The sequence below is a fragment of the Lissotriton vulgaris genome, chromosome 2_1, assembly GCF_964263255.1.
Source record: "Lissotriton vulgaris chromosome 2_1, aLisVul1.2, whole genome shotgun sequence".
Lineage (NCBI taxonomy): Eukaryota > Metazoa > Chordata > Amphibia > Caudata > Salamandridae > Lissotriton > Lissotriton vulgaris.
Window position 1 is genome coordinate 412,983,478 of NC_141687.1, and position 72,089 is coordinate 413,055,566.

The following is a 72,089-nucleotide window of genomic DNA, read 5'->3' on the forward strand; positions in this document are numbered from 1 at the left end:
CCACGAGGTGTCTGCTTTAAGATCCTTGGTGACTCTTTCACAGGAGAAGCGGCCACGGCCGCGAGTGCTTCGCGCTAAGGTACGCCACTAATAATAAAAGTAGCATTTAAAGCCTAGCTATGACTCAAACGCTTAGTTAATTAAATCTGTCTTCTTTAGCATGAATGAATTAAATAAACACAGCGACATAAAGAGCAGCAGCTTACAGAAATATCCAGTATCCAGGTACGCTCAAGTTTATATTAATGAGGTGAAGCAATATTGGGCTATGCATACCTCTATCTGACATGTGTGATTAACCCCTCCCCTGCTGATGACGGAACCGCTCCGTCATCAGCTGCGGTGGCGCTGTGCTGATGACAGAGCGGTTCCGTCATGGCCCTGCCGCAGTGCCTGCGCGGCGCTGATTTCGCGTCTGCGCGGCGCGTTCTATTGAGCGGGCAGGGCCGTGACGGAACCGCTCCGTCATGAGCACAGCGCAACCGACGCTGGTGACGGAGCGGTTCTGTCACCAGCATGCGCCCGCCGCTCTGCCGCCCTCCCCCCTTAGCACTGCGGCGGAATAGCCACCGCAGTGAAGGGGGTTAATACCAGTATATTTCTCACAGAACCTCTCTATTTTGCCGCACAAACAGCAACGGACTACAACAGAATAGGCACTGTCTAAATAAAAGGCAGGAGACAATATAAACTACTGATAATCCCTCACTAAATCAGTCTAGGCCACGATTACTGACAGTTGTCTTTACCTCTAAACAGAAATCACACCAACTTGGTCCCTGTTTATCCTGTGGACACATAAAACTGATGAGGCGAACATAACCCTTCAGGTGTAACCGACTAACCAAACAAATACTGACATAAAATATAAATGTGAAATGCATGAGAGTAGTAGGGAGCCCCATAAATAACCCACAATTTGTTGGTTTGTACATCCATTGCAGAAAATACCATCACACTTAAATTGAAGAGCCTCGATGCTTGAACATATAAGCAAAGAATGCAATTTTTCTAAATGAAAAGGTATAAATAAAATACCGGATCAAACAAAAAGCAATGTATTTGGCCATGGCGTGAATTAAATAACGCTCACAAATAACGTAAGGTCCAGGCTTATCTCCCTTGTTTAATGCAGTTCTACGGCCCTGCCTGTTCCTTGTCCCCCGGGTCTAACTCCCCAGGTGTATACCATAACTACGGCACATCCATGGCATTTGGAACTGTCGTACGTAGAACAGCTTTTTCTGACACATCGCTGATGAGTCAGTGATCATAAATGAAGGTCCTGGTTTCTACATTTCACAGTAGTGTGGAAAAAGCAGAGGTGTTAATGGTTTCAAATCAATGCAATTATATGATGGCGCTGAAAGAAAAGTACATTCAATATAAGCAATTGATTAGAGTCCTTATTGGTGAGAAAAACATTTTAGACACTCCATCTACTCTCTCTCTCTATGTAATTACTACCAGTTATTTTGAACAGGGAAAGTCTATTTCGGAAAACAAGGAAGGACTGTTTTGTTCGGTATTGTGCTAAAATGTTCACTTTGCACTCAGTATTTTTGCTTTGAGTAAAGTCTCCCCGCAGGTTGGCTTTCCTAATAAAAATACAAACAGCAGTGCTTTAACCGGGGCCAACGCACCAGGAGTGAACAAATGGACTCTGTCTGTCCTACAACCACCTGCAAAAAAAGAAATAAGCAGGCACCTGCGATTCAGCAGTTCATTGAGTTTCCTGCAGCTACATCTTGGGTTTGATTGACACATGCCCACTCAAATCCAAAGGTATATTTAGACCTACTTCTTGGGTCGGCCCCAGTGTCATTTCCACCTTAATTCCAAGACACTGCATTACTCGCAGTGTTCCGCAAACTCACTCCCCACGTGAATGTTCCTTTCTGCAGAAATGTTTCTCTTTGGTCTGGGCTTCAGGGAAGATCCTTTGCTGCTTAAGGTAAATAGAGATGAGCTGTAATGCACCGCTTAATTTTACGTGTACCTTGTTAAATGTTTTACTGCTTATGATAAAAAATATATATTTGCTTGCTGATTTTGGTTATTTTTTGTCGAGTGAGATTGTTTATGAACTGGTCAAGCACAAGATCATAGTAGTGGTGCATGCTTTAGTTTCATAGGTCACCCCGCCTGTAAAGGGTAACTGGTTATGCTTCTTTGGTCAGGGTTCCCTTAGACAGCCCCACCGTTTTCATTCTGTTGAAGCACTAAGGTTTCCTTATTATTATGTGTATTTGTGAAACACAAGTATTAATGAGAAGATCTCTGTCAAGTGTATTTTTAATGGTTATTCGCATGGCATTTATGAGTGACTGAGGCTGATTGACTAGAGACATAGGAGTGAAGTAGCTTAACATTTGCATTATACGTTATTTACAATGTCCCAAATAACTAAACCATATCACAGCATACCATATCATATCTTCCCAGTATTGCCATGAAGTGCCTTTAGGAAACACTAGATAGAAAAGGGGAGGGGTTAATAAATGGATGGGGCAGACTAGCCATTAACCTATGAGTACAAATGAACGGCGGAAAGCCTGCTTCAGATCTTCCAGGACTAGTTCCACACTGGTTATCTGGATACTGTGGTTATCTTGAGTAGTCTAGGAGTGGGCTGCTGGGGAATTATTTAGGAGATATACCCACATTGTACCAAAAGGACATTTTACTGGTTATTACCCGTGTCTCGTTTCAACTCCTTTGGCACTACTACTATATGTTAAGCTACTCCTGGTGGTGACACCTTGTTGTTCAGTCTGACATATCCATATATAAAACCGTTTTAAAGGCATCTTTGCTTAGGATTAAAATCAATCCACAATATCCAAATAAATTACCCTCAAAAGCAATGTTTTTAGATGTGTTAATTTTCTGTTAGTAAGTTTAATATATGTGTCATAATCAAGATGCTTTCCATCACTATAACCTGTAAATTTGCCCCGTTCAATATCAGTATTGTTTGTTATGACAAAAGTATTCATAGACTTTACTCCCTTTTGTATTATCACAAACACAGTTGAATTCAAACCCCAATGAATACTTTGGCATCCTCATGTGTTTTAAGATTATGTATTGATATCACCTTTAAACTTCCCTTGGCAATTGCAATGCTTCCAACAGTTGTCTCACATGTTCCATATTTCTTAGAGGAGTACCAGATGACGTTAAGAACCCGCCCTGCGGTAAGCCCCGCATAACGTTCTCTAAACTTGCTCTCACCTGGTATGACAGGGGGATAGGACTGCCAGACATAAGAAAAGATTTCTGGACCTCCCAGCTGGCTGCGGTGAATCATGTTATATAAGGGCCCCTCCCCGGGACCCGGGATATGCTATGGACTGCTGGTAGGTACCGGGTGCCGACTTCACTAGAGCGCTTTATGCTAGACCTCGTCTGTTTCCTCTCGCTGGACCGACGGCACATGCCATTCAGGTGTTGCAAGCGGCGACTAGACACTTTAAGTGGGAGGGAAAGCTTACACTTGCCACCCCGTTATGGAGCTCGGAGAAGTTGGGGAGCCTATGGAAGTCTAAGGGGTTTGCCAAGTTGGACCTCATTGAGATCACACAGATCAAATATGTTTGGGGGGAAAGGCACAATTCACACATTCAGTTCACTTAAGCGGCAATACCACCTTCACGATCGTGAACACTACTGTTACCTCCAGATAGACATGCCCTGCTGGCAAACATCCCCAAGGGCACGTCAATTACCGACGCCTCCCCTCTCGAAGACCAAGTGTTGGACGGCCACCTCCCTGAGAAGACCATTTCATTAATATACAAGAAGCTTATTAACCTTACGGGGGACCCACTGGTACTTTTAAGAACGCACTGGAGTGAGGATGGGATGGAGTTGGATGATGAGGACTGGCAGGAGGCGGTCTCCTCTCCATGGGTGGTTGCGATACAGATGAGGCTTTCGTATGTTACGGGGCCCTGTTGGGTCCGTTTGGGTCGCTCGGAGGGTGGGGAGTGTAGGAGAGGGTGTGGGGAGCTCAGAACGTTTATGCATATATTGTGGCACTGTACTGGGGTGAACGCCTACTGGGAGAAGATCCATGACACGCTATGAGACGTCCTGGGGTAGAGATGAGGCCAGAGGCACGCAGGAATTCTCTTCCTCCTGAAATCCTGGGGCTACCGTGGATTGCGTTGTTTCGCAAAGCACTGAAAACGTGGCTTTTCTCTGAAGCGTACCTGTAGAGTACCTCATCGGCCACTACATATTTCTGGACCTGCTTAGGCGCCTTAATACCCTTGAGCTAAGCTACGCGTTACAAGACTCCCATCATTCATTAATTCAGGTGTATCTTGAACATCTGGGAACCCACAGATCTGGACGCCTATAGGAAGCAATGGGTGGCATTGGCCTGCATGATAGCCAAGCGTAATATCGCCCAGTTATGGGGAGCCAGCCATCCGCCTGAGTCGAGAAGTGGGAGGATAACCTGGATTGGTGCATGTTCAGGGAGAGGTCGGTGTACGTGGCTAGGGGGTGTCCTGGAAAATGGGGGAAGGTCTGGGAGGCTCGGAATCATTACTGTGGAGATGTTTGTGTGCCCCCGATGTGTCTGGAGGAAGTGGAGGTGCATGTATCCCCTTGATCCATTACCCACATTTTGTATCCATTATTTTGAATGTATGGAACTGTACTTAAGGAACTGTAAGAGCGGCTAAGGTCACCTGATGTTTTCTTTGTCGTTTTTTTTTAAAAGAACCCTCCCTGCTATCATAGCTGTCCAAAATCATGAACAACACTGAAACCATCTTCGCTATTGTAATAAATTGTGACTCAGATTTGTTCGGAAACTCCAAGTGCTTGTGGCAGGGCAACAATTTTGTCCACTTGTGCAGAATGTACTCCCGTTAACCAAGCCGCTTCCAGCACTCCAGAAATGGTACAGAAGGCAAATGCTGCTTTCAGATTTCATTCATTGTCTCTTAAGCATGAACCATCTACAAAAAGGACTTGATCAGGATCAGACAATGATTAATCAACAATGTCATTCCTGGTTTAAAACATAGTTCAGTGACATCAAGACATCCATGGGCTTCATATTCTTCACCATCAGCACTTGGAACAGGTAACAAGATAGCAGGATTTAACACAGAGCACCGCTTCAGGGTGACATATTCAGCGGCAAGAAGCTCATACTTTGTCAACCTATTATTTGTCAAGTGCTGTATCTTTGTTCTCATCATTAGAAGCTCAACTGAGTGTGGTACGTATACTGTAGAAGGGAGGCCCATCACAATGCTCTCCCATTGTTCAATACTGACACTTGTTGCAGCAATGGATTTGAGAGATCTGAAGCGACAGGATCTAAGGTTGCTCAGAATTAAGGCACAGGTCCATGGGCACCTCCATGTGTCCAAGTGAATACAAATAGAGCACAACCTTCCTTTTCAAGGAAGAACAATGAAAAAGCTTTGTTGTATTCAGGCATTCCTAGAGCCTGTGCTCCAGAAAGGCAGCTCCAGGAAAGCAGTCGTTATCCCACAGCACTGGATCACACACATCCTACTGAGTGAACCTCTGCAAGGGTTTTGCCATCAGGGAAAAGTCGGGAATCCACTGTCGACAGTAGCCAACCATTCCCAGAAACAGTCTGACCTCCTTCTGGGTGCTGGATGGGTTACATTTCAGAAGCACCTCCACTCTTTCTTAGTAACACCTTTCTCTTGCCTTTCTCAATTCGGTGGCCCAAGTACTGGACTCCAGTTAGATAGTACTGAAGTTGACTTGGAAACACCTTATACCCATTCTCAGGCAAATGAGTAAGTAAAGCGATGGTATCATCCCTGCAAGCATCATGCATTTTAGATGCAATGAGAAGGTCAACAATATATTGGCCCAATACTGAGCTTCGGGGCAGTGTCAGACTCTCAAGGTTGTATTTCAAAATCTGATTGGAAAAGGATGGACTTTCAGTATACCCTAGTATACCCTTTAGGGATACAAAACCATGTTAATACACTGTTTTCCAAATGGAAAGGAAATATAAATGTCTCTTCTCATGCAGTGGAATGGAGAAAAACGCTTGCCATATGTCAATCACCATAAACCATGCAGCAACGCAAGCAAGGAATTTGGAATACAATCACAGATGGATTCGGTACCACAGGAAAACATGGAATCACTATGTTATTAATTTTCCTGAGATACTGAACAATGCGATAGTTCCCACTAGATTTCTGTAAACCCATATTCAGAGAGTTACACAGACTTCCCATGATTTCCTTAAAGATGGCCTGCTCAATCATGAACTCAATTATAGGTGTAATTCCTGCTACTGTTTCTGGGGTCAGATTATATATACTAAGGTGTTCTTGGGAATTCTACATTTGGCTTGACCTGGATACAGACTGGCGTGACTCCTCAAATCAGTCAAATTTCTTCACCTGTGAAATCTGACACCTCTGTTGAGACCATGCCCCTGAAGTCAATTGGCATGTCTTCCACTGTCAGTAATGGAAATATTGCGGTACAAAGGTTCTGATTTACCAATGTAAAAGCAATGTCCTCGTTGTTGCTTTAGAATTTAATTCCCTTTGGAGTACAATAGATGGTACAATTCAGTTTGCAAAGCAAATCACGCCCTAACAGACAAACCAGGTTCGAATCACACACCACAAACTGATGGTGATCTTGGAATTTCCAATTTTCATCTGCACCTCTTCCATCAAAGGGTTTGTCATCCTCTTTGTAGTGGATCGATTATCCAGAGAGGGGCAGGTTTGGGACTACTTCAGATCTTACAGTAGAACGGGTAGCACCAGTGTCAATCAAGAATGTAATTGGATGAACATCCACATTGGCTTCTACGTAGGGTCCATTCTGGTCTGCCTCAAAGAATGTACCAAGTCATTCATTCCATTCCATTCATCAAGGGAATTGACTTGAGTCCTTTTTCAATAGTCTTGCAATAGTAAATCCATTTGCATTCCAAACGGTTCAAGGTAGTCTGTTGATTGCAACATATTAAATCAAGCAATAATTGCATTTCAATCCTTTCACACAAGAGTGCCTTCCTTCTGATAATTTCACAGGTTTCCGCTCATGCGCTACTCCGGACGCCTGCATGAACTACAACTGCCAGTTCAATACCATGCATGCGCGCATACAGGACGCTCAGCACCTGCGCGTACAACCCGGAGGTTTTAATACCGCATTATCACACGCACTCCATTGTGAGAGCAGCAAGCAGCAAGGCACTCGGACCCCCGGTCTCTATCGCCAGACTGCCGGGATTAAGTAAGTCTGCCGCCAGTCACGCCCTTCCGTTGTCCACATTATTGGCATCGATTAAATTATTGCAATCTTGCTCTCCCACCTCCAGGCGGTACGGTTTAAAAAGGACCAATTAACCCCTCCCACAGCGAGCAAGCCGGCACTCGGACCCCCACTTTCGGGCCACGTTTTAAACAAACCCCATAAGTCTCTCCGACCTTTACATTACTCCCCCCACTCAGTCCTTTAATGAATCTACCCTGATCTCATTTGCATGCTTGATCTTTATTATCACTACAAGTGGGTTTCTACCTGAAATGTTTCCCCCAACCTAGGCCCAGTTTATTTTATAACTTTTATCTCGACTCAGAATTGCCCTAATGAGTAACATATTGAGTATACTCGCTCCCGGCTGAGAATCTGACCTCGCTGAATGTGTGTCTTAACCTCCACTATAAATTGCTGTGTTAATTAATTAAATATTAATTGCATACCCCCTTCATTGGTTTGCAGCAGAATACTCTACCGCTACAGCAGGAATTTCACTACCATGACCATTGGACTTTCTTTGTAATTGTATACAAGTAAGTCCAATGCCCCGTAATATGACCATATACTCGGCACTCTTGGTATTATGATAAGGCAACCAAATCCCCTGTTCCTTTCAGAATCATAAACCTACACCGGCCATATTGTTACGATATCCCGGATATACCGATTCAAGCTCCCGAAAAACCTTGTGAAGATGGATTGTCCCGCTTGCATATCTCACTAGAGATTAAGTTATATCCAAATCGATATGTTCACGCATGTAATTGAATGCCCTTCACCTCCGTGAACAAGACCCAGCGCAGCACACACCCGGTTTGGATGCTAGCGCCTTCCTTTCTTTTTAAAGCTAAACGTGCATGAAAATGAGTCATGCCACTGGGAGCACAATAATCACTACGCTGAGAAAATGTTGTGTAGGTCTCCTTGCTAATCCTACTTACCTCCCTGCAGTTTCAGGAAGCTCACCAGTTCTGAAGATGATCTAAAATCAATATAGATCGAAACGTCGTCGACCCACCCAAGGAAATACCCCCACTCTACTGTATATATATTCTTGTGGTTTATACCTTGTTGTTGTGTGACATTCTGTTTCGTTTTCACTATGTTCACTTGTGTCACGTTATGCACTCTGTCACTCATAAGAGCACCTGAAACGCCGTGATATATGCTAAAAAATGAAAATAAATGAATGAATTTATGTTTACCTACACATTTAGCTCCCCAGTGTGAATTAATTATACGCTCCATTCTCTTAAGGACCTAATCAGGCCACCGCTGAACCATTGTTTCTCTAAAATACGTTTCCACCCCAGGTTCGCTTTATGGGGTACCCTTGTTTCCAAAATATAAAGTGCACTTTTGGCATGGAAAGTTGAATGTCATATGTAGGTTTGTGGTGCATAGTTATAATTCTCACATATATGTTAAAAATATTTGTCTGCCAGGAGATCCACTTTATTGTCTGGACTGCAATTTAATTGCAATGCAGTGATAAATGACAAGGAAAAATGCCTTTGCCTTGTAGGAAAATTCAACTTTAAATAATCATGTCTGCACATTGTGAGTTACTGCATTGGGGAGAGGACTCCACTTCCCAGGCTCCCCCGGTCCTGTGCCGAATCACCATTATGGCACCGCCATGCAAGAAGGCGCTTAAATGTGCCACGTGGGTTCCATGGCGCGAGAAGGCCACTCATTCTGAGTTACTGCATTGGGTAGAGGACTCCATGTTCCAGGATCCCCTGGTCTAGTGCCGCATCACTGCTGCATCACCGCTGCGCCTGGAGTTGCTTAAATTTTCCTTGCGGGTCCTGCGGCATGGGATGCGTGTGGTCCAAGGGCGGGTCTATCCTTGCCCATCATTGACAGGAAGAGGCAGGGCAGTGACATCCCCCTTGACTTTTGCTTACCGTCACTCTTTGGTTGCTTTCATGGCCATCACAAGGTACTGCGCCATTGCAACCTTTTATTTTCTAAGTGACTGGTTTATATTTTATTACACGTTTACCATCAATATTAAGTGTGAAATCTAAGGAGTCCAAGTGGCCCCTCAGCCAACCAACGACCCGACCTTCAGAAAGTCCAGCTCCAACTTAATATTACTAATTGACTGCAGTCAGTGGCAAGGAGTGTTTGTGTCTCTCTCTGAGGGTGGTGTCACTAGGGTGAGCCTTAACTGAAGCTAAGGTATTATGGGGCATATTACCAAGGAATAGCGATATTTATCGGAAAATGCGCTTAGCGCATATTTTTTTATCGCTGCCTATCGCTGGATATGTTAGCGGAGAAAACATGCTATTAGCAACGTTTTTCTCCATTGTGCTTAAATATCCAATGATAGTGGTGAAATGCGTGAATATCGCTGCGAATACAGCGATATTCACGCATTAGCGACGAAATGCTCTTAGCCATGTTATCCACCTCCCATTGGATAACATGGCTAAGAACTGGTCTGGGCAGGTGTTAGCATTTGGAGATATTCGCGCTTAGCGCGAATATTTCCATCACTACGCCTGCCTTGCTAATAGGCGATAGCGATGTTAGCGACTGCTTTCAGTCGCTAACTGGTTGGGGCCGCCCACTTTGCATGTCATTAGCGATAAACATCGCTGACATGCAAAGCGGGCCCCAAACCACTCGCTATCGCCTAAAAGCTGTCGCTAACTTCAGTTACCGACAGCTTGCTAATAGGGCAATAGAATTATCGCCACTTAACGGCCGAAAACAGCCGCTAAAGCGACGATAATTGCCTATTGCCCTGCTTGATAATATGCCCCTAAATGTTTTACCTGTGTGGTTGAATCTAAGATTTGCATGGTTTGTTCCCACTATACCTACAAAACCTAGGTTTAGGATTAGAAATGGGGAAGAGAAAATTGGTGGAGTGTGGGGAGGGGAGGCACAGGCGAAATCATTAAAGGTAAGCATGCCTGTAAGAATGCTGAGACCAATTGTGTTTTAGATCGCATTGACGACCTATTAGTTGAATGTGAGGACATTTTAGACCTCACTGTGCCAGCTTCAATCTGTAGCCCGAGTGAACTTTCATCTGGCTCAAATCTAAGGTTACCAAAAGGCATTCCTGTAATGTTTAGGAAACCTAACACGCACAGTAGCAAGTTGGTCCAATCTGTGACATCTGACGCTGATGTTGGCGATGAACCAGAGAGTTTAGCTTCACTTGTAATTCATGCAGCCCAAGGCCCATTTGACACTGATCTTACCCTTAGCAATAGGTTTGCACCCCTCCAAAAACTAATTTACAACCATGAGAGAAGGGAGGATACGGAGGGAGCTATGGGGAGGGGGGAAATGGCAGATGGGGCTGACGAAAGAGGTGAAGTTGGAGGCCATACACTAACTAAAAGGTTATTCTTGCCCGTTTCCAATGTTTCTAGGATTATAGACGATATGAGGGCTGAAATTAGGATGTTCAAATCAGCAATTAAACAATTTACAGGACAGGTTAAAATCTTATTAACTAGAGGGGTGAGTGACACTCAATCAACCATTCAGACCCCCCACCAACCATGCCAACTCAACCCACTTATCGCAGATTGTGCCCTAACAACCTTCTGCACGAACCATTACTGCAAACCTTGAGTGTAGTGTTCTCGAGGTGGACTCACATAGAGACCCATGGGGGGCAGCATAGCTCTGTCGCAAGCCACTAGAGGCCCAGTGGTTCAACTGAGCCTTCTTCCCATCTCTGATCCCCTACCGAGAACCATTCATGATTACAATCCACCTGTTAATCCTACAGGTTGGCAAGATAATTTTCCCTTGTCCCCCATGTGTATCTACATGATCAATGTGCCAAAAGCCCCCTCCTATTTAAGGTATTAAGCGGAAGACTTCCTCATAAATTAAACCATAAACTGGATCCACCATGTGAGGTGCTGCCACTCAGTTATAAGGGAGGACATCCTGCGAGACAGAAGGCTAACTTGCCCTAACAATTCCACTGACTGTTTTGAATTGTGTTTGGCGGATGGAAAGGTGGCCCATAATTTGATAGCCCTGGAAGTTGGATTCAATACTCCCACATCCACAAGCATTTATTTTAAGTATAGATTACTGCAACATCATTCACCATCTATTGCCCACCTCTCAGTCCCCCACCTTTGTTTAGATTCTAATCTGGCAGCCAATGATTGACTTCAGAACTTAGGCACATACTTACGTCCAAGGCCCCCACTGGCCACCTGGACCATCATTCTCAATACACAGACTACCTATACAATTAGAAGCAAACCTGTTAAAGACTACTCTATAATTCCCCTGCCCCGTGGCGGTTGGAACAAAAAAGAGCTATTTCCTAATAATAGAGAATATATGACTTTAACGCAAACAATTACAATGCATGCCTTTACAATGCGGTTTTTACATTGCAACTACCATTACAACGCCTGATTTTACAATGCATGCCATTACAATGCATTTTTGGAAACTATCATTACAATGCATACCATTACAATGCATAATACTTTGGGGGAAAAAGTGGGGTAAGTGTTGGATAGTGTAGGGGTAAAAATTACTATTCCCACTCCAGTGTCGCAACAGTAGGGTAAGTGTTGGATAGTGTAGGGGTAAAAATACTATCCCCATGTACCCCAAAACCCATACCCACCCTCGAGCAAAAAAATCCCCATTACTTACATTATAATGCGTTGTAATGGCATGCATTGTAATGGTATGTCTTGTAAGGGCATGTGTTGTAATGGTATGCGTTGTAAAGGCAGTTGCGTTGTAATAGCTGTGGTGTAAAGGTAGTTTGTTGTAATAACTGTGTTATAATGGTTGTTTCCCCTAGTAGAAGGCTGCCTAGAAGAGCACCACCCGCCAATCAAATAAAGCCTCCTGCACAGGCAGGAAATTCCCTAGATGAGCTACGAGTGAATCTTACAAAAAGCCAGGTAGAGCCAGAGCCCAGCATGCTCCAACCAGTGTTATGGGACATTTAAATAAATAAATAAATATATAAAATGTGGCTGGGGTGAGGTCGAAATTGCCCTTCAACGTTGGATTCAATACATTGAATCCTTTGATATATGTAAACTTCAGGAGAGCTGGAGCACGTCTCCTATTTACGTTCCAGGTTATGCAACATTTCATCGACCAGCTCGCTCTAGTAAGCCCAGCCACCCAGAGGGGGGATTCCTAATTTGGGTCAGAATTGCACGGGAGCTCAGTCACAATTCCTGTGCTCCCGTCTAGCAGACCAGAAATTCTGGCAATTCACCTCAAAGGCAAGAATGGTGTCTCGCTGGACATTTTTAATGTCTATGCTAGAGGAACTAGGACAGGAAGGAGGTCGGCTACGGTATATGAGCAAGAAGAGTTCTTGGGAAATAGGACCACACCTTCACCCTTGATTGTAGCTGGTGATTTTGACAATACTTTTGAACCACTGGAGAGGGAGGATTTTTGTGGAACAAGAGATGAGGATGAGCTGTGGCACCTTCCCCGCCTTGATCTAGCCCCATTAAAAAATGGTCCCAAGTTGCATTGCACCTTAATGCCCTTCCCCAGAATTTGGATTAAGGGCAGACATTGGCCACACTAGCTTGGTTAAAATGGGTGCAAATACTTTCAACAGGACTAACAACATAAACGTTATAGATTATTTTCTGTTGGATCTAAGGCTATGCCCAGATTGATATGGCTGTGGGTTCTACCACCGAGAGTGATCATAATCCCCTGCAACTCACTCTGTGGTCACCCTGGGGGCGGGGGGGGGGGTCCTTCCAGTTCTTAAAAAACAGTTCTATCATCAAGGGAGCTACTCCAACAAACGATAACGTAATCTTAAATGGCCCCAGGTAGCTTTGGATGAAGGCAAGCTTGAATCAATTAAGCAAAATCCATGGAGAAGTACAGCAGAGATACAAAGCCTAACTAACCATCGGGGAGGGCTGGAAGAAATCTCGGCCTGCCACTCTCGCCTATTTGATCAGATGGCTACATATTTTGTTGAACCTTTGCCCCCTCCTAATCCTGAACTTAAGCCATGATCTCTGTTTGCTTGGTTCAACCAGGAGTGTAGAGTCCTCAGATGACAACCATCTTAAGTAATTAGAAGGAAGAACCTGTGCATAGTGGGGGAACTGAGGAGGCCCTACAAATTAGCTCAGATGATAGCTAAATGGGAATGAAACAACAATAGATGGAGATTGATTGGGGAGACCTGCGCTAGGAAAAAATCACAAAAGTGTTGGCTCCTAGTAAGAAGGGGGGGACACCAATAGGCCACTACCTCCGACTAATAATATTTTATAACAGCATGGTATGACCACTTTGCTCTATTATACTCAGTGCCCTGTGTATCATCTTAACAAGATGCCCCCCTGATTTTGTCCATGCCCCAGCTAAGTATTTATTTTCTAACAATGACAATAAGTCCTGCATCAAATCAATTGAGAAGGCTAAAGCCCCTGAACCCAGAGGCATTCCAGGCGATGAATTTGTGCACGATAGTGAGAACAGGGCAAGCTACATTTTCGCCCTATCCAATGTGATAGTAGAGGAAGCCCAAATACCTAATTCATAGAAGGGAGCTGAGGTGATCTCTGTGTGCAAGAAAGGTGATAGATCTTCACCTTGTAACTATAGACCCATCAGACTTATAGATTATGTTTAAAAAGTGTTCGCTTGTGCACTCCTTGCAAAGATACAGGATTTGATTACCGAACACAATATTTTGACTCCCTTACAAGCTGGCTTCATACAAAAAATGAGCACCATTGATCAGGTTTTTTTTTTTCGTTTGACTTGGAAGACCGTGGTCATTGGTCGAGGAAGCCTTTACGTGGCCTTTATAGACCTGAAGACCACCTTCGATCTTGTCCAAAGAAAAAAGCTCTGGCAGATCTTAAAAGATATGGGTCTCCTTTTGTTGATTTTATCACTAATTATTCGCCTACATGAGGCTAACTTCGCTAGGGTTCAATGGGGTTTTCAAGGCCAGGTAACGGACCCAATTAAAGTTAATAGAGGAGGGTATGCCAGTGTTGTGTATTGGCACCTACACTCTTCTCCCTCTTTGTGGATGGCGTTGTCCAGTTTCTTTCTGATGTTCCAGCCAATGCCACTTTTCTGGAGGGGGGGGAGGATGGTAACATTGCTGTTTGCAGATGATACGCTGTTAGTATCCAAAACACCAGGGGTGCTTCAACTACTATTAGATCACTTTAAAGCTTCCTGCGATTCCAGAGGACTAGAAGTTAACATTGTAAAGATGAAGCCTATATTGCTTAACCCTCACAAATCCTCTAAAGGTAAACAACCCCTAGGAGGGGTTCATTTGGAAAGAGAGAGTACCTGTGAATATCTGGATATCACTCTTTCTGAAGATATGACTTGGAAGACTCATATAGCTTAGCTCAACCTAAAGTACAGACAAACAGCAGCTGCCTTGATAAAAGAACATGGCACTTCTTTCAGTAAATTGGTGGCAGCCCCCCTTCAGATCTATGATTACAAAGTAGCAGGTTCAGCTCTTTATGGAGCTGAACTCTGGAGCTTTTAAGGAATTCACGCCCTTTTGAATTCTGAAAATAAGTTTTTTAGGTCCCTTGCCTTGTTACACCAGAGTACACCACTCCATTCGCTAAGGCTGGTCTTGGGTAGGGTTCCTATTGTAGAGAAGGCCAAGCAACGCCCTTTATTAACTGGCTACGTATAAGGCCCACTTCCGTTTGCCACCACTCTCATGGAAGTTAGCGCACTTGATCATTTTAAGAAGATAGGCTGGATCCGTAATGTGAAATCCCTGTTAACCATAATAGGACTTGAGGACTATTGGAATGAAAAAGACCCAGCGATAATCTCCAATAAAGATTTAGTCAAGAAGTAGTACTGGGATTGGGTAACACAGGCCTCACTCACAAACTTAACAAGGGGACGATTAACTACAGAGTTCATTGATTTAAAATTAACCATCTCATATGAACAATATTTAGAAATTATCAAGATACCTCATGACAGGAAACTTTATATGCAGTCCTGGTTTGGCTCTCTTCCTTTGAACTCTTTTATATGTTCTTGGCAAAAGACTTCTACATCTTCCCCGTTTTGCCCCAACTGCATTTCTGTAACAGAGTCAACTTCCTGTGTACTCTTTGCTTGTGCAATGTACTCTCGTCCGAGAGCTCAATCGCATAATCCAGTTTGCAAGCAATTGGGTACACGCATTTGTGGCGAAGCTCTCTGCATCCTTAGATCGGATTCTAACCCGGCGATTGCTTGCTCAGTCACAATGTTTCTGGGCCACATGTGGTCAATTAGAAGTAATTTGCTTAAAGTGAGACTGTTGCTTGTTTTATTTTTTAAGCTCCTGAAATTCTTTTAACCAGGTTGTCTGGTCATAATCTAATGTTAATATCTAAACGGTAAAGAGTGTAGTGCATTTTCAGATCAAAGTCATCATAGCGGGCCATGTCATCCATATTGGAATAAGCGTAGGTTTTTATTGCTTTGGTCTTACACTGAGCACTAAAGGTTAAACTTTTTATCTAATACATTTTAGGCTATGGTTCAACTGATATTTTTTTTTATCTTGATATTAACATATATTGTTTGTCTTTTTATCATTTGTATGAACTGTTTTGCACCTGTACTTTAATGTTTTATGATGATGATGCAAAACATTATGTTACCACAAGAGTCTGTCTTGAGTGTCCACATGGTAGGTTGCCAATATATAAAAATAGAGCCTTCTACATATTGGTGTTAATGTGCCCTCACAGTGAGGAAACAAAAGCCAAAAGCTATTTCACTGTGTATCTCTTACTAGACTTTTGCTTAAGGAAGTATAGATGGTATTCAAATACTAATTCCCTATCTCCATTTAGGAATAGGTTGAAAAAGCTTCAAAGTTAGTTTCTGCTTGATTTTAAAATCTGATTTAGTTGTGAAATCAGATTTTTGATAAATTAAAATTAAGCAGAAACGTAGCGTTAAAAAAATGTACCTTGGGCTGTCTGATACAGAAGTGACCTAAAACAAGTTCTGCCACTCATCACACCTTCGGAGATGGAATACATATTCTTAATTGAGAGAGTTAACAATTCTGGCTAAGGTGACAGGGGCCTGTCTCTGAGGATAGAAAGTGCCATTCCAGCTTCTTTATTGAACAAGTAGGATGGGGGAAGGATGGGCAGGTGACCGAACCATTAAAGATAGATTGTGGGGTCAGGCAGTGATGAGTTCTCACCCCCACCTTGTCCTCCCTATATATCGTTGAGGTGATAGAGTATTTTTATAGAGACAGGTGCAATGCATCCAAACTTGGGGGGAGAAGGATCTCGGCACTCCTCCACTCAGATGATGCCCTGCTGATTTCTAAGTCATCACAGGGGCTCCGGATTTGCGAAACCTCTTTAATTATTTTTGTGATGACTGGGGCCTGGAGCTTATTAGCACTAAGTCTAAGTGTATGTTCTTTTTCAATTGCAAGATGAGTCACTGTAAAAGAACCATGTTAGTGGGTGACACCCCTATAGATATGGTGGCTGCTTTTGACTACTTAGGCATTAGACTTACACCTAACTCGAGTTGTGCTCCACAGTTGGAGAAGGTTCAAGTGTCCCTTAATTGACTGCAAGCATAGCCAAGATCCTCAGAAGGACCAAACTCAGAAGGGTTGTTCCAGCCCTTGAAATTCACAACGTAAAGGCAATTGGGTCCATTATGTATGCTACCAAACTTTGGGGCTGCACAAACACTCATAGTATAGACATGGCGGTGCATAGGTTTTTAAGATCTATACTAAATATCCCACTAAGTACTCTACTCACATCTGTTTACCTATATCTGGCACAGAAAATGATCTCCTATAGATTAGAATGCAGTCTCCTTAACTTTTGGCATCGGCTCAGGACACAGGCAAAATTGAGGGGCCCTCCCTGTACGGTACGAAGAGGGGCTCCTCCATGCTCAATCAGGAGCTCTCTGGGCAGAGGGCAGTGCCGAGGGGGCCCCCTGGAGCAAGGGGCCCCCCCGCACCGCGGGGGCTGTGGAGGCCAGTGTTAGGCCCCTGGCTCATGACCACCCTAGCACCTGAACATTATCAGGAGGGCCCCAGAGACCTTATGGCTACACAGTACATAGGGGAAATCCCATGGTTCTGAGACCTAAAGGCACTTTGTAGAAATCAAAGAGGTCTTGTAGACAGCTCTTGAAGTTAGTAGTCTATTTTCCAAGTTACATCTTAGTAAGTTGCAATATAACCCCCACCAGGAGCAGCCTCCTGGATGCTCAGCCCATCTACTCCAACTGCTATCTCATCAGTACAAACATTCCTCACATTCAAAATGACATCATATTGTTAGAGCATCAGGGAGAGAACAAGGGCAGGGAAGGTGCATTATTTAACAAGCAGATTACTACACACTTTTTCAGAAATTGGGGCTTGAAAACTAATGGTTCTCCGAAGAGTGAATGAGCTTGATCCTACGAGAAAGGATCAAATGATGCTACTGGGATCTTGCAGCCCTAGAAATTCTGACACAGATTAAAGGAATGCTATCATTAGCTTTCATAGACGTAAAACCTTGTGTGCAAAATGAGCCGTCTATTGATTAAATTGCTCCAGCCCTAGCACGCAAGCTGTATCTCCAATTTAGATACAGTACTTTACCAAATAAAGCGTTAGTTGTAAATGGCAAGAAAAGGGTGAGGTTTATGATCGGTGCCCATTATGCCACGGGGGCTCAGAATCATTGAAACATATATTATTTTTTCACCCCTGCTATCACAACCTTTGGGTTAAGTGGACTGCACCTCTCCGTAGGAATCTGGGTACTAGATGGTATCTAGAGGCTTTCAGAAGCCTGAGCACAGACACAGGCGGAGTAGTGGTCTTCAGTATAGCTAAATACCTTATGGCACAATGGTTAAGGCGCACCAAGAGGAGAGGGTAGTGTTTAAAGGTTGGTGGGATATTGTGTATCTGAACTGTATATATGTGTTCTAGTACAATGTTAAGTAAGAGTGACTAGAGGGTAGGGACGTTCTCATACAGCTGCAAATGCACTGGATATCCTAATTACAAATGTAGTTTATTATTATTGCAATGAGTATGTATGTGCTACTTCTGACCTAATTATTCTTTTATGCAGGAAATACTATAGAGCTATTATCTGAATTGTGCCTCCAGGGGTTGCCAGATGCTCTGTTACAGTGGGTTTTAATGCTAGAGATCTTTAGTTTGTACTGGAATATTTCATTTAAAAATTGCCATCTGTTGCTTATCCAAAATAGGTACCATGCTGGCAATTTTTATGGAGCTTTTATCTTGTTTATTTCTGCTGTATCAGATGGTCATTTTGTCATATTTTATTTTTATTTGTAATTATAGTAGGATTTTTCTAAATTTGAACTACTTATTTATGAAGAATGTTCTTTAAATATATTAGGGATCGAAAATAAAGTTTATAAATACAAAATGAAAAGGGGCCAAGGGGTGCTAACTACTGACTACTTAGCATCTATTAGCTGCCTATCAGTGGACACAAATAGTTGGCAGAACAAATGTGTTAGTGTTAGCTATTTCTTTTTTTACTTGGAGATTGGAAGAACAGCATCTAATATTCAGATCTAGGACCCTCTCAGAAAGCCTGACTGCCCTCAGCTAAGGCGGGAAAACACGTATTCACCCTGTCAGTGGCTGGAGAGCTCATGTGCATAAGGGAGTGGCTTAGGAGCTCAATATATGCCTGACTGACTGGTAGCAACTGTGTTTTGCCATCTTGAAACAGGGCTCCTGGGTAGGTTTACGTAAGGCAAAGAGAAAGTATTGTAAAAAGGAAATGGCTTCCACTTCAGTAAAATAGTTAGGAATGGGTGGTAGAAGTTCTATAATCACTAGCTAGTGCACAAGCTACATCTTGCACTTCCACTGCCACTCCTTAGAACAGCACAGCAGCACCCAGGCTTGGATACTGAGCTGCAACCACACAGTGGAAATACGGTGTTAAAATACCTTTCCTATGCCTAAGTGAGATTCTTGCAATGCCAATTATTACTTCTTTACGTAGTGTAACAGATTGGTATCCAGGTTGATGAGGTTACTTTCTTTGATGTCATCATGAAACAAATTCCATGCAATGCCACTGTCTGTGATGTTATCTGGGTACAAAAGATGTTGCCATCCTTATGAAATCCACAGGGAAGGAGGATCATCAAAGCATTGTATTAAGGACTTAGGGGCCAGATGTAGGTAAGTATATTTTACTGATTCATAAATACCGAATTTTACCGATTCGGTATTTATGAATCGGTAAAATAGAAGGGGGGAGATGTTGGGAAAATCGGTAATTGAATTACCGATTCTGTAAGAATCGGTATTTACCGAATCGGTAAATACCGATTCGGTAATGCCAATTGATTCCTATGGGCATTGAAGCCCATAGGAATCAATGGGCATTACCGAATCGGTATTTACCGATTCGGTAAATACCGAATGTTGCAAGGGTGCAGTGGGTGTCACTTTGACACCCTCTAGCACCCCGAATTCAGGCACGTGTGCCTTGTGGCACACAGACATGCCCTAAGGGCATGTCTGTCTGTCACATGGCATAGGTGTGCATGCACACATGTTCATGCACACCTGGATTCGGTATTTTACCACCCAATTGGATTGGGTGGTAAAATACTGATTCAGTAAGGCCTGTGGGACTCAGAAGAGTCCCACCTACATGTGCAAGTTACCGAATCGGTAAAAATACCGATTCGGTATTTTACCAATTCGTTAAATTTACCGATTCGGTAAAATGGGGCCCTTACATCACAAATGACCATTTACCGGTCGGTAAATGGCCACCTACATCTGGCCCTTAATTTGTAAAGCTAGGTGTAAACAATACAAGGACCACCCTGTCCGCCCACGAGAACTGGGGTAAATCTAATATAACCAAACAACTGACCTTTGGGACGCATTTGTCGATACATCATTTTGCTTCCGAGGCATGTGATCTAAATTAATTACATATGTAGTACTAAATACTGTGAACTAAGGTACATAATACTTTTTTTAATACAAAATTGTATTGTTTTATAGGAATAGAATGCAATCACAAAAATGGTGCAGAGGACTCAGTGCTCAGACTGTGAAAAGAAGTACATATAACAACATAACACAAGACACTCATGATGTCCCAGTGTTGAACAAACATTTTGAAGAATAGACATAGGCGGAGATGGTATATGCGTATATACCGCATCTCCTCCTGGCGAAATCTGAAGCACAAGAGCACTCTCTAGGGACGGGAAATCAACGTTTCTATCAGTGCCTATGTTTCATGTCTCATCAGGGCATGTATCATCTGACTAATGTTCCACATACAATGTGAGTATGAGGATACTCAACAAGTCATCCACCGGTTTTACTGCAAAAGATTCATTTTTGCAATAATGGCTGCAGTTCTGTGGAGTACTAGTGGCGATTCTATGAATTATTCTGTTGGAACAGCAGCCGAGACCGTAGATGTGGTATAGCGGCACGGAAGGCATTGTTTTTGAGACATATTTATGGCAAGACATTTGGGCCCAGATGTAGGTAAATCACATTTACCGATTTTGAAATACAGAATTTTACCGATTCTGTATTTCAAAATCGGTAAATGGGATGTAGGTACCAACATTTATTTATTTATTTATTTGCAAGCTTGTACCGCGCTAGGAATCGACTCCCTGAGGAGTATCTCCGCGCCTTTGGCAACATCTGAGAGCAAAAAAGAGGCCCAGTCATATATCCTAATTCCCTAGCCAGTTGGCTTAGTAATTGAAGAGGAAAGTTTTTAATTTTTTCTAAAATGGAAGATGTTCTTTGCATAATCTGATTCCAATTGGGAATTCATTCCATAGCTTTGGGCCGGCCACTGATAGAGCCCTTCCCCCTTGTCTTGTCTTCCTGAACCTGGGGACACATAACAGTTCTTGATCTCCTGATCTCAGAGATCTGGAGGGAACGTATGGATTGAATTTTTTGGTCACGTAATCTGGACCTTTACCAATAAGGCACTTGTGAATGATGCAGCAAGTTTTGAACATCACCCTCTGTTTCACTGAGAGCCAGTGAAGTTTGACTAATAAGGGTTTTGAAGGAGTACGAGCCGGGACATTGAGAACAAGGCATGCGGCAGTGTTTTGCACAACCTGTAGTCTTGTGGATTTGTTACCGATTCCTTAAAAATTCGGTATTTACCGATTCGGTAAATACCGAATCGGTATTTGCTATTGAATCCTATGGGCCTTGAAGCCCATAGGATTCAATTCAAATACCGATTCGGTATTTACCGAATCGGTAAATACTGAATTTGTCAAGGGTGCAGAGGGTGTCACTTTGACACCCTCTAGCACCCCCAAAATGGGCATGTGTGCAATGTGGCACACAGACATGCCCTAAGGGCACGTCTGTCCGTCACATGGCACATGTGTACATGCACAGATGTGCATGTAAACAGGAATCAGTATTTTACCATGGATTTGTATTCCATGGTAAAATACCGATACTGAAAGCCATGTGCCAATGGTAAATTGGCTACCCACATATCAATATAGCATTTTCGGTAATTTTACCGAATCTGTAAATATTACCGATTCGGTAAAATTACCGAATCGGTAATAATACCGAATCGGTAAAATTACCGAATATGTGCACCTACATCTCCATAGCCCTTTACCGATCGGAAACGGGCGAAAATCGGTATTTTTGGCCGATTCCGATCGGTAAAGGGCTACCTACATCTGGCCCCTGGTGTATGACTTGTTGAGGGTCCTAATTCTCACTTATTTTAATTGTGTACCTTTGCCGAATTGATGTTTTGAACAAGGCACCTGTCATGAGTTATGGCGTGTGTTTGATGAATTTGAGTCAGAATCATAACTCACTTTTAAGCTGCGGTTTATCAAGTGAATTTCATTGCTATTTTTTATGAATTGTTGTGGCCAAGCCCCGTGGCTAAGCATCCGTGTCTGCCCAAGCCACTCTGGACATGGTCTTTGCCCACAGGGATAAAGTTCATTTTCTTACGAGTCCTTAATGTTTCCTAATTTTATCAAAGTATCTAGGTGAGGCTCCCCTTTATCTTACCAAATGAGGGAGGAGAGAGACAAAATCATTTCATGCACACAGTTCCCTATGTGTGTCCATCTTAATGTGCTTAAACAGTGGCATTACAATTCAAAAGGTTTTTGTCCTATAAGCAGGCTAGAGATTTCCTATGGTTGTACCTTTTCTATCCGGCATGCAACACTAGGCTACCAGACTCAGTCCATCGACCGACATTGTGGGGCCATTTACCAATTGTGGAGGGAATACAGCCCTCCAGAGTACAGCTAAACAGCTTTTGTCCAAAACTAGTGCCAGTTCTAGTTTTTTCACTTTTTGCCTCAAATATAAGCCCAGAAGGCACGCCTCTAGTTAATCAATTACTCCTCTGCCAAAAACCTGACCCGTATGCCAGTCCAAAATCATGTGGTAAAAATCTGGATTACTGTGAGTACATCTACGATAGCACGTCTTCCATCCCCCGAATGAGACTAGGTTTCTTGGGCATTATATAAGTTATATGCAAGTAGTTGAATTGAATATAATTAAGCAAGAGAGAGAGAGTAGTGGTTCAGAAGAGAAAGGACTATCCACTGAGAATTGTCTCTTAGGTGATAAGTGAAAGTAGGAGTTGATAAGGTCACTGTGAGCTCTGTGCTGTAAATCTCTCACCTGCTTCTCCTTCTTACTTTAAAAAAATCTAAATGGTATTTTATGAATTATTTTGAAGCTTACTTCACTGGATAATGTCATCAGTGAAGTCATGTGCGATGGCATCAGTGATGTTATCTGTGATATCACTGACCATGGGCCGGATTTAGAACAGCCCATCCACCGAATTATAAATCCCATAGGTTATTTTTGAATTTATATTTTGGCGCACAGGATGTCCACCACCTTTGCAACAGAGTAATACGTCTGCCGAGATCGAAATCAGGCCCATGTCATGAGTGATGTAAAATGTTAGGTATATAAGCAGTGCATTGCGGGGGTGTAAGTTACAGTTAGCTCAGGTAACTATAACTGCTGAATTTCTATGGTTTTGTGTGTGTAGATTCTGGCCTTAATATACCAGCCCTTTAACCTTCGTTTTTCCTTTGAATTTCTATGGTTTTGTGTGTGTAGATTCTGGCCTTAATATACCAGCCCTTTAACCTTTGTTTTTATTAGTGAATTTCTAAGGTTTTTTATTGCTATTTCATAACAGTAACCTTTGAGAGTGGTTGTTTGAGTGGCTGTTTGGTCGGTGAGTGGGTGTGTGAGTACCTCGATGGGCCCATGAGTGGGTGTGTGAGTGGCTGTATGGGTATATGAGTGGGTGTGTGAGTAGTTTTGTGGTTTTGTGAGAGGGTGAATGGGTCACTGAGTGGGTGTCTAACTGAATTTATGGGTCTGTGAGTGGCTGCATGAAGATGTGAGTGCGTGTGTGAGTAGCTGTATGGGTCAGTGACTAGTTGTGTGAGTGGTTTTATGGGTCTGTGAGTGGGTGTGTGAGTAGTTTTGAGGGTGTGTGAGTGGATGTTTAATGGGTTTGTGGGTCATGAGTGGGTGTGTGAATGCCTGTATGAGCCTGTAAGTGGGTGTGTGAGTAGTTGTGTGGGTGTGTAAGTAGCTATGTGAGAGGCTGTATGGGTCTGTGAGTGGGTGTGTGAGTGGTTGTATGGGTCTGTGAGTGGGTGTGTGAGTGGCTGTATGAGTCTGTGAATTGTAGGCATGTGAGGGGCTGTATGGGTCTGTGACTGAGTGTGTTAGTGGTTTTAGGGGCACATTAGTGTGTGTGTGTGTGTGTGTGGCTGTAAAGGTAGGGTGGGTGTGTGAGTGGTTATGTGGGTGTGTGAGGGGCTGTATGGGTCTGTGAGTTTGTGTGTGAGTGACTGTATGGGCATGTGAGTGGCTGTGTGGGTCTGTGATTGGATGAGAGAGTTGCTGTATGGGTGTGTGAGTGGGTGTCTGAGTAGCTGTGTGGGTGTCAGTAGCAGTGTGAGTTATTGGACCACAATGGAACCTCATCTGCCCGTTTATCCAACAAGAGTCCATAGTTTTGCACAAAATGTCTGCCCACCTACAGTACTTTTTACTGGTTAATTAGTTAGTGGTATTTCGCTTCGGTTAAGGTCTCGTGCATTTTCTATGCTACAGCTGCGTGATGGACCACAAGGAAATGTCTCCAGTGACCTGGTGTATGCTTAATTTTTGCAATGTGATTTTTCATCAAGCGTTTAATAAGCAGTTTATAAGCCTCCGCAGACGGCGACCTGCAGGTCTGGAACTGTCGCACCACACAAGTGCTAAAAGAACCCATACTGGAAGCCCTATCCTCATCTCGCAAGGTGTACTCAGCGTCGCATTACCTGGACATTGAGAGGGGAAGCAAGGCCAAGCGCCACGGCACAGAAACGGACACCACTGCCTCCTGCGGCATCCTGAGTCAAACCGGCGCAGGGCCACATAATCCGAACACTTGGCCCCATCGTGCCATACAGAAGAGAGCCGTGACCGCCTGCGGAGGCAACTGAGGCACAGTCAAGCCACATAGTACTATTCACAAGGCCATAAGCCATACTTTAGCTACCCCGCATAACCCTGGGCAGATCTCTAGACTACCTAGCTGCTAACTGACAAAGCTACACGGACACGCAGCTGCAAAGGAGGACATGCAAATATGAGAAAGGCATACCCTTAACAGCAGCGATTGGTGTTCGATGCCAAAAGTGGTAGCCGAGCGCAACAGGCAGATAATGGTTTAATAGCTGAATCGCCAACCCCAGACCCCACCAACGCTTCCCATGAAGATGATACTCTTGGAAGTGCAACGAGGCCTCACAACAATAGTGGACAAAATAGATTCTATGTACACCTGTATGGATGCCATTGTCCACAAACTTGAAGGCCACGAGGACCGCATCAAAGAAACTAAGAGGCGAATCTCCGATACTGAGGACACCACTTCTCAACTTCAGGCGCAGGTAGACCACATTGACAAATTGCCAAAGGTAATTGTGGCAAAAAATGAAGATCTAGAAGCATGCAGCAGGAGGAATAACATACGGGTCCTGGGCATTCCAGACAGTACCAATACCGGAAAGATGGAAGAATATGTTGAGAGACTCCAACGTGAAACAATTGGCGCTGAATCCTTTTCGAATCAATTCATCGTCGAACGCGCACACAGGTCACTAGGCGCTAGACCCCCTCTGGGAAGCACGTCTTGCCAAATTATAGCCCGGTTGCTAAATTACCAAGACCGGGATGTCGCCCTTAGAGTGGCTCGAGAGAAGCGACAACTGACCTTTGAAGGCAATCAATTTACGGTCTACACAGACTACATCGCCACTGTGCAAAAAGAGCAGTGCAAATTCAAGCCGGCAAAAAAGAAACTTCGAGAGGCACAAATAGATGACGCACTTCTCTACCCGGAGTGACTGCAAATCACACATAAAGGAAAACAGATGCTCTTCACCAAGCCATACCAGGTTGATGAATTCCTTAAGCGACTCAAACAACGGAACAACACATCGACCGCACCAGACGCGCCCTCAAGATCCAGATCACCTGGGGGCGCTAGAGGGCGCACAAGCGGAATGGCCGCTTAGTATCGCAGCTCCCGCTCCTTGGGACATTATCCTGCTGTTATCCTCTGCCACAGGGTCCACATCAGCTTACATTCCTGGCGATTCGCGGCAGGACACTTGTCTCTGCCCTCGGTCCAAGTTTGGTGCCGCTGGGAGAATTGGAGTCAGAGCGGTGCCTCATTAGAATATTGCCGACGACGGCTCTGGTGCGGTGGAGTGCATGCAGCCGGCCCTGCAGACCTACGCTGGGCCGGGGATCACCACGAGGAACTAGGCCTCTCCCCTCAGCGGCTGGCGGACCCCTGGACGACTCACCGCCGGCGGACCTGAGGCGGAGGTAAGGGGCGGCCTGCCCGGTGCTACAGGGACCCTCCCCGCCCCCCCCCTGCTGCTCTCGCTGCCCCCGTAGGGGAAACTGCTGCTCCCTCCGTTGCTGGCGGACCCCTGGACGGCTCATCGTCGGCGGACCTGAGGCGGAGGTGGGGGGCGGCCTGCCCGGTGCTGCGGAGACCCTCCCCGCCCCCCCCCCTGCTGCTCTTGCTGCCCCCGTCGGGGAAACTGCTGCTGCCTCCGTTGCTGCGGGCTGCCGGGGGGCGGACACTACACAGCCTGCCTGGTCCCTGTGAGGTGCCGGGCCCGATTGGTGACGGGCGGCGCAGGCCATTATACTGCTCGGCGGAGCGGCTGCCTGTCAGGCCTGGACCCTCGAGCCTGCTGTCGATCCTACATCGGATCTTTGCCGGCCCTAGCTGCTCACTTTGTGCCAGTTCTTGGGACGCTACCCCTCACTGCAGAACAGCCGCACCTTCTGAGGGGAGAGGGCTGGGGCCCTTCCACGCTCCCCACCTCCTCACCGGACATTGCTCTGCTGTCTCCTGGCTGTGCTGTGCGGGGCGGACCTGCTGCAGGCGCCCCACATTGGCCGCCGCACCTGCGGGGCACAACCCCGCTGCGCCTCGGCCTTCCTGCCTCTGACACTTACCTGGACCTGCCGCGCCGCCACTCTCCGCAGCAGTTTTCACAGGCCGGGCCCCACCACCATCGCTGCTGGACCTTCGCCGCCCCCTTTTAGGCCACTGGACTGCGCAAGGCCTGCGCCTGGATCCTTGTTGAACTCTCTTGACACTGCCCTGCATACTGGTGACAGCGCCCTAGATCGAAGACCCGTAGTGCTACAGCACTTTACGCTCCTGGGGTGTCGTGTCCCAGCACCACCATGGTGCGCCCAGAGAACCGCCAGACCAAGCTCAGCTTTGATGCTGCGAAGAAGGGCGCGAAGTCAACGCAGTTGGACCCGGACCCTAGCACGTCCTCCCCGAGGGCCGCCGCCTCCTCAGCTAAGGACGCCGACCTGTCCAGCCTGATACAGGAGATGCGACAGGGCTTCGCCACTGTTGTAGAGAAGGTTGATGGTGTCACCGCATGGCTGGACACACTGGTGCACAAGGTAGACCGACATGAGGAACGCATCACGGCCGCGGAGCAACGCATCTCCGATACCTCGGACGTGACCACGTCTCACACCACTCAACTTTCCAGGATGGACAACCTCCTCCGGATCACAGCGGCAAAAAATGAGGATTTGGAAGCCCGTAGTTGCCGTAACAACATACGGATCACCAATGTGCCGGAATCCAAAGATACGGGCAGGATGGAGCTGTACGTGGAGAAGCTGCTCAAGGGATCCATCGGCGAAGACGCTTTTTCACCTCAGTTCATTGTTGAGAGGGCGCACCGCTCCTTAGCACCTATGCCCAAACCTGGCCTGCCACCGCGCCCCATCATTGCTCGGCTGCTGAATTACCGAGACAGGGACACAGCACTCCGAGCGGCCCGGTCTCAAGGGTCGCTGCAATACAATGGAATCACCTTCTCCATCTACCCGGACTTCACGCCAATGGTGCAGGAGGAGCGGCGTAAGTTCCTGCCGGTGAAGAAAAAGCTACGTGAGGCGCAGGTCGATTATGCGCTCTTGTACCCTGCAAAGCTACGCATCACTCATCAGGGCAAGCAACGGTTCTTCACAAACCCACAGAAGGTAGAAGACTTTCTCAAATCGCTCCGGAGGGCGCACAGGGAGGACCGAGATGTGGAGGAAAACCGCGACGAAGCAGACTTGTCCCCGGCGCCTCATGAAGACTGACTGCGGGTATCCGCTGCATTGCGCACCCTACCTGCGGCTACTTGTGACTTTCCCGAACATTGATGCACAGGCGCGAGAGACCGAAAGGACAGCGACCCTGCATGGACTCTTCATCCCTGTGGTAACGTAACCCAAGGACCACTTTCCTGGCCCTAGTCTCCACCGAGGGCGGCACAGATACGAGGCTGGGGTCTAGGAAGTGGCTGTGCGTTCTCTATGTCTTACCCCCACTGAGAGATCCCCTTTGACTTGCTGGCGTTCCAGCTGTTCATGTTACTTGACTTGGGGGAGTAGGGAGGGGGGTGGGTTGTTGGGTGGGACTGCTTGGCTGCTGGCATGATTGGGATGCTGGGGTGGGTGGTGGGATGGGATGTTCATTTTTTTCTTCGAGGCAATCATCTCTTGGACTGCATGCTTGAACTCTACCTTGGTGTGCGCACTGGTGCTGGTGGTGCGGGGGTGATTTATTTATGCTGCCCAGGGCGGCATTGTGCTGGCTTTTGTTGTGTCATCCATGGCCGCTCCGGTAGCTAACGCACAATTAACTTGTTTATCCTGGAACATAAGAGGGTTGAATAATGCCAGAAAGTGTCGAGATGTCATTGCATACCTTGATAGGCATCACGTGCTAGTCGCTACGCTGCAGGAAACACATTTGTCACCACAGGGCGGTACATCATTTGCGAGTAGGTGGGCTGGGGAGCGAGTCTTCTCCTCCTATTCTACCTATTCGAGGGGAGTTGCTATCCTCATTGCCCGCAGGGTCCCTTTTCAGAAGTTTGGAGACCTACTTGACGGAGAGGGCAGATATGCGCTTCTGTGGGGCAGGATAGGCCGCGACACTGTCACATTTGTATCCATGTATGCGCCTAATGTTGACACACCAGCTTTTTTCACTACACTCTGGGGCAAAATTCTCTCTATTGCATCGAAACATGTGGTTTTGGGAGGGGACTTTAATCTGGCGATGCAACCACAGCTAGATAGGGCGGATGGGGTCAGCATCTATAAGGCCAAGGCAAGGGAGGCGCTGGAGGGCATCGTTGAGGAGGGCGGACTACTGGACGCCTGGCGACACTTGCACCCCCTGGGGCGGGAAGGCACGCACTTTACATCATATACCGGAACCTGGGCACGTTTAGACTACTTTCTCATCACAAAGGATGTTGCTGTGGAACTGGTGGGGGCCCGTCACTTGCTGCGGACATACTCTGATCACAGCCCTGTCTTGCTACCCTGTCGTACACCAGGCTGGGACAGTCCTCGGCCGCAGTGGCGACTTCGCCCTGATATCCTCCTTGATAACCTATTTCACACTGAGCTAGGGGAAGAGATAGCGGATCTCTTCACTAGGAATAGGGGATCGGTAGACTCTGTTGAGCATATATGGGAGGCATTCAAAGTTACAGTCAGGGGGTATTGCATATCCAAGGGCCATGGTGTCCTACGCACAATCCTTGCATCTATCCGCACATTGGAGAGAGACTTGCGGGATTTAGAACTTAGGATGGTGTCCAACCCCGACCCAGGTCTGCAGGCCACCTTTAGGGAACAGCTGTCGCGTTATGAAGAGGAGGCTGCGCGAGAAGCAAAGTTTAGGGGCAAACACTGGCGGGCCCGCAGATATTGCGAAGGGGACGGGCCCGGGAAGGCACTTGCCGTGATTACACAACCACCGCGAGCTCACAACACCATATTAGAACTCACCGACACCTCTGGCACTGCTGTTCGAGACTCAGACGCGATCCTCGCTACTTTTGTGGCGCATTACCATTCACTCTACACTTCCACGGTAGGGCCTGATGCATCCTATACTGACTACCTAAGCGACGTCGCACTGTGTTGGCTTAGTGACGGCGATAGGGAGTTCCTCGCGGCTCCGTTCGAGCTAGACGAGGTGCGAGAGGCCATTATGTCCCTCAAGAATGGCAAAGCCCCAGGGCTCGATGGTATACCAGCCGAATTCTACAAAGCTTACATCGACATTATGGCCCCGGTACTCAGCGAGGTCTTCTCGGAATCACTATGCGACGGGGTGCTCCCCTGTTCCATGTGCGAGGTGGTGATCACATCCCTCCTTAAACCCGGTAAGGACCCCAAATCCTGTAACTCTTACCGTCCGCTCTCCCTCCTCAATTGCGATGTCAAGATCCTTGCCAAGGTCTTGGCCACCCGGCTGTCGTTGTTAATGACCAGACTTGTACTGCCCGACCAGTCCGGCTTTGTGGCAAGCAGGTCTACTTCCCACAACCTTCGCACGCTCTTCTCCCTGCTCCGCACGGTGCACCCTGACACACATGTGGCAGCCGATTTCCTCGACGCCACAAGGCTTTCGACTCCGTCGAATGGCCATACCTGTTCTCAGTGCTGGCTAGCATGGGATTTCCTAAATTATTTATATCCTGGGTCCACCTACTGTATACTCGCCCTATGGCAAGAGTACTGATCAACGGTCATCTATCTCAGCCCATCGCATTGACCAGGGGTACGAGACAGGGATGCCCTCTCTCTCCCCTATTGTTCGCCATAGCTGTCGAGCCTCTTGCCTGTCGACTGCGCCAATTACATCGCGGCGGCGCAGTACAATGCTTGCAGCGCCAGATTGATGTGTCCCTCTACGCGGACGATATCACACTTTATGTCAAACATCCCGACGTATATCTTAATACGTTACTTAGGGAGTTTGTATTGTTCGGCGGGATGTCTGGTGTCCATATCAACTGGTCCAAGTCGCAGCTCTTCCCCCTGACCGATTTCCCCCTCGATTACCCACTTGAGTGGTGTCAATCTGACCTCCGCTATCTTGGGATAAACGTCTCACGGGACAGGGACGAGACACTGCGATCCAACTACGGGGTGGCGATAACCAACCTGATCGCTTCAGTGGACCGCTGGATCACCCTACCTCTATCCATGGCCGGGAGAGCGTCGCTCATAAAAATGGTGGTGCTCCCCCGCTTTCTGTACTTCTTTCTTAATATACCTTACTACCCTGGCGCTAATTTTTTCCGAACCCTGCGGTCGGAGCTGCGACGGCTCTTCTGGGGTGGCAGGAACCCCCGACTTAAGTGGTACTGGGCTTTGGAAACCTCTGTGCAAAACTACAAATCTCTAGCTGGGGTGATCTGTTCACCAATGGCATCTTCAAGTCAGCAGACCTGTTCTTTGCTGAACGTGACCGCACTCCCCTAGACCTCTTCTACTATGTGCGGCTGCGGGCGGGGATGAGAGACATACTGCCAGAATTTCCCAACGAACCCGACACCCTGCCACCGCTGCACTTTTTATTGAGCTCACAGGACGGAGCCCATCTGGTCTCCGGCCTTTATCGACAACTCAGGGGGGCTGCCCAGATACCGGAATCCAATGCGCGGATGCGCTGGTCTACCGAACTCGCAATCGACATATCAGACGAGCAGTGGCACCGCTGCTGCGCGCTCACATCTCGCATTTCTGCCAGCAGCAGACTAAAGATCATCTATTATAAATACTTGCAGCGAGTATACTACACGCCGGCGAGGAAGCAGCGCTTCGGACTGACTGATGACGACCGCTGTGAACGTTGCCATATTGCTGGTGCTGACTTCCTTCACTTGGCGTGGGCTTGCCCTCGGGTGGCGACCTACTGGCAACAAGTGCTGGATGCACTTGCTGAGATGGTTGAGGAGCCCGTGCCACCTGATCCATTGGTGGCCCTGCTTGGGGATTCTGTGCGCTTTCACAGGTCCTGCCGAAAATTCATTGACACTGCACTCCTGCTGGCCAAGAGACGAGTGGCGTGCCGGTGGGGAAGGGGCAGAGCGCCCAAATTTAAGGACTGGCTGGGCGACCTGACTTATTGCCAAGAGCAACACGCGACATTTGCCGAACTGTTGCCTATTTCGTGTCGCCCCAGTGACATTTGGGATCCACTGGTGCAGTACCTACTTACGCGCTCTGAAGACACGAACCCGGCAGGTGACCAACCCATCATAGATTAGTACACTGCTCCAATGCTGGACCTGGCTGGGGATCCTCTTTCAGCGTGCATGCCTCCTCCTTGTGCTTTCCAGGGGGAGTACCCCCCAATTCCGAACACTGTGCACTTGTTGACCCCCCCCTCCCCCAGACCCCACGCGAAGCCCACACCATGGCTATACTAACCTGGAATGCCATTACTCCCTCTTACTTACATGCGGACCGTATTTGCCCTACCCCCCCTATGACATGACAATCACTGCAGGCTGACCCTCTGGGACTCCATACCTACCTTGACTTCTGGCTTATAGAGACCCTCTTGCTGGGGCGACTGGGACTTGCACACACTCACATATACACCTCTGCACTTGTGACTTTCCCGAACATTGATGCACAGGCGCGAGAGACCGAAAGGACAGCGACCCTGCATGGACTCTTCATCCCTGTGGTAACGTAACCCAAGGACCACTTTCCTGGCCCTAGTCTCCACCGAGGGCGGCACAGATACGAGGCTGGGGTCTAGGAAGTGGCTGTGCGTTCTCTATGTCTTACCCCCACTGAGAGATCCCCTTTGACTTGCTGGCGTTCCAGCTGTTCATGTTACTTGACTTGGGGGAGTAGGGAGGGGGGTGGGTTGTTGGGTGGGACTGCTTGGCTGCTGGCATGATTGGGATGCTGGGGTGGGTGGTGGGATGGGATGTTCATTTTTTTCTTCGAGGCAATCATCTCTTGGACTGCATGCTTGAACTCTACCTTGGTGTGCGCACTGGTGCTGGTGGTGCGGGGGTGATTTATTTATGCTGCCCAGGGCGGCATTGTGCTGGCTTTTGTTGTGTCATCCATGGCCGCTCCGGTAGCTAACGCACAATTAACTTGTTTATCCTGGAACATAAGAGGGTTGAATAATGCCAGAAAGTGTCGAGATGTCATTGCATACCTTGATAGGCATCACGTGCTAGTCGCTACGCTGCAGGAAACACATTTGTCACCACAGGGCGGTACATCATTTGCGAGTAGGTGGGCTGGGGAGCGAGTCTTCTCCTCCTATTCTACCTATTCGAGGGGAGTTGCTATCCTCATTGCCCGCAGGGTCCCTTTTCAGAAGTTTGGAGACCTACTTGACGGAGAGGGCAGATATGCGCTTCTGTGGGGCAGGATAGGCCGCGACACTGTCACATTTGTATCCATGTATGCGCCTAATGTTGACACACCAGCTTTTTTCACTACACTCTGGGGCAAAATTCTCTCTATTGCATCGAAACATGTGGTTTTGGGAGGGGACTTTAATCTGGCGATGCAACCACAGCTAGATAGGGCGGATGGGGTCAGCATCTATAAGGCCAAGGCAAGGGAGGCGCTGGAGGGCATCGTTGAGGAGGGCGGACTACTGGACGCCTGGCGACACTTGCACCCCCTGGGGCGGGAAGGCACGCACTTTACATCATATACCGGAACCTGGGCACGTTTAGACTACTTTCTCATCACAAAGGATGTTGCTGTGGAACTGGTGGGGGCCCGTCACTTGCTGCGGACATACTCTGATCACAGCCCTGTCTTGCTACCCTGTCGTACACCAGGCTGGGACAGTCCTCGGCCGCAGTGGCGACTTCGCCCTGATATCCTCCTTGATAACCTATTTCACACTGAGCTAGGGGAAGAGATAGCGGATCTCTTCACTAGGAATAGGGGATCGGTAGACTCTGTTGAGCATATATGGGAGGCATTCAAAGTTACAGTCAGGGGGTATTGCATATCCAAGGGCCATGGTGTCCTACGCACAATCCTTGCATCTATCCGCACATTGGAGAGAGACTTGCGGGATTTAGAACTTAGGATGGTGTCCAACCCCGACCCAGGTCTGCAGGCCACCTTTAGGGAACAGCTGTCGCGTTATGAAGAGGAGGCTGCGCGAGAAGCAAAGTTTAGGGGCAAACACTGGCGGGCCCGCAGATATTGCGAAGGGGACGGGCCCGGGAAGGCACTTGCCGTGATTACACAACCACCGCGAGCTCACAACACCATATTAGAACTCACCGACACCTCTGGCACTGCTGTTCGAGACTCAGACGCGATCCTCGCTACTTTTGTGGCGCATTACCATTCACTCTACACTTCCACGGTAGGGCCTGATGCATCCTATACTGACTACCTAAGCGACGTCGCACTGTGTTGGCTTAGTGACGGCGATAGGGAGTTCCTCGCGGCTCCGTTCGAGCTAGACGAGGTGCGAGAGGCCATTATGTCCCTCAAGAATGGCAAAGCCCCAGGGCTCGATGGTATACCAGCCGAATTCTACAAAGCTTACATCGACATTATGGCCCCGGTACTCAGCGAGGTCTTCTCGGAATCACTATGCGACGGGGTGCTCCCCTGTTCCATGTGCGAGGTGGTGATCACATCCCTCCTTAAACCCGGTAAGGACCCCAAATCCTGTAACTCTTACCGTCCGCTCTCCCTCCTCAATTGCGATGTCAAGATCCTTGCCAAGGTCTTGGCCACCCGGCTGTCGTTGTTAATGACCAGACTTGTACTGCCCGACCAGTCCGGCTTTGTGGCAAGCAGGTCTACTTCCCACAACCTTCGCACGCTCTTCTCCCTGCTCCGCACGGTGCACCCTGACACACCTGTGGCAGCCGATTTCCTCGACGCCACAAGGCTTTCGACTCCGTCGAATGGCCATACCTGTTCTCAGTGCTGGCTAGCATGGGATTTCCTAAATTATTTATATCCTGGGTCCACCTACTGTATACTCGCCCTATGGCAAGAGTACTGATCAACGGTCATCTATCTCAGCCCATCGCATTGACCAGGGGTACGAGACAGGGATGCCCTCTCTCTCCCCTATTGTTCGCCATAGCTGTCGAGCCTCTTGCCTGTCGACTGCGCCAATTACATCGCGGCGGCGCAGTACAATGCTTGCAGCGCCAGATTGATGTGTCCCTCTACGCGGACGATATCACACTTTATGTCAAACATCCCGACGTATATCTTAATACGTTACTTAGGGAGTTTGTATTGTTCGGCGGGATGTCTGGTGTCCATATCAACTGGTCCAAGTCGCAGCTCTTCCCCCTGACCGATTTCCCCCTCGATTACCCACTTGAGTGGTGTCAATCTGACCTCCGCTATCTTGGGATAAACGTCTCACGGGACAGGGACGAGACACTGCGATCCAACTACGGGGTGGCGATAACCAACCTGATCGCTTCAGTGGACCGCTGGATCACCCTACCTCTATCCATGGCCGGGAGAGCGTCGCTCATAAAAATGGTGGTGCTCCCCCGCTTTCTGTACTTCTTTCTTAATATACCTTACTACCCTGGCGCTAATTTTTTCCGAACCCTGCGGTCGGAGCTGCGACGGCTCTTCTGGGGTGGCAGGAACCCCCGACTTAAGTGGTACTGGGCTTTGGAAACCTCTGTGCAAAACTACAAATCTCTAGCTGGGGTGATCTGTTCACCAATGGCATCTTCAAGTCAGCAGACCTGTTCTTTGCTGAACGTGACCGCACTCCCCTAGACCTCTTCTACTATGTGCGGCTGCGGGCGGGGATGAGAGACATACTGCCAGAATTTCCCAACGAACCCGACACCCTGCCACCGCTGCACTTTTTATTGAGCTCACAGGACGGAGCCCATCTGGTCTCCGGCCTTTATCGACAACTCAGGGGGGCTGCCCAGATACCGGAATCCAATGCGCGGATGCGCTGGTCTACCGAACTCGCAATCGACATATCAGACGAGCAGTGGCACCGCTGCTGCGCGCTCACATCTCGCATTTCTGCCAGCAGCAGACTAAAGATCATCTATTATAAATACTTGCAGCGAGTATACTACACGCCGGCGAGGAAGCAGCGCTTCGGACTGACTGATGACGACCGCTGTGAACGTTGCCATATTGCTGGTGCTGACTTCCTTCACTTGGCGTGGGCTTGCCCTCGGGTGGCGACCTACTGGCAACAAGTGCTGGATGCACTTGCTGAGATGGTTGAGGAGCCCGTGCCACCTGATCCATTGGTGGCCCTGCTTGGGGATTCTGTGCGCTTTCACAGGTCCTGCCGAAAATTCATTGACACTGCACTCCTGCTGGCCAAGAGACGAGTGGCGTGCCGGTGGGGAAGGGGCAGAGCGCCCAAATTTAAGGACTGGCTGGGCGACCTGACTTATTGCCAAGAGCAACACGCGACATTTGCCGAACTGTTGCCTATTTCGTGTCGCCCCAGTGACATTTGGGATCCACTGGTGCAGTACCTACTTACGCGCTCTGAAGACACGAACCCGGCAGGTGACCAACCCATCATAGATTAGTACACTGCTCCAATGCTGGACCTGGCTGGGGATCCTCTTTCAGCGTGCATGCCTCCTCCTTGTGCTTTCCAGGGGGAGTACCCCCCAATTCCGAACACTGTGCACTTGTTGACCCCCCCCTCCCCCAGACCCCACGCGAAGCCCACACCATGGCTATACTAACCTGGAATGCCATTACTCCCTCTTACTTACATGCGGACCGTATTTGCCCTACCCCCCCTATGACATGACAATCACTGCAGGCTGACCCTCTGGGACTCCATACCTACCTTGACTTCTGGCTTATAGAGACCCTCTTGCTGGGGCGACTGGGACTTGCACACACTCACATATACACCTCTGCACACATAGCATGCCACACCTGCTCACTGCTGCTTAATTCACCATGTAGCATGACTTGCCTCTTCGTTATTACATTGTTGGGTTGTTATGTTAAGATGTTGTAAACCCTCAAAAAACAGAAACGGAGAGGGAAGAACTCTCTTTTCTCTCCGATGAAAAACACTGTTCTGCTGCTGTTCCTCCTTTTCTGCCGTACCACATCGGCGGCGCTACCCCACTTCATTTCTTCCATGAAATGCCGTCGGGCCTCCGGGATGCCGACACTAAGGCTGTGTACACTTCTGCGCCTATTTGCTGCCGGCCTCCGGGTTGTGGGCACGACAAGCTGTGTGACACGTCTTTAATTATACAATAAAGCAGATTTGAACTCCAAAAAAAAAAAAAAAAAAAAAAAAGATCCAGATCACCTGACTCAGATTGAATAGTGCCAGGACTTTGGTGTGCTTATATCCTGACATGATGGAAAAGGAACGGCTGATATAACAGACACTGACGGAGATGATAGAACATTGCAGACATGAACTATGCAGCAGTATAAACCAACAAATGACAAACAAGTGAAACCATGAAGGACCATAGGACACTGAGGTACCCGAGCGTCCTCGCCCTCTCAGAGCTGAGCCACTCCAATGTTGGGTCTCTCCGAGGGTGAGGAGGACACTTGTATGACCCTAGGAGTTACCCCCCCAAGGGCGCTCCCCCTTTGTTACAGGCTGCGGACTGATATGTAGCCTACTGTTGACGTTTTGTGGGATTTGGGTAGGGGAGGGACACACCAACCTGGCATGTTTTGGGATGCTTCAGTGGGGGGAGTAAAAGTTTTTTTTTACAAGTTTGACTTCGATGAACAGACCACATGTGATGACTCAAAGCTTTTGCATCATTTTTATCTTCCTTGGAGACCTAGAGCATATCCAATACAACTATAGACATCAAATACACATAGCACTGCTTCAAGAGACCCACATCAATCCCAATCACAACAATACATTCGCACATAGGTGGGCAGGACACAGGATCTTTACTTCCTACTCTACGTACTCTAGAGAGACGGCCATACTTATTAAAAAAAGCACCCCATTTGCCCTGGCCGGTTCAGCACATGATAGGAACAGTAGATATTGTATTATATGGGGAAGATTGGGCAGAGATTCCGTCACATTGGCCGGTTGTTATGGGCCCAATGTGGACTCACCTGACTTCTTTAACACGCTCTGGGGCAAAGTAGCGGAGATAGGCTCTACCCACCTAATATGGGGGGGAGATTTTAATGTTGCCCTGGACCCTGCTGTAGACAGGTCTAACTTTGCCCACCACCATTATACTAGCTCACAAAAAGCTCTACAGGGCATATCATCATCCTATAGCCTAATAGACGCTTGGCGACATCTCCATCCACAAGTCGCCGAAGGTCCACACCATGCAATACAATTCTCGTCATGGGCCTGACTAGATAACATTTTACTCACAAGAGGGCTAGGCCCACTGATGTCCCAGGTCATGCACTTAGCAAGAACATACTCAGACCCTCTCCTGTAAAACTAGCCCTTAATCTTCAACACTCCACACAGAAAACTGCGCTCTTCAGCCTCTGGCGATGCTGGACGCAGTGTTCCGTGAAGAGCTAGGCCAAGAAATACAAGATTTTCTCAAAAGAAACAAAGGTTCAGTGGACAGCATACAGACCGTATGAGAGGTCTTTAAGGTCACTATAAGGGGTTTCTGTATTTCCAAAAGTTCTGGGGTATTACGAAACATCGAGAACTCATTAAAAAACATAAAAGCATCTGGAGACATGATTAACCACCAGCACCGATGGACAGATCCAACAAGAGCTCCGCAATAAATTAACCGAGTTTCCTGATACCGCTAACAGAGAAGCAAAATTTAGGAGCAATGATTGGGTCGCCAGATGGTATGGGGAGGGGGAACGAGCTGGGGAGTCACTGGCCGAGAGGATTCGCAGACCACGCTTCTCTAACCATGTAATAGAAATCATAGGACCAGGGGACACTACATATCGGGATACTGATGTACTGATGACATTCTCCGCATATTCACCATGCGTTACTCTACCCTGTAAACATCACAACATCAAGACGACTTCGACCTCAGCGCCTACCTGGAGGATGTGGCATTTGGATGGCTGGGCGATACCCAATGTGAGTTCTTCAGCGTTCCATTTGAGCTGGATGAAATGAAGGAAGCGATAATGCACACACAATTGGGGAAAGCCCCGGGCTCGGATGGACTTCCAATAGAACTTTATAAAACATATATAGAGTACCTGGCTCCCAACCTCCAAGAGGTGTTTTATAGATGCGCTTGACAATGGCATACTCCCCCCATCTATGAGAGAGGCCCACATTACATCTCTATTAAAGCCAGGGAAATCTGCTCTCCACTGCGATTCCTATAGGCCACTATCCCTCATCAATTGCGACACCAAAATACTGGCCAAAGTCATAGTGACAAGACTAAATTTGCGCGTGGACAAACTATCCCTCCCTAACTAGGCAGGCTTTATTCCCGGCAGAGCGACCACACATAACCTAGCACTTTCTTCACGATTCTAAATAATGTAGACCTCAATCTTCCCATTGCTGCAGTGTTCCTAGACACTACTACTGTCTATACATAATGCTCTCCTTTCTCCCCTCTCTGCCTCTTCATGGGTTAGTGATCAGCGCCAAGAAACCGTCCGGTGAACTCAGCGCTCTACAAATCCTTTTTACATACATTACATTACTAAAGCATTTGATTCCATCGAATGGGATTATTTAATAGGGATCCTGCAGCGAATGGGATTCCCCCAATTTTTTTCTCCTGGATTAGATTACTATATTATCTCCCAGTGGCTAATGTATCCGTCAATGGACATCTATCACCAGCATTTTACATCTCTAGAGGCACCTGAAAAGGGTGTCCACTTCCCCCCTACTTTTTGCCCTGGCAGTAGAACCCGTAGCAGCCAAACTGCGACAACACCACCAGGACAAAGCACTGCTTTGCAATTTATGGCAAATTCCCCTATCCCTGTATGCAGATGACATCACCCTATATGTCCGAGACCCTCAAACAAACCTCAATCCAATCCTCCATGAATTTATAGTGTTCGGGAAATTGTCAGGAATGCATTTCAACTGGAGCAAGTCTCAAATGTTCCCCCTCACCACAGCTGCTGCTCCATTCCTCATGAATTTCCCTATGGTGTCACACTGACCTGCACTACTTTGGGATTCGCATAACTAGAGATAGGGAAGAGCTTATGCGCCTGAACTATCGTAGAGCCCTGAATCACATCATCGACAATGTTACCCAATAGATCTCATTGCCACTCTCACTGGCGGGACGTGCATCTCTAATCAAAATGGTGGTCCTTCAACGGTTGCTGTATTTGGTTCTTAACATCCCTTATAATGCCGGGAGACATTTTTTCAATGCTCTCCACACGGAAATGATCAGACTACTATGGGAGGGCAAGCAACCTCGCCTACAATGGAGCATGCTTACCAGACCATATGCGCAGGGAGGCTTTGACGTTCCGGACTTCGAGCTTTATTACACATGTGCCCGGGCGCACTACGCATACTATTGGTTTCATCCTCTCCGATACATGCCAAAAATAGTGGCGGAGCATTGGTTGTTCAACCCCATACCCATGGAGGGCGCATTATATGATCCCCGTCACCCCGAGATATGGCACAAACTACAGTCACCTGCATGGTCAACGCTTGGCATTGCATATCACACATAGCACAATGCACTATGCCCTATTATCCACTGCTTCCCCTGACATATCATCCCCGCATGCAACTCCTACAGGAAAAAGGGTTCTACAAACTCTTAGAGCGGACACAAATGACCACATGGGGCGTCCTCTACCATAATGGACAGTTCCGGATGCTCTCTCACATATTCATAGACAGCCAGCCATCCCTTTAGATGACATCCCGTTGACTATGGTGGCAAATAACATCCGCATGAAGGTGGACGCCTGCCAAACCACAGTGTTGATGCTACTGGACCTCACCGCGGCGTTTGATACCCTGTCTCCCTCGACTCTTACATCTCGGCTTAGGGAGGCAGAGATTTCCGGTATGGCTCTGAACCTTCTGCACTCCTTTTTACAGCATAGAGAGCAAAGAGTCAAGCTTGGTGAATTTTTCTCCCCTGCAATGTCCTTGCAATATGGGGTGCCACAAGGGTCGGCTCTTAGTCCGACCCTATTTAACATTTATGTCGCCCCCCTTGCAAGGCTAGTAAAATCTCAGGGGATGGAATTGGTGTCATACGCCGATGACACTCAAATCATGGTTTCACTGGCCCACTCAGTTTCAACATCTGCCACCAACTTCAGGATCTGTATGCAGACAGTCTCTGACTGGATGCTTCAGAATTCCCTGAAGTTGAATGGCGACAAAACTGAGATCCTGGTCTTTGGCAAAGACCAGGATATTTGGTCGGATGAGTGGTGGCCGGCCTCGCTGGGAACTTGTCCATCTCCTTCCCAGTCTGCAAGAAATCTTGGAGTAATTTTTGACACCTCCCTGTCCATGACCCTGCAGGTCAACCGCACGGTTGCCACCTGCTGGGGGCTGTTAAAGATTCTTAAGAGGATTCTTCACTATCTCTCTTCCTCAGCACGTAAGCAGGTGGCAGTGGCATTGGTGAGTTCAAGGTTGGACTATTGTAATGCGCTTTATGCAGACTCCAACAAGGGGCTCATTCAGCGATTGCAGGTCGTTCAAAATGCGGCTGCTCGTTTTGTCTTGGCACTCCCCAATGCCTCATCTGCTACGATGGCTAGAAAGAGTCTTCATTGGCTCCCTATTCGTCTTAGGATCTCGTTTAAGATCCTATGCCTTGCCTATCGAGCTTTGGCAGATGGGTTTTCTGATCCCCTTGGTGCTTTGTTGACCCGTTACCAGCCTTGTAGATCTCTGAGATCTTCAGAGATGAATTTGTTGGTTGTCCCACGTGCCAAAAGGGTACGCTGGGGAAATAGAGCATTTTCCATTGTTGGTCCCAAATTATGGAACTTGCTGCCTCATGAGATTAAGATGCAACCTTCTCTGTCTTCTTTTAAAAAAGCGCTCAAGACCGGGGATTTTGTCAAGGCCTACCCGTAATTAGGAGTATACTCTGATAGCTGGTATTGTTTAGTTATGCGCCTTGACGCCCACCGGGCTTAGTTGCGCGATAAAAATTGTTTTTCATTTCATTTCATTTCTTCCTGTATGTGCAGCTACAGCAGAGCCTACGCTCTATTACAGCAGAATTCCCACATGAACCTCCTATATTGGCCCCTCTGCACAAGGTGCTGCGGGCAACATTACCCGGGCACATGGTCTTGGGCCTTTATCACACCATACACACGACACAAGAGATGTCAGTATGCCCCTCCAGACAGCACTGGGAAGCAGAGCTCATCTACGAGCTCACAGAAGACCAGTAGACATATAGCTGAATACAAACGGAGCAAATCTCATCAAGCCACATATCACACACTACAAATTTCTACATCGCTTGTAATACACCCCAGTAAAAATGCACACATTCAAGCTGAAAGATCAAAATCAGTATACACTGTGTGACACACCGCAGGCCAATTTTCTTCATCTAGCATGGGAATACCCTGAGGTGTACATATACTGGGAGCAAGTGTTTAATGCCCTAAATTAGATGACGATGCTATCCCTGGAGTATACTCCCTTGATTGCCCTGCTCGGATACACAAAGCCTATTGTCAAATCATATCGCTAGTATCTTGATGTTGCTTACTATTGGCCAAATGCCGTGTTGCATGTCGTTGGTGTAGGGGTCGGGCACCAAAATTCAAGGACTGGTTCCCTGATTTACTATATTGTCAGGAGCAACTGACTATGCGGACTTACTACCCTGGGCATTACGCCCGAAGTACATATGGGATCCCCTGAACACCAACCTCATTACACATCCATCCCACACAGATGCGACTGATCCATCAGCACAGACATCTACAGCACACACTCACCCAACATCCTTCTGATGAGACGTCTAAATTGCATATGAAACCACAGCTTTATCAACAATACTGCTTCAGATTGACGGGAATTAAAACTGGGGTGTAAAAAGCTTGAACGAGCGTGGAGACGTGATTATAGCCCTGAGGCTAAATCCACTCTACGGCTGGCGCAAAAAGAATACCACACAGCCATCAAGGGTGCAAAGGGGAAATATTATGCTGGGCGTATCGCCAAGGCAGACAACAGTAGCAAAGAGATCTTTGCCATTGTGAAAAGCTTCGTGGCACCCGTCGCTGAGGCCGTTTCTCATCCATCCTCGTTGCAATGGTGCGAGGAACTGTCCTCCTTTTTTATTAATAAAATAAAGAGGATTCAGCAAGACCTTGCAGCAGCCCTCCCCACCGACCATGCAATAGAGGGCCTGTGTCCCTCCCTTTGCCCTAGTTCGGAACAGCAGTTCACGATCTTCGAGCAGATTGTGGAGGACACTACTCTTCCCTTAATTCAGTCCCTGAAATCTGGCTCACCCGCCGATCCGTGTCCTGCCCGGGTGCTCTCGGAGGTGGCGGAACTAGTCTGTACTGAGATCACGCAGATTGTTAACCTTTCCCTGAGGACGGGCGTGGTTCCTACTGCTTGGAAACAGGCTAAGCTTCTGCCTCTCCTAAAGAAACCAGGTCTAGACTGGACGGCCCCCGGGAATTATCGACCAATTTCCCTTTTACCGGCACTCACTAAGATCTGTGAGAAGGTGGCATTTCGACAACTAGAGAGATTTGTTGAAACTTCCAATGCCCTCCACCCGGCCCAATCGGGCTTCAGGGCTGCTTACAGCACCGAGACAGCCCTCTTGGAGATGAGCGAGGCCATCCGGGACTGTTTAGACGGTGGCGGCAGAGCGGTCCTAATTCTTTTGGACCTCTCTGCCGCGTTCGATACCGTCCCCCATGAGCTCCTTCTTAGCCGGCTGGCGGATATAGGTATTGGAGGGGTTGTGTTAGACTGGCTGTCCTCCTTCTTGTCTGACAGGACCCAGCAGGTCTGGCTGCCTCCCTATGCCTCCGAGCCTGAACCTCTGCTTACAGGTGTCCCGCAGGGTTCCACTCTCAGCCCCCTTCTGTTCAATGCCTACATTACACCTTTGGTTTATCTAGCTGAACAGTTCGGGGCTAAGATTATAGGGTACGCAGACGATACCCAATTGCTGTTCACCTGGCCTGACAATAACCTGGATACCTCTATAGTTCATCTATGTTTGTCCTCTGTATTTCGCTGGTTGACGAAGGCCCAGTTGAAGTGCAACGAGGACAAATCCGAGGTTCTTTTTTATGGCTCCTTTCCCCCCTCTTTCATGAGTACCCTATGGCCTTCTGACATCCCAGGCCCGAAAGAGATGGGGAGACCTGCCAAAAACCTGGGCATTTGGTTTGATGAGGACTTAAGATTTAAACATCATATTAAAAAACTTACTGGCACCTGTTTTGCGACCCTAAAAATGCTTCGCAAATTCTTTCCCTTGCTTCCTAGAGAAGCAAAGGAGTCTGTTGCGCGAGCGCTTATACTGTCCAGGTTGGACTATGCTAATGCATTGTTCAGTGGAATCCCCTCTTACCTGGTCAAACGCCTGCAAATCATCCAGAACGCGACAGTCCGTCTTTTATTTAACATTCCTAGATGGAAGAGCGTTCACGCGGAGATGCGCACACTCCACTGGCTCCCGGTTGCACAGCGCATCCGGTTTAAGTCATTGGTTCTGGCGTTTCGTGCTATTCATGATCAAGGCCCCCAGTACTTGAGAAAAAGATTCATCAGTTACGTTCCCACACGTACTCTGAGATCCTCCACTTTGCTTCAACTATCCCTCCCCCGTTTCAAACGCGCCAGACTTGGTGGTCAGTCGATTGCGGTGGTCGTGGCTCGCGCCTGGAATGCTCTTCCTTTTCACCTGCGCTCCACACCCACTGTAGCCGCATTCAAAAAACATCTGAAGACGTATCTGTTTAATAGTGCTATTTAATAGTCCTTTTTTTTTGTGAGGGTCTGCTTTCTGTTTTTCTTTCTCCCGCGCCAGGATACTCCCCAGTAGCAGAGCGCGCTATAAAATGGTTTATAATAATAATAATAATAATAATAATAATAATAATAATAAGATTGTGCATCAATGTTAGCGTGAATTGGTTTGTTGATGTTTTCATGATGATACTAATGCATCATGGCTGGTAACCGCATTTAATGAATGAAGGAAATACTACATGTCATATCGCAAAAAGCAAGCAAGATTGTAATATAATATTGTACTGAAGATATTAATATCAGAATTGTTTTGTCTCGGACGCTAATACTGCCTATCAAGAGACATATCAGTGAGGAAAGATTTTATTGTCACAAGCTATTAATCACATACCTGTTCATTTACTGTGATACTGTAATGGAATGACTACGTTCTGGTAAAAAAAAAAAACTAATAAAAACAGTTGTAAAAAAAAGAAGTTAATATCATTTGTCTTTTACAGAAGCGGAGCTTCAACAGGGGCACCTACTATGTTTATATTTGTAAGTGATTCCTGTTGATTTTTCATTTCTGTGAAATAAGTCAAGGCCAGAACGAAACCTCACTTTCCTGTTTATCTAACAAGAGTCCACAGTTTTACGCAAATTGTCTACCCATTCAACACTACATCTTTGTAATGGACCACAAGGAAATGTCTGCAGTGACATTGTGTGCATTTAATTTCAGCAAAGTGATTGTACCTCAAGTGTCTTCTTCCAGAAATCTGTGATAAACGAATCTACGCATAGAGAAGACGATGAGACTACAAAGAGGGCGTGGGCGAAGCCCCAAAGACCCCCCCTGATCGCCCAGCCGGTATTCCGCCTACATTGGAGCCAGCATCTCTCCCACATGCAGAGAGCAGCAAAAAATGCTGCTCCCTGACTGCGGGAGCAATGTTCTCATCTGTTTCCCCATCTTGACAACAAGCAGGGAAACAGATGAAAGGTCCACTGCCAGAGGGCGGGAGCATTTTTCCTGCTCCCGCCCGCTCGAAGTGGACTTAATGTTTGCTCTTGCTCAGCTGGAGTTTTAAATTGCAAGAGCAAACAAAGGTTACCCTGCCTGCACTATTTCTGGATGGCCGGGCCCCGAATGGCGGTTGTCCCTGGGGCTTAAATCTGCCGAGTTTAACGAGTCCAAGTTCCAAAATGGCTGCCAACACTTCCTGATTGAAGTGTTAGCAGCCAATCAAATCGCAGTATGAGATCTTTTGGATCCATGAAGGATTTGCGTTCCTAGATATCTATATTTCATATTTCTTTTATAATTCTAAAACTACTGAATGGATTTGCACCAAATTACAACAAGGGCTCTTTCTGGACAGAGATCTAGCTTTCTGCCAAATTTCAGGTAATTCCATTTAGCATTTCGGGCCATAGTTTTGTCTAAAATTACTATGCGAAATTGCATGGGGAAAACACAATTTGGGACCACCCTTCTTCTCGGCCCCTGCTTGACAGATTACACTGAAACTTTCCATACAGAAGCTTACGTGACCAGTACACTACTTTTGAAATTTCTTGAAGATTTGTCAAACATCGCCAAAGTTATTGGCAAAAGAAAAAACACTTTGTGTATGGAAACTAGGTCCTAACTAGGACTGACTACAGGTGACCGCCAGCTGGTGATATATATATATAGTGATCAAGGCCAATGCGTTGTCCGAAACGCGTAATGACCGCTTTGCACTGCTGATGTTTGAAAAATAAAAAAACAAAATCTTGTAAAGCAGAATCAGCGTATTGGAGTTGTCCGTTTCTCGTCGTGGTGCCTAGAAGCACCTCTGACTGATTATTGATATATACATAACCTACTGGTGGTCGCCAGTAGGTAGTTATAGTTAGGACCTTGTTTCTATTCAAAAAGCATTTTTTCTTTTCCCGATAAGTTTGGCGCCGGTTGACGAATCTTCGCAAAATTTTCAAAACTTGTGGGGCGCTCCGATCAGCTCCTATCTTGAACGTTTTGCGGTGATTTGGCATATGGGGGCCGAAAAAAAAGGGGGATCCCAAAACGTGTGTTCTCCATGTTAATTCCAATAGGAAACTTTAGACACGGCTACAGCCTGAACTGCTGAACGGAATTACACCAAATTTGGCAAAAAGGTAGCCCTTGATTCAGAAAGGACTGTTTTTGTTAAATGGTGTAAATCCGTTTAGTAGTTCCTGAGAAATAAAAAAAAAGAGGTAGAAAAATGCATTTTCCATAGGAAACTTTAGACACGGCTACAGCGCGAACTGCTGAACGGGATTACACCAAATTTGGCATAAGGGTAGCCCTTGTTTTAGAAAGAACTCTTTTTCTTAAATGGTGGAAATCTGTTCAGTAGTTGCTAGGAAAATCAAAACATAAAAGTTTCGATATTTAGAGGCATGGAGGATCCGCTGACCCTCTCGACAAATAGCTTTAATCTAATTGGCTGTAAACACTCCAAACGAGGAAGTGTTGGCAGCCTTGGTAACCGAAGCACAAGAAAACAGGGAAACAAACTCAAAGAACAAGAAAAGGGGGCAGGGTAGAAACACCTTGACCCCCTAGGCCTGCTCAGGGGGTCCCACAAGGACCCCCAGAGCCCAAAAAACCATAATAGTGAAAAGAAAATCGGCCGGATTTGTGCTGGGTGTGCAAATCTGTCTGAGAATTTTTTTTAAAAATGAAGGGTGGGCTCCCGCGCTTTGTTGTATTGAAGTCTCCGGTTATGCCAGGTCTCGGGGGCATAGAAAAAAAGTGTGGGGTCCCCAATACCCCCCACATCGCCCCAGGGACCACCACCTCCTTGGGGCTTGATTAATGAGTTGCGGTGGTACACAGCCCCCCCGCAGCCTCTGGGACCGATACCCCCTGGGGCTTCTTTTTTAAAGGGTTTGGGGGCCTCCAAACCCCCGAGTCCTCGGGGACCACAACCCCTGGGGCTTTTATTGTTTATTTTGCGGAGGCACACAACCCCCCCGCTGGCCCGGGACGGCCACCCCCTGTGGTTTAAAAAAAAAGACTACATCTGTGGGGGGGGGCTTGAGCTGCCCCCACCTGCCCGGGGACCGCCATCTCCCCGGGGCTCTAATATTCAAATTTAGGGGTCCATGATGGACCGCAAGCCCCAGGGCTGATTACTCTTTGCCACACTGCAAAGGGGCAACCCTTGTGCATAAATATTAGTCCTGATGATGGTCTTATAGACAACAGCACTCAAGACCGAACGTCGACCAAATCATCATCTCCAAAGCTAAACATCGCTTCAAGAGTACACCTTTGTTCATGAAATGACTTGGCTACACTGTTCCAAAGAAAGGAGTTGATGAATTGTTATGTACTGATTTGTTGACCCACGCGTACATCTGTTCATAACTTGCTTTGCTCACATTTATTTGTTTTTGATTCCCCGTGAAATATTCTTTTGATCAATTCAATATAAATACCTTTTCAGATATAATTATTTTTCCGTGTGCTTCTTGTATCTTTTTATTTTTGACATTGAATGTTTTCCTCACTGAAAATAACTGTATTGTTACCCTGTGGGTATATTCTAGTTAGATTCTTTAGAACTAACTCTATTAACTGATGCCATCAAATTAATTCAACTCAGTAAACAAACCAAATCCAGTTAAGCACAAGTAGTGGTTTGATATAGGTTATTCGGCGCCACTTAGAGAGTGTCACAAATATTTAAGTCCAAACATTATTCCTTACGGTGCTATAAGGTAGAAGGAACCACTTAATCCTCCCAAAACATGAGCATACGCCCCAAACAAATTGTAACACTCCTTAGCACACGTATATCCTAGTACTGTCGTGTATAGGTGTTGCCACCCTTTGAAACAATCACAATATGTTGTTGTTATTAATACATCAATTTGTATTTATTCTTGATCACTGGAAGTTCTCCACACAGCCGACACGTGTTTCGTCGTGACTGGGAGTGTAACCCACGACTTTTTCAAGGCTGCAGAAGTTCAAACAAACAAAACAAAGATATGTTGCCATCTGTATATAGACTTTCGGTCATAGTTTCTAGTAATAAACAATCGTTACATGATTATTATGTCTATAGCTGTGGCCCTTGTCGTGAAGAGTTATTCTAATTTGTCCATTCAGTGGATTTTTAGAAACATATTATACAACATTCCTTTTCATTTAGAAGATACAATCCACACCTTAATAAGCTGTCACAGTACGTAGTTGATATTACGCAATTTTCCCAGTATGAAATCACAATATACTTAAATATGCTCTTATTATTGTATAACACAGAATGCACCTGTATACATTATAGAGGTCTATGAACCTGTATAGGATGGAGAGATCCAGTACCCGAATAGTCTTATTAAGGCGTGATTTGATACAATGTGTCATTGTGACCATCGTGCATCTTTTTTCAATTTTTTTGAAAATATCTTTATACACCCTGAACCAGCACCATGTGTCGAAAATTTTGCAAAAGTATAGTGATATATAGTGTGCTCATATTTATTTTCCAGTGTGAGGGGTTGTGCGATTGGTATGTGCTCAGAAATACCTATTTTCAGATCTGTTCTTTTTTGGCTGTAGGGGTAATACATATAAAAAAAAAATTTAAATCAAGTATTGTTTTGTATTACTCATTTGTCACATAGAAGTAATTTTGGGTTTATTTCATGTTGCTGACTTACTTAGTATGCAGTGATAATTCCAACCCGCAAAGGGGTTCTACGGGGGTCTTCTGTTGTTTCGTATCCAATTATGATGTTAGCAGTGGTATCACACCACAATTTATTTTGGCCGGCTGAAAGGAATATTGGTATTTTTATTAGTTCGTATACTATCCATGGCGGTGCCTAGACTGACTAGTTTGCTATTTATTATTATTATTAAAATTATGGTGCAACCATGGGTGATTTCACAGTGTCCCCTTGACAAATCCACATACTATCTATTTTGTGATGAGTCCTGGCTCATGTTGTTTATAACTTCCATTGTATCTGATATAACAGATTAATCTATTTTAACAGAGTGTCCATATTGCTATTAGTGGATAATTTCATTATAACCCATCTATTATGTCATCCCTCTTGTCTATTATTAATACGATCCAGCTTGCCAGTACTACTAAGTGCATTTCTTTAAGAAATCTAGCGCACATTCCCGTTCATGTTATTTTAATGGTCCCCGGATATGAGACAATATTATTTACCATTATGCTCCCCGTGTTAAGTCACATATCCCACTCAACGGCCTCTTATTTCTCTTACCTTTAGCCCATATCATCCGGTTTGTAAAGGCTCCCCGTTGACAATCAGCGTGTACGCTCGATTGTAGTCTTACAAGTCCGCCGCCTTTTTATTACAAACACTTACGTGTTTGAGCCGTATTCATGATTGGTCATTGTACACCGCGTGATCTCCGCATCACCAATTCCATGCCGATTGGTGTGAAAAGGTCACGTGGGTCTGTCCGTGTTAAGTGTTCTGGGTGTATAGCAAAAAATGGTCGCCATCTTATAGTATTCTTTTCGGAATTAAAAATAATCAGTTCCTATGTATTTTATGGCTTATTTTACCAACGATATCATATTACCGTCACATATATTATTATTATTAAGGGATATCATTCGATACCGATATCTAAATTGTTTATACGTACCGTCTTTATTGCCCATATAATTGCATGTACGATCTATTTATAGAGAAGTATATCTGTCTTGCATCATTTTTCGGCAATGTGAGCCAATTTTATTAAGGAGAATTGTCCGAATCGAGCCTAATTGTAACATTACCTTGGATTCGTGGCGTACTTATTATTTTTGAGCTCCTTTTTGAAGCCCTAACATTATCTTCATGTATCATCTAAGGAATGCCATGCTATTAAATATGTTGGTATGGCCCTTAGTGATATTGTCTATTTTATTGAGATGTGGTCAATGAGTTTATGGCGATGTTTTCAGAAGAACTACCTATAATAAATTTCATACATTTTCTTGAGTTTTATGTTTAATATTGGATACAGTAAGTTCAAATGATGCAAGAAGAAAGAGGATGAATATTTGTGTCCTTAAAAAGTGACAGCAGTGAGTGGTCATTTCTTATTAGTGGTCTATATCAGTTGTCATTGATATGCTCTCACGTTGTGTATAGAACAAGGCACGTGTTTCCTTGGTGAACTATTGGTCTCTCCATCATGTAGGGTCATTACATAGTCATGGTACTTACATTAATGAGCGATAATACTGAAGCGTAGAACAGGGCTTAAACATTGACCATGAGCTACATTACTTCCTAGGGAGGTAATTCATACAGTATATTATTTACATATAGCATACTCACATGTGGACACTACGAAGTATAACACAAGTCCGAAATAAGGTTCACATATGAATGTATGAATAATGTGCTCTAAGAGTAAGTACTTAAAATGTTCTATGATAGTATAATCGCTCGTTAATGTAAGTACCATGACTATGTAATGACCCTACATGATGGAGAGACCAATAGTTCACCAAGGAGACACGTGCACTGTTATATACACAACGTGAGAGCCTATCAATGGCAACTGATATAGACCACTAATAAGAAATGACCACTCACTGCTGTCACTTTTTAAGGACACAAATATTCACCCTCTTTCTTCTTGCATCATTTGAACTTACTGTATCCAATATTAAACATAAAACTTAAGAAAATGTATGACATTTATCATAGGTAATTCTTCTGAAAACATCGCCATAAACTCATTGACCACATCTCAATAAAATAGACAATATCACTAAGGGCCATACCAACATATTTAATAGCGTGGCATTCCTTAGATGATACATGAAGATAATGTTAGGGCTTCAAAAAGGAGCTCAAAAATAATAAGTACGCCACGAATCCGAGGTAATGTTAAAATTAGGCTCGATTCGGACAATTCTCCTTAATAAAATTGGCTCACATTGCCGAAAAATGATGCAAGACAGATATACTTCTCTATAAATAGATCGTACATGCAATTATATGGGCAATAAAGACGGTACGTATAAACAATTTAGATATCGGTATCGAATGATATCCCTTAATAACAATAATATATGTGACGGTAATATGATATCATTGGTAAAATAAGCCATAAAATACATAGGAACTGATTATTTTTAATTCCGAAAAGAATACTATAAGATGGCGACCATTTTTTGCTATACACCCAGAACACTTAACCCGGACAGACCCACGAGACCTTTTCACACCAATCGGCATGGAATGGGTGACGCGGAGATCACGCGGTGTACAATGACTAATCATGAATACGGCTCAAACACGTAAGTGTTTGTAATAAAAAGGCGGCGGACTTGTAAGACTACAATCGAGCGTACACGCTGATTGTGAACGGGGAGCCTTTACAAACCGGATGATACGGGCGAAAGGTAAGAGAAATAAGAGGCCGTTGAGTGGGATATGTGACTTAACACGGGGAGCATAATGGCAAATAATATTGTCTCAAATCTGGGGACCATTAAAATAACATGAACGGGAATGTGCGCTAGATTTCTTAAAGAAATGCACTTAGTAGTACTGGCAAGCTGGATCGTATTAATAATAGACAAGAGGGATGACATAATAGATGGGTTATAACGAAATTATCTACTAATAGAAATATGGACACTTTGTTAAAATAGATTAATCTGTTATATCAGATACAATGGTAGTTATAAACAACATGAGCCAGGACGCATCACAAAATAGATAGTATGTGGATTTGTCAAGGGGACACTGTGAAATCACCCATGGTTGCACCATAATTTTAATAATAATAAATAGCAAACTAGTCAGTCTAGGCACCGCCATGGATAGTATACGAACTAACAAAAATACCAATATTCCTTTCAGCCGGCCAAAATAAATTGTGGTGTGATACCACTGCTAACATCATAATTGGATACGAAACAACAGAAGACCCCCGTAGAACCCCTTTGCGGGTTGGAATTATCACCGCATAATAAGTAAGTCAGCAACGTGAAATAAACCCAAAATTACCTCTATGTGACAAATGAGTAATACAAAACAATACTTGATTTTTAAGTTTTTTTTATATGTATTACCCCTACAGCCAAAAGAGAACAGATCTGGAAATAGGTATTTATGAGCACATACCAATCGCACAACCCCTCACACTGGAAAATAAATATGAGCACACTATATATCACTATACTTTTGCAAAATTTTCGACACATGGTGCTGGTTCAGGGTGTATAAAGATATTTTCAAAAAAATTGAAAAAAGATGCACAATGGTCACAATGACACATTGTATCAAATCACGCCTTAATAAGACTATTCGGGTACTGGATCTCTCCATCATATACAGGTTCATAGACCTCTATAATGTATAGAGGTGCATTCTGTGTTATACAATAATAAGAGCATATTTAAGTATATTGTGATTTCATACTGGGAAAATTGCATAATATCAACTACGTACTGTGACAGCTTATCAAGGTGTGGATTGTATCTTCTAAATGAAAAGGAATGTTGTATAATATGTTTCTAAAAATCCACTGAATGGACAAATTAGAATAACTCTTCACCACAAGGGCCACAGCGATAGACATAATAATCATGTAACGATTGTGTATTACTAGAAACTATGACCGAAAGTCTATATACAGATGGCAACATATCTTTGTTTTGTTTGTTTGAACTTCTGCAGCCTTGAAAAAGTCGTGGGTTACACTCCCAGTCACGACGAAACACGTGTCGGCTGTGTGGAGAACTTCCAGTGATCAAGAATAAATACAAATTGATGTATTAATAACAACAACGTATTGTGATTGTTTCAAAGGGTGGAAACACCTATACACGACAGTACTAGGATATACGTGTGCTAAGGAGTGTTACAAACAAACCCAATCCCTTGCAGCTTTTCCCTACTTTGAATTACTAGTTAAAGTAGCATATTTCTGCTCCTCTGACTTAGAGGTAGTTTTAATCCCTCTGCCCTATTATGTAGTAGGGCCTTACACAGGAGGTCATGCAATGCACAGGGGTACCCCAAGGCATAGTGTTCCCCAGTGTATGTAGGTGTTTCCCTGTATTCTAAGTGACTTTTGGCATAGCACTGGCTCTAGGCCTAGTTAATCAGAGTCAGTTACCACCAGTACCCGTCAGAAAAAGTTGTGGGCACAGGATGATTTTGCAACAAGGCCTCTTTCTACTCCTCTGTTGATTCTTTCTGCATATGTCTTGCAGCTTCCTGCACTTTTCTTCTTTCTTCACATGTCCTACCTCTGTAGGCATAGTTAGAAATTAGCATTTAAAAAACCTTTGAAATCCACTTAAAAAAACATAGGTTTCAGACACGTTATAGTTAGAAATGAGCATTTAAAAAACCTTTAAAATTCACTTAAAAACCATAGGTTTCAGGCATGTTATAGTTAGAAATTAGCATTTAAAAAACCTTTGAAATTCACTGAAAAAACCATAGGTTTCAGGCATGTGATAGTTAGAAATTAGCATTTAAAAACCTTAGAAATTCACTGAAAAAAACATAGGTTTCAGGGGCTTTATAGTTAGTTGGACAGTTCATCGTACAAACCCATAGAAATTCCCCTGTTATAGTTAGTTCAGCTAACTATAACTTGGGCCCCCGCAAAGCACTGCTGATGACGTCACATATTACATCACTCATGACATGGTCAGTGACATCACTCATGACATGACTGCTGACATCATCCATGTGATTATTTGATGCATCTTCTCACACCCTAATATAACCTTTGATACACCCACTCTAAATTACAGACTGCCATTCTCAAAACCATAGACACTCCAACACCAATAGCTACATACCCACTCACTGATTCTTAGGTTTACACACACATCAACTCACTCATCCGTACAGTCACTCATACTTATGGTCACGCAGTACAGGACTATCATATGCACTCATACACCTATATAGACACTCACAGCCCACCATTCATACATAGAGGTACTCACACACCTAGTCAGTCACACAAAAAATTAATCACACTGCCATTTACTCACCTATACAATTATAGACAGACCAGCTCACTTACTCACTCAAATACTAGCAGCTTCTTCTGCTCTTATACAATCACTGACACAAGCACACACTCATCCACACAGCCACTCTCACAATCACACACTCTCAAGTATAGCCATTTATATACTGCAACACAGATATATACTGCCTTTCACATATGTAGGTACTCACACATGTACCACTGAGATATACATTCACTCACGAACACACCCATACACATACTCACCCACCCATACAGTCCATCACAGATGCACTCTTGAAACCATGCACCCAGTGAATCACCCACTCTCACATCTATGTACAGAGTCACACACACCCCACTCACACAAACACTCATGCACCCATACAGATACTCAGACAACCAATCAATAACCCATGTAGACACTCATGTAGCTATTCACAAAACCCATGTAGTCGCTTACACACCAACAGACAGACGGACACAGACATTCACACAGTTTAGTCACTAACCCATGGATTCAATTTAATCACTCACTTATAGAGTCAGTCACGCACCTACTAAATCATCAATTTAGACAATTATACACCCACTCATTCTTCAATACGCCTTTTTCTATATATATTAAACATATTTAAACTTTACAGTAACACACAGTCACTGGATGATGGCATCCGTGAAGTCACTGACCATGTCATGAGTGATGTAATATGTGATGTCATCAGCAGTGCATTGCAGGGGCGCAAATTATAGTTAGCTGAACTAAATATAACGGGGGAATTTCTATGGTTTTGTACAAGTGAAATGCCCAACTAACTATAACGGCCCTGAAACCTATGTTTTTTCCAGTGAACTTCTAAGGGTTTTTTAAATGCTAATTTCTAACTATAACGTGCCTGAAACTTATGGTTTTTTCAGTGATCATACTTGTTTATGCCTGGGAATCAAAATACACCTGAATCATTAGCAATAACATTTATAAAGTTCTCGCTATGCAGCTTGAGACCAGTTCAATCTAATATATACATAAATAAATTTAGGACTCACCAATTGAAACATGTAGAGCTCGTCTGAGTAGATGTTTTAGACAGTTTTCACTAGCATTGTGCTTTACCAAGTCATTAAACCTGAAATGAAGGAATTTCTAAATAACTTTCCAATATTAAGGCTATTGGGCACATATAATGTTAATAGAAATGAAACTATCTTAACATGATATTTTAACAGCAATTAACTGCTTGAAAGGTGGTAAATTCCTACACAGTTTTGAGTCTTTAAAGTTGAGGTAAATGTTGGCACAGCTGTATAAAATAAATATTATGAATAAGATATTTCCACAACATTTTAAAACATCTACAGCAATTGTGATTTACAAACATAGTGAGTATTTGTGAAATTCCAAAGATTATCAGATCAAAGCGTTGACTAATGTACAATATTTGTGGGGAAAGACTATTTGATGCAATAAAGGAGCTTATTTATAAAGATCAAGGAGTTGATTTATAAAGATCACACTGGTTTCTTATCCAAAATATATTGTAGAAATGTATTGCAACACATATTTGATATTATAGATTTATAGGAATATGCTTTGTAGTGCTTACTGACACTAATAAGAATTTTAGATCATACATTCTGAATCTCTGTGTACACTTTAGAGACAGTGAATTGTAGATGAGTACTCAGAAAAGGGTTGAGTTTCAAGTGGAAAGTCAATTTTTGTATGCTAAATCAATCAATTAATCAGTATTTGTAAAGTACAACACTGTCACCCCTAGGGGTATCCGGGTGTTGTGTCTCCTTTGAAGAGCCAGGTCTTGAGTCTCTTTCTGAAGTCTGCCAGCAAGAGGTCAGTATGGAGCTGTACAGTAAGGTCACTTCTGGGCCTGGCAGCGTTGTAGGAGAACGAGCGGCCACCACTGCAGCTCTGACAGATGCAAGGAGTGTGTGCGAAGGGAAGTGAAGAGGAGCACAGGTGTCTAGAGAGCTGGTGTATGTTCAGTTGATGGTTGATGTAGGCAGGTCCTAGGTCATGGTGGGCTTTGTAGGTGTGTGTGAGGATCTTGAGCTGGCTTTTCTTCTGGAAGGGGATCCAGTGGAGGTCTCTCAGGTGGGGTGGGCGATGTGGGTTCATTTGGGGGAGGTTTAGGATGAGTATTGCTGCAGAGTTCTGTACGGTCTGGAGTCTTCTGAAGGGGCTGGGTGGAGATGGCTGCATGTAGGGCTTTGCCATTGTGAAGGTGGCTGGTGACAAGGTTCTGAGTGATGGTCTTTCTGATGTTTGTTGTAATCCATCTGAAGATTTTGTGGAGCATGTGAAGTGCGTGGGAGCAGGAGGAAGTGACTGCGTTGACTTGGCGTTTCATGGTCAGTTGGCTGTCGAGGATGATTCTGAGGTTGCGTGCATGGTCGGTTGGTGGGAGTGTAGGGCTGAGTTCTGCAGGCCATCAGCTGTGGTCCCATGTGGAGGTGTTCTTCCCAAAGATCAGTACTTCAGTTTTGTCAGAGTTGAATTGGAGGCAGTTGTCATTCATCCATTTTGCTACGTTGGTCATGGCGTTGCAGAAGTTTTCTTTGGAGGGGTCCTCAGTGAGTGAGGGGATCAGTTGACTTGTCTGTGTAGGAGATTGTGTTAAGACCGGGTGATCTGACGAGGTCTTAGAGGGGGGTCATGTAGATATTGAACAGGCTGGGGCTGAGAGATGACCTTTTTTGGTACACTGCATATGATGTTTTTGAGGGTGAAGGAAGGCAGTTGGATGCTCTGTGTGCGTCCTGTAAGGAAGGAAGCGATCCACTTGAGCGCATCTTTTTGTATGCCTATGTTGTGGAGTCTGTTAATGACGGTGTTGTTGGAAACGGTTTCAAATGCTGTGAAGTGGTCGAGGAGGATCAGAGCCAGTTTCTTCAAGGTCGAGGATTGTTTTGATGTCATCTGTGGTGTCAATCAGCATGGTCTCAGAGCTGTGGTGTGCACAGAATCCTGATTGTGATGTGTCCTTAGGTGTTTTTTTACAGGAATTTGGTGAGCTGCTGGTTGATGGCTTTCTTGAGTACTTTGGCCAGGTAGCAGAGCAGGGAGCTCAGGAGATAATTTTTGAGATCGCTGGACTCGGCTGAGGCTTTCTTTAGGAGGGGATCTAACGTCTACATGTTTCTAATTGCCAAGGAAGGCTGCTGTGGAGATGGAGGATGCTGAGGAGTTGCGTGCTAATTGGGTTTGTTGAGGGCTTGTAGAGGTGATGGGGGCAGGGGTCAATAGGTGCCCCGGAGTGGACTGAAGATATGATGACTAAGGTGGTCAGTGCGGCGATTGGAGACCAGGTGGATATGTTTTGGCTGATGTTCGCTGGTTGGTAGAAGTTGTTGGGGTTCAGGGTGGTGGGTTGGAGGTTAAAATTGGTAAATAAATAAGTTCTCGAGCGCAAGGTAAGTGGTTTTATTTATTTTACGTATCCACTTTCATAACATGAATGAAAAGTTGAAAATCACATAAATAATTATATGAATCATAACCTTAATCACATTGCAGTAAATATTAGACTCTAAATTTCCCACTCAAACCATCGCCACACTCGGGAAAGTGTTGAGCTTGAGGGTTGGGGTAATATGACTACTATTCCTACTCCAAGCGTATCCATGTTGGGGAAAGTGTTGAACTCTGTGGAGATCAGGCTTACTTTTCCACTCTAACCTTATCCATGGTAGGGAAAGTATATGACACTGTGGGTGTTGAATTTCTGTCCCCAATCCAAATTTAGCCACATTGGAGAAAATGCAATCCTGAAGGGGTCAGGTTTAATATTCCTCTCTAAACATAACCATACTGAGGAAGGACTTGGACTCTGGAGACGTCAGATTTACTATTTTCTCTCCAGACTTCTCCACATTAGGGAAGGTGTTATAATCTGAGGTCAGATTTGTTATTCTAACTTAAACCTTAGCCACATTGGGAAACGTATTGGACTCTGCCACATTTAAAAAAGGATTGGATTCGGAAGGGGTTACATGTACTAGTCCCACTCTAATCTTAGCCACATTGGGGAAAGTGTCGGACTCTAGGAAGTCAGACTCCCCAAACTTAGCTACACTGTGAAACAAGTTGGACTTTGGAGGTAGCGGGGGGAGATATACTGTTCCCACTTCAACCTTACTCATATTGGAGAAAGTGTTAGACTTTAAAGTGGTCTGATTTACTATTCCAGCGTAAAACGTAGCCACATTAAGGAAAGTATTGAGCTCTGGAGGGGTGACTTCTACAATACCAACTCCAACCTTTACCACACTGGGGAAAGTGTTGAGCTTTTGAGGGTTATATTTACTATTCCTAATCCAACCTCTCTAATTTTCTGCAGCATGAGCATTGCCTAGTTAGTACAGCTATCAGACATTTTCACAGAATTCAAAAGCATAAAATAGTGATTACATACAAAACAAATTCCATTTTCTACTTATGGTGTTGATGATAGATAATTATCTGTTTTCAGCTTTTACCATTTGAATGTATAAGACAATGTGAAAATGAGATTTAAAAAAGAATGTGCACTGTAACCATGGAAGGTTGTTAAATTAATGAGATATGTCTTTTCACAAAGGCTAGAATCACAAGTTATTTTAAACGGAGGTTGCTAAAGACTTGACATGTTCTTTTTCCTAATGCTCCTCTAGGGACAAAAATTAAACGATTTGTCAGCAGAGGACGGAGAGTGTGTGGTAAAATAGCATTAATTAGCAGCCACCAAATGCTGATATCCATGTTGTACCTGTTCTGAATGTGAGGAATATTTACACGCTTGCATTGGTGCTAGACCTGTTCTGTGTGAGTGAAGTGTGTACCTTTGCTACTTGTTTTGTGAAATTCAGATAGACAGAATCTTACCCAGTTGTTGCCCTTGCTTTACCTGTGTGTGATGTGAGGAAATCTGACAATGTTGCTGCCTCCACTAACTTGATGTGAAGAAGGCTCGCACTGCTGCTGCCATGTTCCATTTTGTTGTGCTTGTGCAACAATTACACTGCTGATGGAGTTGGGGTGCACCTGCTCTGCGTGTGTCTGAAAAGCTTTCACAGCATGTGTAAGTGCCATTTTTGTCCATTGTAAGGAAAATTGAACTTCTGCTGCCCATGCGTCTACTATATGTTCATGATTGCACTGCTTCTGTCTGGGCTTTTTCTGCTCAATGGGATGGAGGAAGGTGGTTCTCCTTCTGCTTATATTGTACATTTGTTGTGTGTGCCCGGGGAAAATTTAGAGCAAGCCACTTCAGATCTTGCCTCACAAGATGTTCCTGAAATGCCCTAATATTCTGTAAATCTGGGATGAGGCCAGTCCAGGTAACATGTTATGGGCCGTTTAACAAAACTTTCAGAGTTGTCTCATCTTTTTATGTTACACTAGAATGAGTGCGAGAGAAAATATGTGTATGTGTGGTGTTTGTGTAAGTGTGTGTGATGCTATTCCATACTGGTAAGTTGCATGTGTGGGAAATCGAAACTCCTACTACCCTTCCTGCAATTGTCCATTCTACTGTTGCTGTCTGTGAAGTCCTTTGAAATGGAATAGCCTTTGCTGACTTGATGTAGCCAGATTATTATCTATTTTGGCATACAATGCAAGAGCCAGTGTGACAATCAGAACAAAAAGAAATGACTGTCAACTTGAAACATGACCCTAAAATTACAAGATGACTGTCTCATTGGTGCTGATGATTTAGTTGACTGCCTAACTATTCTTTTTATATGCTAGAGAAAGTATTCTTCAAAAATGTCCTACCTGTCAGGCACCACCAGTCTCTCCTCTAACTATTCTACATTAAATATTACCTCACCCATTGTTCCCACCAGAGTAGAGATACATACAATGGATTCATACATCCTCCCGCTCTTCGAGATCATACCCAATGACATTCAAGTATAACTCATCAATATTCCATAATCATCCTTTGTGGTCAAGTCATCCACAATTTAATACTAATCCAGGACCTCCACTGCCTATGCATGACTGATAAATAGTTCAAAGATAATTTGATCATCATCCTCCTTCACATTATTGATAAAGCATAATGAACCCAATACCCAAATAAGGACTAATCCAAAGGCAGAGACATCATCAACGTCTGATTTAGAATTACCAAAACTACAACTACAAAAAGGCAGATTAATATTATATATCTGATCCAATGATCATTGCTTATATATGGAACGACAACATATCAATACAGTAGCGATCAGTGGCGGGAGTGCTCACAGGTGCTGACGTGGGGAGGGGAAGGGGCAGGGTGAGGTAGTAAACTATGGATTGCGGACAATTACTGGTAAGTAAACATATAAATAAAGCAAATTTCGTTGCATGCACTACATTCATAATCCATAGTTTACTACCCTGCCTCTCCCCCTCCCTACATCACTGCCCGCTACTGCATAAGGTACTTTGTTCATTGATTGTGTAACCAACAGATAGGCCACCCTTTGCAGGCTGGCTAACACAATCGAAAATAAATTAACATAGGTAGGAAGTGGTCCTCGGAGTCAGAGGAAGGTGCTTATTAATATATTTATGATGTGCTTGCAAACTACAGAGTCAACTGTATTCTGAAAATACTACTTTTATATATTCTCCTCCACTTTGCTACTCTGGCTCAGTTTCTTTTAGATTCTCTTCAAAGTAAAACTCTGCATCCAATGACAGTCTTCATCTGTGCTGTCCATGATGAATATTTTTTTATTTATTTTATTTATTTATTTATTATTAATCTTATAGAGCCCGACAGCTACCCGTAAGGGTTTCCCGGCGCTAATTGACAGTGACAGCATAGTAAATCCTGAAGAAGAATTATTGGACAAAGAGCCAGGTCTTTACGGCTTTGCGGAAGCGAAGATGACACTGCTCCACTCGTAGGTCCAGGGGAAGAGAATTCCAGAGTTTGGGTCCCAGTACAGCAAAGGAACGGCCACCCACTCTGGAGAGCCTGAACTTAGGCACGCAGAACAAGTGTTGGGAAGAAGAGCGGAGATAGCGTGCGGGTACATAAGGTTTGACGAGTGATTGGAGATAAGTGGGGGCGGCTTCAATTTTAATCTTATGCATAAAGCATAGTGCCTTAAATTTTACCCGGTTGTCAAGATTAAGCCAGTGGAGTTGCTTGACGCGTTCCGTAATTGGATCATATTTCCGGCATCCACACAGAAGCCGTGCAGCGGCGTTCTGGACTAGTTGGAGACGGCGCATGACCACCCTGGTAGCCCCCAGATAGAGCACGTTACTGTAGTCCAATCTAGAGGTCACCAGGGCCGTCACAACAGATCTCTGGGTGTCGGATGGCAGAATCCAGAAGATTTTTCTCAGCCATCTTAGGATAGTGAAGCAGGTGGCTGCGACTTTATTGGCCTGGTCTTTCATCGATAGATCCCTATCGATAAGAACCCCAAGATTTCTCGCTCGTTCCGATGGAATGGGTAAGTCGTCCATGGTCGACGGCCAGTGTCTCGAACTCCATAGATCAGGCTTGTTATCAAAGACAAGCACCTCTGTCTTGTCGCTGTTGAGCTTGAGAAAATTACGGCTCATCCAGCGGGAGATGTCATTAAGACCAGTTTGCAGAGAAGAAGGTGATGAAGGGTCGGCTTGGGATAGGGAGAACACAATCTGAGAATCATCAGCGTAAGTAAAGAGACTGAGACCAGAGTGATGTGCAACATGTGCTAGAGGAACAACATAAAGATTGAAGAGAAGAGGACTAAGGATAGAACCCTGGGGGACACCATGTGGAGAAAGATAAGTGTTGGAAGTGGAGGTGTTAGAAAAGATTTGAAAAGTCCTGTCAGTGAGAAAAGAAGAGAGCCAGTGCAGGGCTTTGTCACAAATGCCAAAAGAGGCAAGGCTACTGAGAAGGATACTGTGCGAGACAGTATCGAAGGCTGCACTGAGGTCGAGCAATATCAGTGCAGCCGTTTCACCTCGATCGAGTAGTTGGCGAATATTCTCAGTTACTCCTAATAGAGTGGTTTCAGTGGAGAAGCCTTGACGAAAGCCTGACTGGGAGGGGTGAAGGAGATTGTTAGTGGTGACAAAGCGTGATAGATGTAAATGAATGTGCCTTTCCAAAATTTTCGAAAAGGCCGGCAACAATGAAATGGGACGGAAATTGGCGGCAACATTTGGATCTGCAGTGGGTTTCTTAAGGAGCGGGGTCACCATTGCATGCTTCCAGCTGTGGGGGACCGTGGCTGAGTCAAGAGAAACATTTAGTAAAGTACAGATCACATTGAGTTGGGAAAACTCAACTTTACGTAGAACCGAAATGGGTAGGGGGTCCATGGGTGAGCCAGATTTAATATTGTTTAAAATTTACAATACATCCAGGCATCCATCCGTTAAAAGTAAATGTCTATCATTCTTTTTTATGTAGCGCTTACCAAACCTTAGCTGGTTTCACCAACAACTACCCATGCGTCCACTCCTACCTTCCTTGCCTTGGCTTTGAGTTTGACCCAAACACCTCTGATGATTCTTGCTATCCAGTATCCACCCATACTGTGTCGCCCACCCAGGCAGGCATCTTCTTTCACCTTCCACCCATCCTTCAGCAACCCATGCATCTGATTCCTATCATCCACCTGCATGCTGCTTCCAAAGTATCCTTCTATGCTAGTCGTATTACATCTTGCCCGTCCTTCCTCCTTCCACCCTTCTTTCCCTTTTTGTTCAACACATCCATCAAGGTCATCTGATCTGACTTTTTGTCTTAACCATCAAATTTTTGACAGCTGAGTTGGAGTCAGATAGAAGAGGCCATTGGTTACTCAACTCACGCTGGTAATGCTATTGCTAATGCATTGGTAATGCTAAGTAAAAGGTTTCTTCTTCAACCGTTGTATATTGTTTACTACAACTTCAAGTTCATACTTAATAAGTTTCACAGTACAGTGAGTGAAGTGTTCCCCTTCCAGCTAGTAGTAATGCCAATAAGTAATGAATATAACTTACCCCCGCCCACCACTGCTGCTGGCTTCCCCCCCTGGAGCTCCTGCAGGTACTGCATCTCCTGCCCCCTCCGGAATGGCAGCATCGCCATCGCCACTGGCCCCTCCGGCACTGGTGGTTGGTACTGGTAGTACGCCTAGAAAAAAATTACACATTTTAGATACTTGTACACCTCCCTCTATTTTATTCGTTTTCACTAGGAAGATGCAAAAAACAGTCAGTAGTACAACATGTACAACATACATCAACACTAGTCCAAATTGCGAACTAGAGTAGAGTCAGTAGACAGACAATGGTAGTATTATGGTCCCTGGGGTCATCTCTACTCCTACTCTAATCTTTGGAAAGTTAGCCTGAGCCATGTAACCATTTTAGATTCATGTCTACTCTTTTGTGCATGTTACCTCACAGCTTGTTGTGCAGTAAGACGCCCTTGAGGCCACATGAGTGTTGCGTTTTGCTTACAAGTGAAGAGGTCGAAAAACAAGCCACTTTTTTAATGGAGTTCGGTTAGTCCCAATTTCTTAGCCATAATGTTACACTTTTTGGCATGACTGTGAAATGCTTGCATAATTGCATTATACTGTCTAACGTGCTCCATTTTTCTTATAATAGGCAGAAGATTCCCTTCTACAAACCGGAGATTTGCAGAGCTTACGATGCATGTAACCAGTATTTCTATGTTCAACGGTGAGGGGTCTCCCAGAATTCATACCGATCTTTTGTCTTCTATCATGCACTTGTAACAAATGTTTACTGTTTTAATCATATGCATTTTGATGTTGGAGCTGGCTGTAGTAATTTCATACAACAACATACAAAGCTTGTTATTTGAAAATAAATAAACCTTTTGAACTTACACATATACTCTGTGGTATTTGGTGTGGTTTTGTGGACTTACAAGAGTGAGTGAGTGAAAGGGTGTTATGTTCTGGGTTGTGTAATCATTGGGTATCTTCGTGTGGGGATTCGGGACCTTATGAGACACTATAGCTAGTCAGTCAGGGGATTGTGATTTCTGACTGAGGTGTGAGTAAGGACCAACCTCTCATCCCCAACATCCTATTTTCTTGTACATAGTTCTGTATGTGGCTTTGCAGAATCCCGACAACAGTAGGAGTATGGACTACTATCCTAACAAAAATGCTAGTCAAATATCTGGTTGGACATTTTGTTGGTGGGAATTGTCAAGGCCTCAAGATTAAAGAGGACAAATCAAAGGACAGGACGCAGTGGCTAGAGTGTCACTAAGACACAGTGAATTGTTGGTTGAGGGCTGAAACGGCAGTAACTGACTCGTGGTGCTAATTACTGTTGACACGGTGACACTAAGCTTATGTATAGTGGCAGCTGTGTGTTTAGAAATATTCAAAATGAAATACTCTTAAAATTGCCTGAACTTTCTTTTAATAAATCTTGTGGTGCACTTTACTGTTGGCGTATTTTTCACATGTTTAGTGGTAGCTGTGTGTATTAGAAATACTTAAAATGAAATACTCTTTTAAAACTGTCTGAATCTTTTTTAATAAATAATGTTTAACTTTGGCGGCGCTTACCTGTAAAGTGGTTCCGTCACGCTGAGGTGGGGTTAGCGCTCCAGTCCTAGTCTAGCGGCACCTATATAGCGTCAGACTGGAGCGACCGCGCCGGCAGCGCGCCAAAAGCCCGCCAAAGGCAAGCCCTTCTGTGCCCGTCCGCGCACAAACAGCGCCTAGCGCCACCCATCATGCCGATTTTTATCAAATTACTGCAGAAATTCCCAGATATCGCTACACAAGAAAGCAGTTGTATGATATAGGTGAGCGGGGTAACGCACTCAGAGCATTTGCTTTGGACCACTTAGAGGGGAGGGATCTTGATTCGTCACAAATGGGTAAATTGAACTGCGGCCTTCTTAATGTGAGGTCACTACCTAAACACTACACAGAAATCCAACTCCTGATCAAAATGCATAAGCTGGACGTCCTGTTTCTGACTGAGATGTGGACTGATGCAGGGCTGGATCTCGAGCTGGGGTTAGCATGCCCTGCAGGGTATAAAGCACTCCATATTCCGAGACCCAGTGGCAGAGGGGTTGGGACCGGGATCATATTTAATATTTTTGGTCCTCTGGACCTCGATGAGGTTGCACATGTGGAAATTCTTGTTTTTTTGTTGAAAGACAGTACTGGGTATATCCTGACAGGCATGGTTTGTTATAGACCCCCGGGGGCAGTGAATGCTCAACAGCAGCAGCTAGTGGAGGTGATTAGTAATCTGACTCTCACCCATCGTAGACTGCTGCTATTAGGAGATTTTAATCTTTGGCCTAACGGGAAGATGGATATTATCTATAACAATTTTATCCCGTCCTGTGCTAACTTGAACCTGGTACAACGGGTGCAAGAAGCAACCCACATAGCAGGACATGTTTTGGATCTGGTATTCTCAGAGGATAACTTGGTCATAATGGGTAATATTTTACCAGTTGGATAGTCCGATCATCACCTGGTTCAATTCTGAGTGAATCATGGTAGAAGGACCAGGTCCACTCCTATGGAGGAAAGGTGTGTTCTGGGTAGGGACTGTAGCTCTCTGTGGGCAATTAACCAGCATAGTCGGTCAGCTCCCTCCCATGAAGAAGATCAGGAAACGGGGGAACCCTCTGCCCCGTGGTACTCGGAGAAACTGAGAGCCTATAAATTACACTGCAAACGGGCTGAAAGACAGTGGATATTGCATTATGCTAATGATGACAAAGCCATTTGGAATGAATGCTTAGCAAAGTATAAAAAAGAGATAGTAACCACCAAAGCAGCATACTTTGCAGATCTTATTCTAAAATCTCCAAACAGTGCCAAATGTGTTTTTAACATACTGAGAGATATGGCCAATCCTGATTGTACGAGTAATAAGATCACTCCGTCACAAGAACTTTGTAATGGCCTGGCAGTTTTTTTTCAGGATAAAACCAACAGGATCATTGGGGGTCTGAAACCAGACACCCCACTAGGCACTTGGGAAAGGGGGGAAACAGGACTAGCTCACTTAATTGATGTTGGGAATGTTGGGCTGGAGCCAGGGAGGCCAGGGATTACCCTTGACCACTGGGATCTGCCTACTGAGGATGAGTTTGTCAGGGTGGCAATGGGGGTCTCTTCTGGCTCTCCACTTGATCCCATCCCCCCCAAAATTTGGAAAGATCTGGGTTCTGAGATTTTTCCATTGCTTCACCAGCTGTGTAATCAATCACTCAGCAGTGGGGTGGTTCTATCGTGTTGGAAGGAGGCAATATTAACCCTACCTGCTTAAAAAACCCTCACTGGACCCTGGCTGCCTCGGGAATTATAGACCTATTTCCCTCTTACTGTTTCCTGTAAAGATAGTTGAGCGCCTGGTTCCCGAGCTCTCTCTGGCTTTTTGGAAGGTAATAATAAGCTGGGGGAAGATCTATTTGGCTTCCGGCCAGGCCATGGGACTGAGACAGTGTTGGTTACCGTGCTGGACAACCTTCGAATGCGTGCGGACAGGGGGTATCTGCGACATTGATCTTGTTGAACCTGTCTGTCGCATTCGATACAGTGCACCATGCTGTCTTACTGGCAAGACTGGAAGAAGCAGGGGTGAAAAACGTGGCTCTGCAATGGTTTCAGTCCTATCTGGCAGGTAGACGGCAGACCGTCGCTCTGCCCCCTTTTCGATCATATTTTTTTGTCAATAAGCATGGGGTCCCTCGGGGTTCCTCTATCAGTCCCATTTTATTCAATGTTTATATGCGGCCATTGTTGGATGTTATTAAAGCCAATAATATAAGTGTGGTTAATTACGCTGACAACACTCAATTGATTGTGTCCTTGGATGGTGATCATGCAGACTCCCAAGAAACATTCCATAAGTGTATGCGTGAAATGGAGTCTTGGTTGAGAAACAACGCTCTGCAATTTAATAGTGACAAGACAGAGATTTTGCACTGTGTAGTGGGCAGAGTGCCGACAGTGTTGCCATCTGACTTCTGGCCCATTCCTACAGACACACCTCTGGTTCCCGTGAGCATGGTACGCAATCTGGGGGTTAGCTTCAATGAGAAGCTCAACCTAGAATCGCATGTAAATAAAATAGTTAGACACTGTTACATGCTTATCAGAGGACTCCGTAAGGTACTACCACTACTGCCACCCTTGGTCAGAGGCTTAGTGGTTCGGAGTGTTGTTCTCAGCTGCCTGGATTATTGTAATGCTTTGCTACTGGAGTCCCCGAGTTATTTGATCTCACTGCTCCAGAGTATCCAGGCGGCAGCGGCAACACTTGTTCTTATGAGAACGCATGGGTCTCCCAAATATCAGGCCTTGGCTGAGCTGCATTGGCTCCCGGTGAGACAAAGGATATTGTGCAAGTCCTTGTGTATTGCCTTTAGAGCGCTTCACGGACTTGGACCCAAACCGCTTCAGGCTAGGTTTGGATAGTATGTAGCTGTAAATAGGTTGCGCTCTTCAGCAGCTAATCTGGCAATCATTCCAAGGAGTATGAGATCTACAATGGGAGGATGAGCTTTTGGCGTAGCAGCAGCTCGCCTATGGAATAGCCTCCCCCCGGAATTGAGGCAAATACAGGATCTGCTCCTGTTCCAAAAGAAAGTCAAGACCTGGCTTTTTCCTAGAGTATAACCAGCTGTCCGGTCAGTTTCTGCAGCTGTGTCTTTAACTCTTTTTACTGTGTCTCAGCGCCAGGATGCCCGTAGGGTTACAGTGCACTTTATAAGTGCAAATACATACAAAATACATAGATTGTTCAATCTGAGTTTATTCAAAAGAAAACCTTAAATAAAGAATGGCCAACTGGGCAAGCTTAGCTACAGACAGACTAATAGTAGTAGTACAGAGAGTCAAAGTAGAAGCAGTTAGAAGGAACTTAAAGGCAGGGATAACCAGAATTTGGAAACAGATAGTCAAGGTCAAAGAAGCCTTTGTAAAAAATTGAATTAGGAAGTGGAACCGTAATTAATAGTTCGGAGAAAATAAGGTGCAGTAAAAGTTAGGGAAATATAATTGTTAATATTAACCACTGGAGTACTTACTGGGGCCAGCAGCAGGGCCCTCGGTAGAGGAGCGGTCCTCTGGTGGTCGTCCCACCGACTCGGACCCCGTCTTCTTGCCCCTGGGTGGTGCTGATCATGTAAGAAATAATAAAGAAAGAGGCAAACATTAATGAGTGCTGTGAAACAAATAAATCATTTAAAAAAACGCTCAAAAAACATTTTAGGAAACACCAATTGCAATAAAATTGACCTATCTAATCAGATCGACTACTGGCTTGCAGGATTCACGGACCAGCTACTTATTTATGAACACTAATCAAATGTTCCATAATTATTCTTATTCCAGAATACTAGCAAAGCCTAAGTACCACCTGATCTAGACCACCTATTCCAGATGGGACAATTGTTCAGTAAGTCTGCATTTCCATTTTATTTTTGCCTTCAAAAATGCATAGATGAGATGGAGGACACATGCATAAATTTGTGCATACACCAAATTGTTGGTTGGTTGCATCTGATGTTGTTCTGCTACTGACTGACACTGCTAAGCCTACCACTCACTAAACAAACTACAAAAGGTTCTACGGAGGACTGGGGTAAGCAGCACTCAGTGACAGAGGCGGCCTAACGCAGACCATAAAAAAATATGAACTAATACTAACTAAACCTGGTATCCATCCACCACTATTTCACAGGAGGACAATGGAAGGACTAGACTCTCTCTAGTAACAGTATTAACTAACTTCAGTTCTCTTAAGTAAACTCTTACATTAATCAGCCCAAGCTAGCACAAAGCTGCAAACAAGTAAGAGTAGCGCCAAGCACCTGTGTCCAACAATCAGAGATTTCGAAACGTAATTTACCTGCAATGTAAGCATCAGTAATCGTGTTATTCATCAAAAAATTATACACAATACTTATACTACTATATATTAGCTACTCACCAAGCCCCACGACCTCGACACCTAGCAGGTCCAACAGGTCCTGCTCCCTGCCCAGGAAGTCTGACCACCCGTGGGCCAGCTGGTTGTGGGTGCGCCGGATCCCTGAGCAGCTAAAGACTGCCTGCTGCACCTTCGCCCACTGGCGGTGATGTTCCTGGGAAGGGTACCTGGAGCCTGGCCTGCCACCTGCTGCCAAGGTCAAGGGGAGTTGGCACTGGATAAAAAAAAACAAGGGCGGCCACCTCCGCCTCGGTGAAAAGCTGGCATGCCTACACCCGTGCAGGGCGCATTCTGCCACAAGGCACTCAGCTCTTGGGTGCAGGCGCCTTGCCCTAGGAGCCGGTACTGCTGCCCTTGGCCATGGTTCTGGGGTGGAGGCGTAAAAGAAAAGTTAGAAGGAAAAAATAAACTTAGGGGGAAGAAGGAGCTTAAAGAAAGAAGTAATATAAAACAGTAGAAAAGTAAAAAAAACACAGTAAAAGTAGAAATGAAATGCAAAATATAAACTTATGGACAGAGAGAGATAGATGATAAATAAAAACAGTCAGAAAAACAGTGTAAAAAACTAAGGATTGCAAAGATTAAGTAAGGATAGAAAACTAGGCCCAGAACCATAGCATAGAGTGAAAAAACAAGAAGGCTGCGCCCATTGCGACCACATGGGTAAGTTCACGCGATATTTCCCCGCGAGCACGCAATAATCATTCAAAACAAGTAAATCGCGTTCCCGAACATGACTTGCGCATTGCGAACACGCTATATGTGACCCGGAACCGGAAAAAAGGCATCGTGAGCGGACGGGACAGTTGAAAAAACAAGACTGCCGCACCCATAGGCGACTGCATGGGTAAGTTCGCAAGATACTATCCCCGAGCACGCAAACAGCGCCCCAAACACACACCGCGTTCCCGAACAACAAAAATGCATTGCAAACGGGCGCGACAAGCAGCTAAGCATGCTCGTGAAGCTACGCGTAGTGCAAGAACATCTTCACAGAGCTTCGAGTACCACGACTACGCGCTCTACGCCCAGGGTTAGTGGTGATGAGTTATTTGATTATGGTCATGTCCTTATCTGCATTGGTGGCAGCAATTATTTGTTTCACTTACAGGAGCCACTGGTGTGCTGGATCTCACAATAAAGTTGAGATATGCTTCAGCTGTCATTGAGGTCGAACTCTGCGAGATAGCTGCACTCGTGAAAAGTAATCTGCTGGGTTCTGATCCTTCCTCAGTTTGTACCCGATCTCATAATGTCTTTGAAACTCTGGTTGCATTGCAGATACCACTGGAACAGTACATTTCTCTTTGTCAAGTCTCTCAATGGGACACTCACTGTAACAAAGTTGCGAATTTATTTGAAGCAATAACTGGCCTTGGCTAGAAAGGATCACAACATGGTAACATCTTGGCGTTGGTATAGGGGCGCAAGTGGATCCAGTGCTTACACCCTGTCTTCGTTCTGGAGTCATTTCCCCATCAGAGAATATGTGCCAAAATACGTGAGTTTGGTTTTAGAAACTCATGCTTTGCTGAGTTTATAATGAGACCTGCATCAGCAAGTAAATGGCCCACTGGGTTAAGGGCTTGCCATGTTGTTCTTGTGTTCTCCCAAAAACCAGTATTTCATTACTGTAATTGAAAGCTTGTGTAATAGGCAGGATTACTCGGCGAATAAAGTCCTGCAATATCTCTGCAGCCGAAGATACTCCAAAACTCAGTCTTTTTTATCTGAACAATCCAACATGAATTGAAAAGGGAGTAATGTACCTGCAGTTCTCCTCCAGCTCGATTTGATAGTCTCATTTGTTCAGTTCAAGATGGGAAAACACTTTGGCTCCATTCAATTGCATGATCATGTCCACAATGTCTGGACTAGGGTGTCTCTCCCTCTCAATGGTGGCTTTGTTTGCCTGGTGCATATCAAAGCAAATGAGCATAGCTTCGCTACTGTCCATTTTTGATACTACTACTATGGACGAAACCCATGACGTGGGGCGGTGTGGAGTGTTCAATGGTGTCATTTTTCAAGAGTGCTACTAACTCTTACAGCTTCTTGTAGATGATAAGCAACTCTACAGTGTTGTTGAGCAAAAGGGTGGATGTCTTCATTGATATGAAGCTGTAATTTTATTTTCTTGAGCTTTCCTGGCCATGGAACAGTGACTGAAACCGGCTCGTGATCCCAGACTGAGCACAGAGGTTGTAGTTGAGAGATATCAACCTCATGTCAACAGGTGGCTTGCAATCATATCTTTTTGTGTTTCATTGTCGCTGTGAACTATCCTTGACTTGGTAGTGGCATAGAAGCGGCCCAAATAGACACCTTCATGTCTGACAGAGTTAGATAAGGCAGAGGGGATAGGCTGTTACATTTTTCCACTAGTATGATATTAATCGACTATCCATGATGAACGTTTTTGGGTGATCGTTTACTTTCAATA